We start from the raw sequence: 72,089 nt of genomic DNA on the forward strand, positions 1-72,089 counted from the left end.
AGATGCAGATAAAAATTATTTTTAATTTGCAACCTGATGGAGGTCAGTATAGATGGACTAATAGAGAAAGTTCGACACACTGCTAGAAGGCCAAATATTTTTTCAGAGCTAGATGCAGAAAAAAATTATATTCAGTTTGCAACCTGATGGAGGTCAGTATAGATGGACTAACAGAGAAAGTCCCACACACTGCTAGAAGGCCAAATATTTTTTCAGAGCTAGATGCAGAAAAAAATTATTTTGAATTTGCAACCTGATGGAGGTCAGTATAGGTGGACTAATAGAACAAGTCCCACACACTGCTAGAAGGCCAAATATTTTTTCAGAGCTAGATGCAGAAAAAAATTATATTCAGTTTGCAACCTGATGGAGGTCTGTATAGATGGATTAATAGAACAAGACCCACACACAGCTAGAAACCCAATATTTTTTCAGAGGTAGATGCAGAAAAAAATATATTCAGTTTGCAACCTGATGGAGGTCAGTATAGATGGAATAATACAACAAGTCCCACACACAGCTAGAAGCCCAATATTTTTTCAGAGGTAGATGCAGAAAAAAATATATTCAGTTTGCAACCTGATGGAGGTCAGTATAGATGGACTAATAGAACAAGTCCCACACACAGCTAGAAGCCCAAATATTTTTTCAGAGGTACTGTAGATGCAGATAAAAATTATTTTTAATTTGCAACCTGATGGAGGTCAGTATAGATGGACTAATAGAGAAAGTCCGACACACTGCTAGAAGGCCAAATATTTTTTCAGAGCTAGATGCAGAAAAAAATTATATTCAGTTTGCAACCTGATGGAGGTCAGTATAGATGGACTAACAGAGAAAGTCCCACACACTGCTAGAAGGCCAAATATTTTTTCAGAGCTAGATGCAGAAAAAAATTATATTCAGTTTGCAACCTGATGGAGGTCTGTATAGATGGATTAATAGAACAAGACCCACACACAGCTAGAAGCCCAATATTTTTTCAGAGGTAGATGCAGAAAAAAATATATTCAGTTTGCAACCTGATGGAGGTCAGTATAGATGGACTAATACAACAAGTCCCACACACAGCTAGAAGCCCAATATTTTTTCAGAGGTAGATGCAGAAAAAAATATATTCAGTTTGCAACCTGATGGAGGTCAATATAGATGGACTAATACAACAAGTCCCACACACAGCTAGAAGCCCAATATTTTTTCAGAGGTAGATGCAGAAAAAAATATATTCAGTTTGCAACCTGATGGAGGTCAGTATAGATGGACTAATACAACAAGTCCCACACACAGCTAGAAGCCCAAATATTTTTTCAGAGGTACTGTAGATGCAGATAAAAATTATTTTTAATTTGCAACCTGATGGAGGTCAGTATAGATGGACTAATAGAGAAAGTCCGACACACTGCTAGAAGGCCAAATATTTTTTCAGAGCTAGATGCAGAAAAAAATTATATTCAGTTTGCAACCTGATGGAGGTCAGTATAGATGGACTAACAGAGAAAGTCCCACACACTGCTAGAAGGCCAAATATTTTTTCAGAGCTAGATGCATACAAAAAATTATTTTGAATTTGCAACCTGATGGAGGTCAGTATAGGTGGACTAATAGAACAAGTCCCACACACTGCTAGAAGGCCAAATATTTTTTCAGAGCTAGATGCAGAAAAAAATTATATTCAGTTTGCAACCTGATGGAGGTCTGTATAGATGGATTAATAGAACAAGACCCACACAAAGCTAGAAGCCCAATATTTTTTCAGAGGTAGATGCAGAAAAAAATATATTCAGTTTGCAACCTGATGGAGGTCAGTATAGATGGACTAATACAACAAGTCCCACACACAGCTAGAAGCCCAATATTTTTTCAGAGGTAGATGCAGAAAAAAATATATTCAGTTTGCAACCTGATGGAGGTCAGTATAGATGGACTAATACAACAAGTCCCACACACAGCTAGAAACCCAAATATTTTTTCAGAGGTACTGTAGATGCAGATAAAAATTATTTTTAATTTGCAACCTGATGGAGGTCAGTATAGATGGACTAATAGAGAAAGTCCGACACACTGCTAGAGGGCCAAATATTTTTTCAGAGCTAGATGCAGAAAAAAATTATATTCAGTTTGCAACCTGATGGAGGTCAGTATAGATGGACTAACAGAGAAAGTCCCACACACTGCTAGAAGGCCAAATATTTTTTCAGAGCTAGATGCAGAAAAAAATTATATTCAGTTTGCAACCTGATGGAGGTCTGTATAGATGGATTAATAGAACAAGACCCACACACAGCTAGAAGCCCAATATTTTTTCAGAGGTAGATGCAGAAAAAAATTATATTCAGTTTGCTACCTGATGGAGGTCAGTATAGATGGACTAATACAACAAGTCCCACACACAGCTAGAAGCCCAATATTTTTTCAGAGGTAGATGCAGAAAAAAATATATTCAGTTTGCAACCTGATGGAGGTCAGTATAGATGGACTAATACAACAAGTCCCACACACAGCTAGAAGCCCAATATTTTTTCAGAGGTAGATGCAGAAAAAAATATATTCAGTTTGCAACCTGATGGAGGTCAGTATAGATGGACTAATGCAACAAGTCCCACACACAGCTAGAAGCCCAATATTTTTTCAGAGGTACTGTAGATGCAGATAAAAATTATTTTTAATTTGCAACCTGATGGAGGTCAGTATAGATGGGCTAATAGAGAAAGTCCGACACACTGCTAGAAGGCCAAATATTTTTTCAGAGCTAGATGCAGAAAAAAATTATATTCAGTTTGCAACCTGATGGAGGTCAGTATAGATGGACTAACAGAGAAAGTCCCACACACTGCTAGAAGGCCAAATATTTTTTCAGAGCTAGATGCATACAAAAAAATATTTTGAATTTGCAACCTGATGGAGGTCAGTATAGGTGGACTAATAGAACAAGTCCCACACACTGCTAGAAGGCCAAATATTTTTTCAGAGCTAGATGCAGAAAAAAATTATATTCAGTTTGCAACCTGATGGAGGTCTGTATAGATGGATTAATTGAACAAGACCCACACACAGCTCGAAGCCCAATATTTTTTCAGAGGTAGATGCAGAAAAAATATATTCAGTTTGCAACCTGATGGAGGTCAGTATAGATGGACTAATACAACAAGTCCCACACACAGCTAGAAGCCCAAATATTTTTTCAGAGGTACTGTAGATGCAGATAAAAATTATTTTTAATTTGCAACCTGATGGAGGTCAGTATAGATGGACTAATAGAGAAAGTCCGACACACTGCTAGAAGGCCAAATATTTTTTCAGAGCTAGATGCAGAAAAAAATTATATTCAGTTTGCAACCTGATGGAGGTCAGTATAGATGGACTAACAGAGAAAGTCCCACACACTGCTAGAAGGCCAAATATTTTTTCAGAGCTAGATGCATACAAAAAAATATTTTGAATTTGCAACCTGATGGAGGTCAGTATAGGTGGACTAATAGAACAAGTCCCACACACTGCTAGAAGGCCAAATATTTTTTCAGAGCTAGATGCAGAAAAAAATTATATTCAGTTTGCAACCTGATGGAGGTCTGTATAGATGGATTAATTGAACAAGACCCACACACAGCTCGAAGCCCAATATTTTTTCAGAGGTAGATGCAGAAAAAATATATTCAGTTTGCAACCTGATGGAGGTCAGTATAGATGGACTAATACAACAAGTCCCACACACAGCTAGAAGCCCAAATATTTTTTCAGAGGTACTGTAGATGCAGATAAAAATTATTTTTAATTTGCAACCTGATGGAGGTCAGTATAGATGGACTAATAGAGAAAGTCCGACACACTGCTAGAAGGCCAAATATTTTTTCAGAGCTAGATGCAGAAAAAAATTATATTCAGTTTGCAACCTGATGGAGGTCAGTATAGATGGACTAACAGAGAAAGTCCCACACACTGCTAGAAGGCCAAATATTTTTTCAGAGCTAGATGCATACGAAAAATTATTTTGAATTTGCAACCTGATGGAGGTCAGTATAGGTGGACTAATAGAACAAGTCCCACACACTGCTAGAAGGCCAAATATTTTTTCAGAGCTAGATGCAGAAAAAAATTATATTCAGTTTGCAACCTGATGGAGGTCTGTATAGATGGATTAATAGAACAAGACCCACACACAGCTAGAAGACCAATATTTTTTCAGAGGTAGATGCAGAAAAAAATATATTCAGTTTGCAACCTGATGGAGGTCAGTATAGATGGACTAATACAACAAGTCCCACACACAGCTAGAAGCCCAATATTTTTTCAGAGGTAGATGCAGAAAAAAATATATTCAGTTTGCAACCTGATGGAGGTCAGTATAGATGGACTAATACAACAAGTCCCACACACAGCTAGAAGCCCAAATATTTTTTCAGAGGTACTGTAGATGCAGATAAAAATTATTTTAAATTTGCAACCTGATGGAGGTCAGTATAGATGGACTAATAGAGAAAGTCCGACACACTGCTAGAAGGCCAAATATTTTTTCAGAGCTAGATGCAGAAAAAAATTATATTCAGTTTGCAACCTGATGGAGGTCAGTATAGATGGACTAACAGAGAAAGTCCCACACACTGCTAGAAGGCCAAATATTTTTTCAGAGCTAGATGCAGAAAAAAATTATATTCAGTTTGCAACCTGATGGAGGTCTGTATAGATGGATTAATAGAACAAGACCCACACACAGCTAGAAGCCCAATATTTTTTCAGAGGTAGATGCAGAAAAAAATATATTCAGTTTGCAACCTGATGGAGGTCAGTATAGATGGACTAATACAACAAGTCCCACACACAGCTAGAAGCCCAATATTTTTTCAGAGGTACTGTAGATGCAGATAAAAATTATTTTTAATTTGCAACCTGATGGAGGTCAGTATAGATGGACTAATAGAGAAAGTCCGACACACTGCTAGAAGGCCAAATATTTTTTCAGAGCTAGATGCAGAAAAAAATTATATTCAGTTTGCAACCTGATGGAGGTCAGTATAGATGGACTAACAGAGAAAGTCCAACACACTGCTAGAAGGCCAAATATTTTTTCAGAGCTAGATGCATACAAAAAATTATTTTGAATTTGCAACCTGATGGAGGTCAGTATAGGTGGACTAATAGAACAAGTCCCACACACTGCTAGAAGGCCAAATATTTTTTCAGAGCTAGATGCAGAAAAAAATTATATTCAGTTTGCAACCTGATGGAGGTCTGTATAGATGGATTAATTGAACAAGACCCACACACAGCTCGAAGCCCAATATTTTTTCAGAGGTAGATGCAGAAAAAAATATATTCAGTTTGCAACCTGATGGAGGTCAGTATAGATGGACTAATACAACAAGTCCCACACACAGCTAGAAGCCCAAATATTTTTTCAGAGGTACTGTAGATGCAGATAAAAATTATTTTTAATTTGCAACCTGATGGAGGTCAGTATAGATGGACTAATAGAGAAAGTCCGACACACTGCTAGAAGGCCAAATATTTTTTCAGAGCTAGATGCAGAAAAAAATTATATTCAGTTTGCAACCTGATGGAGGTCAGTATAGATGGACTAACAGAGAAAGTCCCACACACTGCTAGAAGGCCAAATATTTTTTCAGAGCTAGATGCATACAAAAAATTATTTTGAATTTGCAACCTGATGGAGGTCAGTATAGGTGGACTAATAGAACAAGTCCCACACACTGCTAGAAGGCCAAATATTTTTTTAGAGCTAGATGCAGAAAAAAATTATATTCAGTTTGCAACCTGATGGAGGTCTGTATAGATGGATTAATAGAACAAGACCCACACACAGCTAGAAGCCCAATATTTTTTCAGAGGTAGATGCAGAAAAAAATATATTCAGTTTGCAACCTGATGGAGGTCAGTATAGATGGACTAATACAACAAGTCCCACACACAGCTAGAAGCCCAATATTTTTTCAGAGGTAGATGCAGAAAAAAATATATTCAGTTTGCAACCTGATGGAGGTCAGTATAGATGGACTAATACAACAAGTCCCACACACAGCTAGAAGCCCAAATATTTTTTCAGAGGTACTGTAGATGCAGATAAAAATTATTTTTAATTTGCAACCTGATGGAGGTCAGTATAGATGGACTAATAGAGAAAGTCCGACACACTGCTAGAAGGCCAAATATTTTTTCAGAGCTAGATGCAGAAAAAAATTATATTCAGTTTGCAACCTGATGGAGGTCAGTATAGATGGACTAACAGAGAAAGTCCCACACACTGCTAGAAGGCCAAATATTTTTTCAGAGCTAGATGCATACAAAAAATTATTTTGAATTTGCAACCTGATGGAGGTCAGTATAGGTGGACTAATAGAACAAGTCCCACACACTGCTAGAAGGCCAAATATTTTTTCAGAGCTAGATGCAGAAAAAAATTATATTCAGTTTGCAACCTGATGGAGGTCTGTATAGATGGATTAATTGAACAAGACCCACACACAGCTCGAAGCCCAATATTTTTTCAGAGGTAGATGCAGAAAAAAATATATTCAGTTTGCAACCTGATGGAGGTCAGTATAGATGGACTAATACAACAAGTCCCACACACAGCTAGAAGCCCAAATATTTTTTCAGAGGTACTGTAGATGCAGATAAAAATTATTTTTAATTTGCAACCTGATGGAGGTCAGTATAGATGGACTAATAGAGAAAGTCCGACACACTGCTAGAAGGCCAAATATTTTTTCAGAGCTAGATGCAGAAAAAAATTATATTCAGTTTGCAACCTGATGGAGGTCAGTATAGATGGACTAACAGAGAAAGTCCCACACACTGCTAGAAGGCCAAATATTTTTTCAGAGCTAGATGCATACAAAAAATTATTTTGAATTTGCAACCTGATGGAGGTCAGTATAGGTGGACTAATAGAACAAGTCCCACACACTGCTAGAAGGCCAAATATTTTTTTAGAGCTAGATGCAGAAAAAAATTATATTCAGTTTGCAACCTGATGGAGGTCTGTATAGATGGATTAATAGAACAAGACCCACACACAGCTAGAAGCCCAATATTTTTTCAGAGGTAGATGCAGAAAAAAATATATTCAGTTTGCAACCTGATGGAGGTCAGTATAGATGGACTAATACAACAAGTCCCACACACAGCTAGAAGCCCAATATTTTTTCAGAGGTAGATGCAGAAAAAAATATATTCAGTTTGCAACCTGATGGAGGTCAGTATAGATGGACTAATACAACAAGTCCCACACACAGCTAGAAGCCCAAATATTTTTTCAGAGGTACTGTAGATGCAGATAAAAATTATTTTTAATTTGCAACCTGATGGAGGTCAGTATAGATGGACTAATAGAGAAAGTCCGACACACTGCTAGAAGGCCAAATATTTTTTCAGAGCTAGATGCAGAAAAAAATTATATTCAGTTTGCAACCTGATGGAGGTCAGTATAGATGGACTAACAGAGAAAGTCCCACACACTGCTAGAAGGCCAAATATTTTTTCAGAGCTAGATGCATACAAAAAATTATTTTGAATTTGCAACCTGATGGAGGTCAGTATAGGTGGACTAATAGAACAAGTCCCACACACTGCTAGAAGGCCAAATATTTTTTCAGAGCTAGATGCAGAAAAAAATTATATTCAGTTTGCAACCTGATGGAGGTCTGTATAGATGGATTAATTGAACAAGACCCACACACAGCTCGAAGCCCAATATTTTTTCAGAGGTAGATGCAGAAAAAAATATATTCAGTTTGCAACCTGATGGAGGTCAGTATAGATGGACTAATACAACAAGTCCCACACACAGCTAGAAGCCCAAATATTTTTTCAGAGGTACTGTAGATGCAGATAAAAATTATTTTTAATTTGCAACCTGATGGAGGTCAGTATAGATGGACTAATAGAGAAAGTCCGACACACTGCTAGAAGGCCAAATATTTTTTCAGAGCTAGATGCAGAAAAAAATTATATTCAGTTTGCAACCTGATGGAGGTCAGTATAGATGGACTAACAGAGAAAGTCCCACACACTGCTAGAAGGCCAAATATTTTTTCAGAGCTAGATGCATACAAAAAATTATTTTGAATTTGCAACCTGATGGAGGTCAGTATAGGTGGACTAATAGAACAAGTCCCACACACTGCTAGAAGGCCAAATATTTTTTTAGAGCTAGATGCAGAAAAAAATTATATTCAGTTTGCAACCTGATGGAGGTCTGTATAGATGGATTAATAGAACAAGACCCACACACAGCTAGAAGCCCAATATTTTTTCAGAGGTAGATGCAGAAAAAAATATATTCAGTTTGCAACCTGATGGAGGTCAGTATAGATGGACTAATACAACAAGTCCCACACACAGCTAGAAGCCCAATATTTTTTCAGAGGTAGATGCAGAAAAAAATATATTCAGTTTGCAACCTGATGGAGGTCAGTATAGATGGACTAATACAACAAGTCCCACACACAGCTAGAAGCCCAAATATTTTTTCAGAGGTACTGTAGATGCAGATAAAAATTATTTTTAATTTGCAACCTGATGGAGGTCAGTATAGATGGACTAATAGAGAAAGTCCGACACACTGCTAGAAGGCCAAATATTTTTTCAGAGCTAGATGCAGAAAAAAATTATATTCAGTTTGCAACCTGATGGAGGTCAGTATAGATGGACTAACAGAGAAAGTCCCACACACTGCTAGAAGGCCAAATATTTTTTCAGAGCTAGATGCAGAAAAAAATTATATTCAGTTTGCAACCTGATGGAGGTCTGTATAGATGGATTAATAGAACAAGACCCACACACAGCTAGAAGCCCAATATTTTTTCAGAGGTAGATGCAGAAAAAAATATATTCAGTTTGCAACCTGATGGAGGTCAGTATAGATGGACTAATACAACAAGTCCCACACACAGCTAGAAGCCCAATATTTTTTCAGAGGTAGATGCAGAAAAAAATATATTCAGTTTGCAACCTGATGGAGGTCAGTATAGATGGACTAATACAACAAGTCCCACACACAGCTAGAAGCCCAAATATTTTTTCAGAGGTACTGTAGATGCAGATAAAAATTATTTTTAATTTGCAACCTGATGGAGGGCAGTATAGATGGACTAATAGAGAAAGTCCGACACACTGCTAGAAGGCCAAATATTTTTTCAGAGCTAGATGCAGAAAAAAATTATATTCAGTTTGCAACCTGATGGAGGTCAGTATAGATGGACTAATAGAATGATGCTATGCCCAAAAGATTTTACTTCACTAGGTGCAGTAAAAAAATTGGTATTCTATACACAGGTGGTATATCTTGCAACACAGATAGGCTACTCCACTGACTAACACATTCTGCAATAGGCCAAAAAGGATTAGCTTTGCTAGATTCAGCCAAATGCTGTGAAAAAAACTTGCACAGCACTGGCACAGACCTGCCTGGCAAAAACTGATAGGAACTGATGTAACCTAGTCCTGAAAAGGACTCCAATTACAATTAGTCTTTACTCCCACAATCTATCTATTTAAGAGCACAGACCTCCCTGATAAAAGTCGTAGGAAATGCTGTAACCTAGTCCTTAAAAGGACTGCAATCACAACTATTCCCTACTCCCAAGCTATCTGTATATTTGTGCGAAAATTGGCTTGAAATTAACAAGGTATAGCGCACACAGCAACAGCGGTGCCGTCTAACACGCAGCTGCAGCAGTGAGAAAATGGTGGCGACGGGGAAAATGGCTTGGTCTTATAGGGCAAGGACATGTGACATACACTGCCAATGACACATGCCCTTGCTTGTGTGAAAAAAAGCACTTCGCTCCGTGTGTGCGCTGCTGATAGGCTGACAGATTGCACCTCCCCACTGCAAATGCGGGAAAGAGAAAAAAAAATGGAGATCTTCATTGTTCCTGCAGAGATCCATCCCCTGCCCCTCCCCCTACCCCGCTGTACACTCAAACTGCGTATTAACATTAATTTTCATCATTACTGAGAAAAAATCCAGTTATGATTTTGGTGCACGAACAGTTATCGAACATAACCTCGAACAGCCGAATTTTTCTCAAATTGTTCGTGTTCGCCGAACGGCTCGAACACCGCCCAAAACAGCTCGAATTTGAGATTGGCGAACAGTTCGAGTAGAACAACGCTCATCTCTACTCCTTGGTCATGTGTAGTCCATGCAAACATCTTTGCTGAGGCCAGGGAAATGTATCAGTGGTCACCTGAATTTGGGGTCATCATGTCATCACTGCAGAAAAGGTGGAGACTACTGGATCAGTGGTGATAAATTGATGCAGAGTTGAAAAAGTAAGTAGGGGTTATGCTATTATGTTACTACATTTCTAGCTTTTAATTTTTTTGCACTGATGAAGAGATTGGTGTGATCTTGAAATTGATCGAAAAAAAAAGTGATAGTCCATTATTCATTGACGGAAGATTATTTTATTGATGGACCCTACCTCAGCTTAGCATCAACAATCCTGTTTCTTAAAAAGAACCTGTCATGTAAAAAAAGCTATTAACTTGTAGTTATGGAGTCAATCTGCTCGTTAATTGTGTTTTGAAGCTGCCTGGTGCCGGCACTGAAAGCCCCGCTGCAGGGAGGAAATTAAATGTATTCCTCCCAGCAGCCTTGTGCTTTCAGTCATAGGGGTGGGCTGGTGCGGCTTCAGTCACCGCTCAGTGTATAGTGCTTTAATGCTGAGCAGGCTGTCAGGCAGTGCTGGGGGCATGGTTACATATGCCACTCACTCTGCACTTAGCAGTGACTGTAGCCACACCAGCAAACCCCTATGACTGAAAGCCTGAGGCTACCGGGAGGAATAAAGTTAATTTCCTCCCGACAGTGGGGCTTTAGTGCAGATGCAAGGCAGCTTCAGAAAGCTATTAACCAGTAGATTGATCACATATTTGCAGGTTAATAGCATTTTTTACATGACAGGTTCCCTTTGATCCCTTCTCTTTGCCCAATGTTATCCACAGTCCTGATTGTCGAGGAAGCACAGGCTGCAGCTATGCATTAAAAAACTAAAGAGTAACTAAACTTTCTTTTTTTTTTCATCTTGTCCAGCATGGAAAGTTATGAAACTTTGCAAATCACTTTATTAGAAGATATGGTTTCATTTCTTTTTTTTGTTTTCATTTTCTATTTACTTGCCTTTAGCTGCATTGATATCAAAATGTACTCATTTGGAGTACAAATGATGGCAGTGAAAGGGTCAGCACCTTTGTCCTCTGGGTGCTAGTTAGACGCAGGTGCTGAGCCAACTCTTTCACTGCCATCATCTGTACTCCAAATGAGTATTTGGTATCAATCTATTATCAGAAAATGTCCAAAATTATACATATGGCACTTCAAACAATACCACAATCACATACTCTGCTCATGTAATCTAAATCCAGAGTCAAGAAGAGATCCATATTTATTAAAAATTATAACTTCTTTATAACACAATTTGTTAAAAAAAAAAAAATATATAGAAACAGAGTGCTCAGTAGGGCGGCACCACCACATCCCTAATAATGCACTGTTATTCACATTGTAGATCCAGGAGTTTAAGATAAGGTGAATAAAACTCCCACCTGTGACAGTATATACTGACCCCTGGTGTATGCTCAAAATAAAGTACAAATGAAATACCATAGGCGGATGGGAGGCAGATATGCAGTACCCCGTGCCGGCCACTACAACTTGACAGCCAAGCACCGCAGGTAAGCACTAGCGCCGCCTAAAGGGCATCAATGTGAAAGTAGTGGACAACCCCTTTAATTTTTTTACAGGAATGATGACAAATCCCCTAATAAAGTGTTTTGCAAAGTTTCATAATTTTCCATGCCGGACAACATTATAAGAAAGAAAAAAAGATTAGTTAGTACAACCCAACTATGTAAGCAGATCCACATTTATAGAAAGTTAGTGGTGACTGGTGAGCTTATTGATGTTTATATAAGCCAGAGGAAGACACAGTGTCATTGGTGATATCTCATGAGATTCTTGGTCGGCCAACATATGTCTCTGAATATATATGAATATAAAGCCCAGACAAGTAATGGGTGGGTGATGCCTCAGCAAAGCCCCTAAAACATCCCATTAGTTGTTAACAATATATGAATGTTGCTGTATGTTATTTTGATTTACTTTGAAGTAGAGATTCAGCTCCTAAAGCTGTAAAATAATAATCTTGACACAAGCTAGTTTGCAGCTTCACATAATGTGTTTGCGGTAGATTTATGGCTTGCTATTTTTTTTTGGGCCCGACATAAAATTTTACATTTCCATTTTACAAAAGTCACAAAAAAAATCAGATGCAGAAAACACATATCACTTAACAACCCTGTATTCATCTTCCCATCTACTAAAAGCTTTGAAATCGCTACATGATGGAATCTGTCAGAATTTGTGCTAAAGCTAGATCCATGGACCCGTCTCTTGCTGGTTATTTATTGCTTCTATCGTCCTGCTGCAATTTTAGAGCGGTTCACTAAGCGTGTTGAACAATTTTGCAACAGAGATGTATATTTTGTAACCATATTATTTTAAAATGATTCGAGAATTGTACACCCAAGTGACTGAAATTGTATTGAATGGTTCAATGTAATTATTATATTCTGTTCTGATAGAAAGTGTAATCTTCAGGCCGGATTCACACAACAGAGTATTGGGCCATTTTGCGTCTTCTTGGAGTTGTGGAATGTTAGTCAAGTGAGAAAAAAGGCAGTTTATCTCTTTATTTACTCATCAATACTATTTCTCAGCATTTATTTTTTTTGCATAATTTTTTTATTAAATAACAGGAAAAATTTTGCAATAAGTAGAAAGGAGAACAAAGAGCTGCGTCGAATATTATGAACAGAGTATCAAAGTGGTCCACAGTAGAATCATAACAACCCTGTCAAAGGAGAATAGAAATATTCAGTACAGCAATTCTACAGACGGTCACTCCGACTCTTCAACAAGAAACAGTAATAGGATAAACACCTACCTGAGAACCAGTTCCAGCTGAGCATGAAATAAAAGGAAAGCCAGGGAAGGAACAATAAGGGAGGCAGACATTAGTGTACATATATAAGAGTTAAAACAGCTTTCACAGCTTGTAACTCAGCCATCTCTCCAGGCCAGGCCCATGCCAAAACTCTAGGTTGTTCTAGTGTCACAAATGTTTTTTTATTGATCAACATCTTATGCAACCATCTCTACCATCAACATCAGATGACTCATCTCCAAAACCCAATCTATGATAGCTCCTACAGATAGATGTTCAATGGCTGGGTATAACTTCCCATGTAACATTGTAAAATCTGTGCCAATTCGTACCTTCTCTGTCTCCACTTTGGCCGTTGGGCAGCGGCACGCCTTTATTGCTTGTGATGCATGAGAGCGCCAGTCCTATTTTTCCATAGGGCTTTTTGTGCTGCTTTTTAAGGGAGCTATGGAGTTAATTTTAGTCTAGGTATTATCACTAGTGATTATTATTATTATTATTAAATATTTATATAGCGCCGTTAGGTTCCATGGCGCTTTACAAGTGTAGGGGCCGATGGGGACATGAACACGAGACATCAAACGAGGCGCACTGGTACAGTAGGGTAGGGGGTCCTGTCCACACGGGCTCACAGTCTATGGGGGGTCGATGGGGATACAGGAGGAAGGGGAGAGGAGAGGGTGAGATAGTGAGGTGGATGGGTCTCAGTGTGGGCTGTAGGTCTGAAGGAAGAGGTGGGTCTTTAGGTTTTTCTTGAAGGTTCCCAGGGTAGGGGAGTGTCAGTTGTGATGGGGGAGAGAGTTCCAGAGTATGGCGGAGGCACGAGAGAAGTCTTGCAGGAGGTTGTGGGAGGAGGAAATGAGAGGGGAGAAGAGGAGAAGTTCTTGAGAGGAGCGGAGATCGCGCAGGGGGACGTATCTGGAGACCAGGTCGGAGATGTAGGGAGGGGACAGGTTGTGTATGGCCTTGTATGTTAGGGTTAGGGTTTTGAACCGTGATCTCAGGGCAATGGGGAGCCAGTGGAGGGCTTGGCAGAGGGGGGAGGCGGGGGTGAAACGGGGAGATAGGTGGATGAGTCGGGCAGCGGAATTGAGGATGGTGCGGAGGGGTGCGAGGGAGGAAGCGGGGAGGCCAGTGAGCAGGGGGTTGCAGTAGTCGAGATGGGAGATGATGAGGGCATGGATAAGCATTTTTGCCGAGTCCTGGTCCTAGTGATGAGCGAGTATGTTCTGTAAACCCTTTCGGCGAGCATGCTCGGGTGCTAGCCGAGTATCTTCAGTGTGCTCGGGTGTTATGTTTCAGTCACTCTGTGCTCATGATTTGCGACTGTTTGACAGCTTTACTACACGTGAGGAATGCCTGTTTCTTAGGCTGTAAAAGATGGATTTGGGCTTATTTTCAGGGGATGACTTTTTTCCATGAACAACAATCCACATTTATTCTTGAACAAAAAATCAACATTCGTTCAAATATAATCATGTCATCACACACACACACTGCACATACACACGTGCAAACACACATTTCACATACACATGTATATACACATACACTATGCATACATACAGTACACACCAAAAGTTTGGACACACCTTCTCATTTAAAGATTTTTCTGTATTTTCATGACTATAAAAATTGTACATTCACACTGAAGGCATCAAAACTATGAATTAACACATGTGGAATTATATACTTAACAAAAAAGTGTGAAACAACTGAAAATATGTCTTATATTCTAGGTTATTCAAAGTAACCACCTTTTGCTTTGATGACTGCTTTGCACACTCTTGGCATTCTCTTGATGAGCTTCAAGAGGTAGTCACCGGAAATGGTCTTCCAACAATCTTGAAGGAGGTCCCAGAGATGCTTAGCACTTGTTGGCCCTTTTGCCTTCACTCTGCGGTCCAGCTCACCCCACACCATCTCGATTGGGTTCAGGTCTGGTGACTGTGGAGGCCAGGTCATCTGGCGTAAAACCCCATCACTCTCCTTCTTGGTCAAATAGCCCTTACACAGCCTGGAGGTGTGTTTGGGGTCATTGTCCTGTTGAAAAACGTCTGGAGGAAAGAAGGTTTCATCATAATCAGACGCGGATTCTTTACTGTAAGAGCAGTGAGACTATGGAATTCTCTACCGCATGATGTTGTAATGAGTGATTCACTACTAAAATTTAAGAAGGGCATTGGGGGCACTTTCTTGAAAAGTATAATATTACAGGTTATATATACTAGATTCCTTAATAGGGTGTTGATCCAGGGAACTAGTCTGATTGTTGTATGGAGTTGGGAAGGAATTTTTTTCCCCAATGTGGAGCTTAGTGTTTGCCACATGTTTTTTTTTTGCCTTTTTCTGGATCAACATGTTAGGCTATGGGTTGAACTAGATGGACTTAGTCTTCCTTCAACCTTAAAAACTATGTTAAAAACTACATAGTTTTTTTGTGGCATGGAAAGGTTTTAGAGTTCCTTATATAAACCCGTGACTGGCTTCCCTACATGCGAGCAATAGAATCTTCATTCTGTTCTTGGCTGCATTGGAGAAGGTGTTCTGGAGAGTCGCTCTTGTCATTTTAAGATTCTTGTATGCGGCTTGTTGTGAATAACTTCCCCTTCCTTCATGTTTCTTTTCGGCCTTGTTACTGTGCTCCCATCTTCCCTTTGTATTTTATCCTGTGTGCCTGTCATTTGATTGTACCATTGTTTTCCCCTATCTGTCCAGCTGGCGTTATTCCTTTTACTCCTGCCCCTTTCCTCCCTGGGGAGAGGGTGGGAGCTGCATAGGATTTCATAGCAGCACAGAGAGGTGTAAGAACCAGGCATCTCCACCTTCAGAATTAACCCCGGGGTTAGGGATAGACTAGGTTTTCCCTAGATTAGGGACAGTATAGGGTCCCTCTTCCCTGGCCTTTCTATGGTCACAGCTTGACAAATACCCTGCATTGGAGTTTGGCTTACTGACTTCTAGCTTGCAGAGATTTTTACACTTTCACAAAAATGGTGCCCAAATGATTGCTTAGTTGTAAAACAAGAAACACAGATAGTACTCAGTTGCTTCTATGTCACTGGTAGCTCAAAAGCTCTGGAGTAGCGTGATTGCTCCCCCCATAAAAAAAAAATATGTAAATTTCATTGAAAAAATAAAAAAATACTGCTAAACTATTAACCTTTACATCATCCTAACAAAAAAAAACTTTAAAAAATGATAGCAAAAAGTAAATTTTATTCTACTATTTTTGTGAGGTTATATCTGTTTTAAGGACATAAAAAAAGTTTGAAAAGTTCAAAAATAGTACATTTTTCTAACTTGCAACCAAATTTCTGAATAAATGCAAGTCATATCAACCTAAATTTACCACTGACATACAGTACAACGTGTCACAAAAATAACAGTCTCAGAATCACTGGGATATGTAGAAGTGATACATGTCAGATTTGAAAAATGTGGCTTAGGCAGGAAGGGGATAAATAATCTTTTGGTTAATTCATTTCCTTTATCATTTAGAGTAATTTTGTGGTATGGAAGAGCATATGTTCCCTACTTTACTCTCCTTTTTCTAAAAATATAAAATGTTCTTGGTTCAAGGGTTTGGATTCTAAATAAATAGGATTTCAGAAAGCAGGTACTTATTCTCTTTAAGGAGAGCTAGCTGGTATGGTGTCTTTAGTGCAATGGTTCATGGGAGAATGTATGCAAAATAACACACTAGAAAAAGTAAAACTATTTTTCTAGTGCCCCCTATTGGTGACAATCCTGACTCTTAGGACTGAATTAGAGTCTTCATTGTTTTAGTGAATGACAATGGTGCTAGTGTGATGTGGCTTTTTAAGGGAATCTGTCAGTAGGATCAACCCTCCTAAGCCTTCCATATGGGCATTTAGATCATAGGAAGTCAAATAAAAGGATACCTTGATATCTTCGATGCAAAGTTTTTTACCAGAGAAATACACAATTTTTTTAATATGCAAATGAACTGTTAACATCTATAGGTGGGACATAAATCTCCCTGAGAATCTGCCTCCAGAGATTACTTTAAATGAAAGAGAGGGATACCAGTGTGAGATATGTAATGACTGACAGTCTGCTCTCCAGTTCTACATGTCTCACATTGGTAACTTCCCCTTTCATTTATAAAAAAGCTCTGGAGGCAAATTCTCAGGGAAATCTATGTCCGGCCCATAGATCTCAATAGCTCATTTGCATATAAGAAAACTTTTGGTTTCTCTGTAACAAAACATTGGATCATAGATATCAAGGTATCATTTTATTCAGCTTCCTATGACCTTCATGCCCACATAGATGCCTTAGGAGGGTTGCTCCTACTGACATATTCCCTTTACGTTTATTAGAGTTTTATCTTGTACTAACTTGTACTAGCCCTAATTATCACATGGCCAAGACTGGTTGTAAGCCTCTGAAAGTCTTCTTTGCTCACATTTACTTTTCTTGGGTAGAATATTTTTTTGCATTTACAACACAGAAATTAATTTTTGCCATTACATATGTATTTATTAATTTTCACTAATTGAATAATAGCCTATTACTAAATATTTCATGTGTATGCCTTTTTGCAAGGCAAAGTCAATTTTTAATTATTTTTTTTCAAAGCCTGGTTATTAATGATTCTGTTTGATCTTTCTATATGAGCAAAGCTTCAAACCTTTTCATCTTAGAAAGTTATTATTTGCTAATTTGCAGTGTTTGCAATCCAAGTCCCCTTATCCATTATGTATCCCGCATTACAATTATCAAAACAGTTTAATTAATCACTAGGAATCAGTTTTTTGTACAAATCTGCTGATGGATTCTGGGTAATGTCGCTGTTTACCATCTAGCAAATAGCAACATTTAACTCGGTTTCAGAACATTAAACTCCTCGAATAAAGCAAATGGATATTAAAAGGAGTTGGCCATCTGCCTTTATTTTCTTTTTACTTTTGAGGGTAAAAAAAAAAAGAAAAAATCTCTTGAAGGAGGTGGGAAAACTCCCGTGAAACTGATAGTGGCACAAAACAATTTCTTAAACGGACAAATCCCATCCAAATGCTGTTGTGATGAATGGTATGACAAAGCTGCCTTTGAGATCATGTAGCGTGAGTGTGAAGGCAAGTGCTGACGTTTAATGATTATTTGATGCTCTTGCATTTGAAGAAGGATTATAGAAGTCTTTTCCCACTTAAAGTTTGATGAATAGGCCTACTGACAGGCATTTACCAACAAACAAAAACATCACCAGCTTGCATCGAAATAGGCCACTCAGTAGATTAAGTGTCCTGGAGTAATTCATGAGGTCAGCCGGGTCCCATTGAACATCCACTGTAAGGACCGATCTTATTGAGGATGCCTTAAGCATCCAAGAGGGGTTTACTTTAAATTCACCCGACTGGTATAATGCTTTCTTTTAAGAAGTTATGCTTTTTTATGACCCCACTCCAAGGAAACACATCAGCGTGACATAGTGAAGATCTTATAGGGCAAGACCTCATCACTCTATTAAAGAGATTTTTCACCCCATTGATTTCATGTATTTAAAGCATGGGTGAAGTTCAAAGCAATTTCTCCTTCCATATTATTACTCACCTACAGTATATGTCTCAGCTCAGAAAACATCTGCTGTCAGTTTTTCTCATCTATCAATGTAACCTGTCAGAGAGAAAAGAGGACTTTTATTTGGAAGGAGTCGGATTCCTTTCGAGCTGTGGTGTTTTACCGATTGCCTTCATCACTTTACAAAATGACATCTGGCTGGAAGTGTTACTCAACTTCCCTGCTCCTTTAATCCATGATGTTTCACATTAATAATTTTATCAAAAGTTAATTAGATAGAATAGATCCAGGGAACCTCTCAGAATTATTATTATTATCATTTAACAGCCTTTGGCTCGATCTCGAGTCATGGCGATTTGATGGATGAACAATCTGTAGGAAGATCGATCTTGTGCAAGCCTAGATAGGTCCACCGGGGTCTTCTCCGCATTATCTTGATAGTATCAAGCCATCGGTTGCTGGTCTTCCTCTTCACCTTGTTCCTTCTATTCTTCCAACCATGATGTCCTTCTCCAGTGATTGCTCTCCATATGATGTGTCCAAAGTAGGCAAGTCGTAGCTTGGTGATCCTTGATTCGAGTGACATGTCTGTCTGGCTTGATTCGTTCCAAAATTGATTTGCTTGTTCTTCATGGTATCCATGGTATTGATAACATCCTTCTCCAGCACCACATTTCGAGGGCGTCGATTCTTCTTCTGTTTTGTTTCTTTTTTTAATCCATGTTTCACATCCATATGTTATAACAAAAAAGACCAAACTATGTATGAGCCATGTTTTCATCGCCAGTGAAATGTTCCTTGATTTTAAGACCTTGTCCAGTGACTTCATTGTTGATTTGCCCATAGCTATTCTCCTATTGACTTCCGGTGTCATCACTGCATCTTGAGTTAACATCGAAGTTAAAGTTCTTTACAACTTTCAGTTAATTTCCTCTCAGATTAAATATAGTAATTACACCAAGGGTAGGATTTTGTAGGGTTCATAAATATTTCTGCAGAAGCACCTTTGTTTGGTAGTATGAAGATATTGAAGATAAAAAAACTATCGTCTGCCATTCTCCACTGCCATCCGGGCACTGCGGCAGATGCAGTCGTCTCTATTTTAGCACGCCCACTCTGTTTTCATTGACTTTTTATTTGGCGTGTGAAGCTAGCTTTGCCAAGGGGAACATGAATCAAGTAGGAATGCTAACAGCAAGATTACAGTGAGTCGTTCCCCGCTGTCTAGATGACTCGCGAAGATGGTGCATGTCAATTTTATAGCCTCTCTTCTTCTTAATAAAACTGCCGATTCCAATAGTGGGACTTCCTCAAACTTATTTATAAGTCCTGTAGTATCCTGCCCATGTTTAAAAAAAACCCTCTTTTCTGACAGTTCCTTTATAGGGTCAGCTAAGTTCTTCAGAACACCTACACTTTACACTAGCTACCTCCTATTGGCATCCCTCATTATGTTACTAATGAGAATGTAGAAGGACGAACTGCTGAGTCTAACTGTAACAACTGATATCATAGTGTTCTGTTCATATTTATATTGTAGCTTATATTTATAATGAAAGCCACAATGCCATGATGGATCCATCACAGGCTGGATGTGACTCCCAACAGACCCTACTGACTTATCATAATGTTCATCATATCTTGCCAAGGTGTCAATCCTTTTAGTGGGGAAAATGGTGCTGCATGCATTAAGTATGTGCACTGTGTCTAAGATGACTGTTTTAATCTATGATCAATTGTGGGGGACATCTTAAAAAAATAAACAAAAAAAAATGAATAAAGTAAATAATGTCCCCTCCCCTTGAAATCACTCACTGCGGTCACCACTCTGCTCTCCCCAGTCGCGGGCTGTCTCGCTGCACTGCCTCTTGTAGCATTTCCAACACTGCTGCATCCTCTTTCTGTTGGTGTGTCTTCACCTGGCTATAGAGAGGTGTAGCCATTTTCTTAAGGCATTGAGCCCCATCGTGTCCTGCAGAGGTGAGATTCTCTGGCCTACCCACAGGCAGCAAGGGGTTTATAAGACAGCGCCTCACATCACACCTGACCTAATCTAAGTTTCTAGTTTGGTCTATGTAGTTTCCTGTCAGGTGCTTTTTGGTATTGTCTCTCCTGTTTATCGACTTGCCTACCCGTTTATCCTGACCTCTCCACTCCCAACCTCGGATACGTATATATAGAACCCTTGATGCCTGCCATGACCTCAGATTTTCTGACCACGTCTTTGCCTCTTTCAACCATTACCTCATACCCGTGTCACTGGCCCTCTGGTCAGCTGCTGCAGACCCGGGGACTGCCCTGGAGTGGTACCTGGAGACTACCGGTGGCCAAGCCTATCCTCACCATCAGAGGCTCTAGTGAATACCCGGCCGTCACTTAGTCACGCCCCTCCAGGGTAAGTCTGGCTCCTGGCACAGTGGGTCCACACCAACCAGCATTATATTTTGCATAAGTTGAACATCTGTACAAATAACAAGAATAATAAAGCAGATAGTAGAAGAAACAAGAACATATACTGCACATCTGAATCATCCTCTACAGCAAGGAAGGTCACCAGATCAGTGAAAAAGGGTAATATAGTAAAGAGAGTGGTCCAAAAGAAGCAAATACTTTGTGAGATTAGAAAGAGCAAAAGCTGGTGAAGATGACATTTTTCATCTCTAATAGAGTTAGTCAACTAGTTGGGGAAGGTTGATTGAAGATGAATAAAGAGGATAATCAATGGGGTTGTGAAGAATCAGCCATAATGACATTTGTTATTTTAAACAATTGTAAGTATGGAAACCACAAAAACACATTTGAAGTATATGAGATTGCTGTTCCTTAGGCTCCATCTAAGAAAATGTCATGATTGGAAAGAGTCCTGGAGTTATTATAGAGTTATTATCCACCATGGAGGTGCAGATGGTGAGCTTCTGAGATTTAACCTGCTCCATAATACTAACTGGCAAACAGAAATGTAAATTACTTGCTTAAGCTAGAGGATTCCTTAAAAAGATGAGCCAAATGTCTTACTGATAGATCTAACAGAAGATTGTAATTACAACAGGGGACTTCTATTCTAGTCTGTAGAAGTTACAAGTCCTACACCTGGAACACATTGCTTGGTATTTTCTATGGGTAGAAAGAAAAATCTCTGGTCTGCTGTGGAAAATACAGATTGTAAAAGGTAGCGGGAATGCCATTATTAAGCTCTTAGTCACATCTTGTATTTGGCTCAGCTGCTTTTCCACTTGCCCAGGAGCTTCCAGGCTTTCAACGTCTTGTTTGTTTTACTGGTAGTATGAAGAACTCTTGGGCAATGTGCCATGTACCAGCATGTATGCCTACAAGTTCCTCTCCACACAAGTCATTATAACACTCATCACAAGAAAAAAACAAAGAAATGGCAAAAACAACTTTCATTCTATAATGAGTTGTATCATTGAGTGGGCATCGTGAGTGAGATCGAGTAACTTTTTATGGAATGATTGAAATGCTCTTAAAACAGCGACTTTGAGGCTATGTTATCGTCTTTTACGTCTTTCAACAATATTTAGTTACGAACAATGAAAAGCATGAAAAAGAAAAATAGATTAATAGACAGATAGATACAAAAAAGTGAACTTTTGTTTTACCCTTTAAACATAAATGTACAAAAGCAGGCTGCTCTCAAAATGTAATGGTAAAAATATTAACCTATCTAAGATATGTTTTGGCTCTCATATTTTGAGCCTTTCTTAAACTTGAGAAAGGCTCATAATGTGTGAGCAGAAACAATGCTTGGATATGGATCAATAAAAGACCCTATTTTTTACATCACTAGTATTTAGAGAGTCATTTTTAGGTAATTAGATATTCTGCGTAGAGATATGGTGAATAAATAGCAAAAATTTACAAATGGTAATGTTACAAAACATAGAAATAGAAATTAGATTCTGTTGTTATAAAGATTGTTGTAAATTCTTTCTTGACACTTTTTTATGTAGCCGTAAAATAACTCTAGATGTTAGGAGATGGATGATAGATATATTGGAAAGATACATTTAAGAGAGATAGAAAGGTAGGTCCATAGATCCAAATGTGGTTAGGCACTACCTATAGTTTGGTCTCTGAATAGACAGATGAGATGAGATTGATGGATTAATAGATACATCTAAAATAAATATATTAAGAATAAAATAATTGATAGATTGAAAAATATATATCAGATAGATTAATAGTTTTGAGTTAAATAGTAAATGGATAGATAGATAGATAGATAGATAGATAGACAGATAGATATACTGTAGGTACTATAGATAGATAGATATGGGATAGATAGATATATAGATAGATAGATAGATAGATAGATAGATAGATAGATAGATAGATAGATCTATATATGCATAGATAAATACATGGATAGATAATAAAAATGATCTAGCTGGATGGATAAATATGATCTAGATAAATACATTCTGTTTATTTTTTTATTTTTTTTTCCAGGAAATAGCTATAACTATGAATAGAAGATATTTAATTTTCCCATCAACATTGATTTTGCTGTTTGCAAACTACTGCAAATGATTTTCCTCCAGGCTCTGTCCAATAGTTTTCCATTTGCATTTATGTATTTAGTATTTACTCTTTCACCAAAAGGGAATTTAATGAATAAAATTAATAGCTGCTGCTTAAACGACTGCATTTTAGCCCATTTGCTATAGACTTTGTTTTTACGCATCTCCTTCCTCTACAGCTGTACATTTATACATTTGTACATTAGCAGAATGATCTTAATTGGTATTCTTTAACAAAGCCGAGGAAAACATTGGAAATATTTTACTGACAACCTCAATTAATAGAACTTTTGCCATTTGCAATGCTTGCTACATCAGATTGACAAATCCAGTTATCATGCTCAAGTCTATTATCTTGTATAAAGAGTCTATTCACGCTGGTGTCAGGCACCGTGTATAATACTGACAATCAAAGACCATTAAAAACAGCTTTCATTGCAAACGGTATAGAAATGCGATGTGTCTGTGCAGCTTGCCATGTCTGAAATCTTAGAACCTGTTCTGTATTATGGAATGCAATGCTTACTAACAAGATTAGTCAACAAGGATTAGTAACAGTGTTTTTGTGGATGTCTGCGCCTCTATTTTATTCCTGGGCACTAACTGCCATTTGTGTGATCTCTCGCAGGTGTCTCTTGAATGGTAAGATAATCGCGGCCTTTAGAGAGAGTCATAACAATGTGACTATGGAAAATGTTATTTTTTTTTTTATGGGAATGATTGAAACAAAATTACGAGATGAGAAATGTTCATCTTTCAAACTTAAGGAGTCTATTTTTTAGGCATCAAATCTGTTCTTCATTAAAAGGAAACGTAACAACTATAGAAAAATTGTTTTCCTTCCTACATTATTAAAGAGAGGAATATAAAGCTCCAAAAATATACTTTATATTTTAGAGCGAATCTGAAGTGAATAATTTTTCATGGAGCCAGTCTTCCTCTATTGACTAACAGGTGGTGTAGGGATGGAGTTCCCTTAGAAGCTGCAGATGTTCTCATATAAAAGACAAAAACATCCCCTTTTGGGGGTTTTCCGGTTTCTCTTTTTTTCCTCTTTTATGGAAATTATAACTTTCTTAAAATCTTGTCTCAAATTAATGCACATTTATTCATAGCAATTCATACATGGACATTATTTCATTTTTCATCCAAACTTCTGTGCTGATTACTTTGTAACGTATTTTTATAGGAGTTAAATTTTTCTGATTCTAAGCGCTATATGGCAAAAATGTAACGGTTTTAACATATTTTGCATAAATCAATAGTATAAGCAAGTGTAAGAAACTTTGTAATATTTCTGCTTGGAGAAGTATGCTTCTTTCTTCACTTTCTCCATCTATGAGCCACTCTTTCTTTTCCATCCCATCTCTTGAGGTCATTATTCAATCTGGAAACCTGCTAAAATTCATCATGGTCAATACAAGATGGACTGTCACTAGTGATGAGCGAGCATGCTCACTACTGCTCGGTGCTCATCCAAAAATCTCACTGCTCGAGATGCTCGGCGCTTGCCGAGTATTTCCGGGGTTGCTCGGCTGGAGCTCGGGTACCCTCCCTGCATGTTTGGCGCTCTTTAGAATGCCAATCATCATGCAGGGATTGTCTGCCACACACTGTAAATGCCACAGCCATGTTGGTTGTGGCATTACAGTGATTGGCTGGCCGCATAGTGTCATCAGGTCTATATCAGACCTGGCGCCGCTGTGCTCGTCACAGTCTACTCCGCAATCAGGCAGTGTAGGAAGAGATGCTGCTGAGCTAGGGAGAGATTTGGTTGTTTATTAGTTAGTGTAGGTATTCTACAAGATTCTCTATATATCCATCTCAAATAACAGTCCTTCTGAGGACTAATCCAGCTGCAGAGATTTCAGTGCTAGGCAGGCAGACAGGGTATATAGCAGACTGCAGTGCACATAGCAAGAGGGTCCATTCCAGTTATGTCTACTGGTGCTTTTACAGATATTTGTTGATATAGTCCCAGGTATCAGGGGCCAGGAATATATATTTTTTTATTTTAATCCTGATCATTTACTTAAAAAGCAATCCAGAGAACAACATTTTTCTGCACCATTTGCTTGTTGGCACTGCAGAATACAGCCAGGTCTTTTCCATATTACAGCACTAAAAATCTAGCTATTTAAAACTGGTTTGTCCATCACACGGATCACATATAATTTCACTGAAAATATTGCCATTTCTGGCCTCCATTGAAATGTTGTTGCAGTGTGTCAGTGAACTTATTAACACGAGGTCAGTGCTGTTAAAAATAGTTACCTACAGGCCAGCTATTTAAAACTGTGGTTTGTCCGTCACATGGATCACATATAATTGCGCTGAAAATTCTGCCATTTCTGGCCTCCATTAAAATTTTGTTTCAGTGTGTCAGTGAACTTATTGACACAAGGTGTGCACTGCTAAAAATAGTTACCTACAGGCCAGCTATTTAAAACTGTAGTTTGTCCGTCACATGGATCACATATAAGTTCAATTCAAATTCAGCCATTTGTAGTGAGGGTGGAAGATATTGTCCTCCATTTAAAATGGGCAAGGCACGTGGCAAGGGACGGGGAGCTGGACGTGATGGTGATGGTGCATGCAGAGGCCGAGGCCTTGGGCAAGCTGAAATTGTGCCACAATGAACACCCACATCTTCTCGCTCGATCTTCCTGTCCCAATTAATAGGGGACCGCAGAACACCACTATTGAACACAGAGCAGTGTGAAAAGGTTATTGGTTGGATAGCAGATAATGCTTCCAGTCACTTAGCCACCACCACCACCCTGTCTTCCACCCGATCAAGTCTCAGTAGCCGTGAGTCTGGACCGCATATTCCTCACCCTGATCCTCCTTCCTCCCACCATGCCGAGTGCCCAGAGACAACTGATCCCACACTTGGACACTCCAAAGAGCTGTTCACTTTTCCATTTATAGATTTGGGCCTCTCGCCTGGTCCACTTGAAGTGGGGCAAGAGGAGATCGCATGTAGCGATGCCCAAATATTTGAGCAGCCCCGGTCATATGAAGGTGATGGTGGGAAAGTGTCACGAGAGGGACGATGATGAGACACAATTGTCAGAAAGACAGGAGGAGGACCAGGGTGCGGAAGTGGAAGATGAGGTGGTGGATGATATAGTATCTGACCCAACCTGGCAGGAGGACATGCAGAGCAAGGACAGTAGCACATAGGGGGAGGGAGGCAGAGCACCCCAACAGGCAGGAAGAAGCAGTATGGTGGCCGCAAACAGAAGGTGGGCAACCGTTCCCTGTAATACCAACACAGCGGAAATTGCCAGTACAACTGTTAGGTTTTCCCAAGTCTAGTTGTTTTTTAAAGACTCTGCCGATAACCCCAAAAAGGCCATTTGCACCACCTGCCAGGCCAGCATCAGCAGGGGTAGCAAAACTACCAGCCTGACCACCACCAGCATGATCAGACAAATGTCAGCAAAGCACCCGACTTTGTGGGCCGAACCCCAGGTTTCAGGAACAGTGTCTGCGGGTGACACCACTGCTTTTTCCGATGTGCGTGCAAGCCAATCCCCTGTCGATAGTGCAAGCGAAGATGCCTCCTGCCCTGCACCTGTCATTGCACACTCTCAACTAGCACCATCAGCAAGCACGTCCTTGTCCCAGCGTAACGTGCAGTTGTCCATACCCCAGTCCTTGGAATGCAAGCGTAAATACGAAGCCAACGCCCCACAGGCCACACTACTAAATTCCCACATTTCGCTACTGCTTGCACTCGAAATGTTGCCTTTTAGGCTCGTGGAAACGGAAGCTTTAGGCAACCTGATGGCGGCGGCCGTCCCTCGGTACTCGGTCCCCAGCAGCCACTATTTCTTCCGGTGTGCCATCCCCACATTACACAAGCACGTGTCCCACAACATTAGCCGTGCCCTCAACAATGCAGTTACTGGGAAAGTAACCACGGACACGTGCTTGTGGGCAGGGATGGTACATCTCGCTGACGGCACACTGGGTTAACATAGTGGAAGCCGGGACCCAGTCAGACCTTGGGACGGAACATATCCTCCCGACGCTGAGGATTGCGGGCACTAGGTCAATCAGGGTTGCCCCCACAGTCTACATCTCCTGCACCTCATCCTCCTCAGCCGCCTCCTCCTCTTCAGCATCCATCTCCGAAATGACCACTTCAGTCACAAGCTGGAAGCACTGAATCACTGCCTCAGCCAAGCGGCAACAGGCTGTGCTGAAGCTAATATCCTTAGGTGACAAACCGCACAATGCTGAAGAGTTGTGGACCGCTCGGAAAGAGCAAGCAGATCTGTGACTGACACCGCTGAACCTACAGCCATGCATGGTCGTGTGTGACAATGGCCGGTGCACTCTATATCCTCAGACACCTATTGTTGGTGCCTTTTGGTGATAGGAGGTTTTATTTTTGGCCATGGTTGGTACATATTGATATGTGATATTGTTGTGGTATTCATTGGAGCACAATGCTCTTTTAAATGTTTTTAATTCTTGATGTTGTGTTCAGTTCTTTTTTCACTAATAAAATTATGACATTTTATACTTAAATGCTCCCTGTTTATTCCTACATACCTCTTTTCTTTGCTGCATGTCCTCTGTTCCTACTTTGGGTATGTGACGGGTTGAGCAAGTAGCATTTCCTAAACCATTGGTGCCCTCCTCTTTTGTGTTGTTTTGAATGGCCGGAACCTGGTGGCGGCTCTGAGGCGAGGCAAGCTCACACATGTACCATGCCTGGCCCATGTTCTTAACCTCGTGGTTCAGCGGTTTCTCAAAAGCTATCCGGAGCTGCCGGATCTGCTTATCAAAGTACGCCGCCTGTGTGCCCATTTTAGAAAGTCAGCTACACCTTTCGCCGCCCTTGCCGTGCTTCAGCAGCGTTTGCAGCTTCCAGCTCACCAACTGGTGTGTGATGTCCCCACATGTTGGAACTCTACACTGCAGATGTTGGGAAGGATTTGTGAGCAGTTGTTGACTACCAGCATCAACAAGGCCGCCGGTATTCAGTTCAAACTCCACACATAAGACCTCAGCAGTGGACATGAATGTCAGACATATTTACCATCCTCCAAAACATTGAGCACTCCACCAAGATGGTGAGCGGCGATGATGCCATAATTAGCGTCATCATCCGGCTTCTCTTGCGGCAGGGGTCACAGTTCATTGGACAACCAAGGAGTACAGGCGAGAGAGACACAACTCCAATCCAGCAGTGACAGACGAACTCTGTCGAAGTTCTGGGTTAGTTTTCTTAGCTCCTTCCATCACACAGGCCGTGAGGCGTGGGGTAATCTCACAAGTAGTGCAAAGTTTGGGAAGATGCTGAGGGAGTACCTTGCCAACCGTACCAACATCCTCTGTGATTCCTCTGTGCCTTATAATTATTGGGTATCCAAGCTGGACACGTGGAATGAACTGCCTCTCTACGCCTTGGAGGTCCTGGCCTGCCCTGCCGCTAGCATTTTATCAGAGCGGGTTTTTAGTGCCGCTGGTGGAATTATAATTGATGAGCGCATCCGCCTGTCAACTGAAAATGCTGACAGGCTGACTCTTATAAAAATGAATGAGGGCTGGATTGGGCCAGACTTCTCAACACCACCGAATGATAGCAGCGTAACATAAACTCCAATCTAGTGCTTTTCTTGGGAGGTATATTCCCATGCACCTTTTCACACCCACACAAGCGTATACGCTTCCTGATTTTGGCTACTTGCTCTTGTCCTCCTCCTTCTCCTCATCCTCCACCACCATATCACCAGGGTGACCATGGTCCATGATGCAACACCCACATAATTTTTTTAAAGGGTGTTTATGATGCCCGTAAAAAAATTTTTTTATACAGTATGTTCATGTATACCCCCAGGGGTAAATATCTGTCAGCTCATACACTTAGTGCATCGGCAGGACAAGTATAGGAGACCCGCTCCTTTCTAATGGGAACATTTTTTTATGAGGCCCTCCCCCATGTCTTTTCAAAGGGGCATTGGAGTGCCTCTCAATTTTTGGCAACCCTTGCATTCACTGCAAAGGCCAACACTATGGGAGACCCACTTCCTAATAATGGGAACATTTTTTCATGAGGCCCTCTACGTCTCTTCCAAGGGGCATTGGAGTACCTCCCAATTTTTGGCAGCCTTTGCATTCACTGCATAGGCCAACACTATGGGAGACCCACCTCCTAATAATGTGAACATTTTTTCATGAGGCCCTCTACGTCTCTTCCAAGGGGCATTGGAGTGCCTTCAAATTTTTGGCAACCCTTGCATTCACTGCATAGGCAAACACAATCGGAGACCCACTTCCTAATAATGGGAACATTTTTTTTTCAGGAGGCCCTCCTCTATGTCTCTTCCAAGGGGCATTGGAGTAGGTCCAAATTTTTGGCAGGTCTTGCATTCACTGCATAGGCAAACAGTATGGGAGACCCACTTCCTAATAATGGGAACAATGTTTTCAGGAGGCCCTCCTCTAAGTCTCTTCAAAGGGGTATTGGGGTGCGTCCAAATTTTCAAAGGGGTACAGGGGTGCATCCAAATTTTGGGCCACTCACTGTATACGCAATAACAATATAGGAGACCTACTCTTTAGTAATGGGAACAACAAAGCATAACCGGCTGATGGCTGTCTAAGAATAGCGAGGGATGACTGCTGGCCCTTTAAGCATAGTAAAGGCCGTCTGATGGCCTTATAAAAATAGGCTTTGTGACTTTCAGAGTCCCTCCTTCATAAATGAAACAGGATGTGTCTGATGATGTCTCACACACAACATGGCCAGATAAGTTTGTAAAATGTTAAAATGACATTTCCCAGTGAATGCATTTGTCACTGTTAAAAGCAATGCAAAAGTGCAAAAACGCATCAAAGACGGTACGTGTCAACATAGCCCAAGGTGTGGATGAGCATTTTTATTTTTGGTTATTTATTATGCCTTATATACAAGTCATTACCCTGGAAAGGATTTTCCTTAACATATTTCCCAGGAAAATCCATTTTGGTTTCGTTTTTGTATGTTTTATTGTGAGTCCGTAAAAGTGGCATAATATCTCTGACAACGTTGTTGACAGCAGTGACCTGGGAGTCAGAAATGCTTCCAGGGGTCTTCCCCATGCTGTTCCCATGTCATTTGAGCAGTGTTCCCATCGATTTGGGCAATTTTTAGGCGAGCACCCGAGCATTCCAATTTGCTCGACCCAAGCATCGAGCACCCGAGCATTTTAGTGATCGCCCATCACTAACTGTCACTTCTCTTAGAAAAAAATGTAGCAAAACATAGGCAGCCGTATTTATCAACACAGGTCAGAAAGTATCAAGTATACAGCAGGCCCCCTTGATAAAGGTTGATAAAGAGGGTGGCAAACAGGGGCCAAATTCTGATGAAACAACCACTTACATACCTACAAATTGATGGAGAGGGTGCCTGCCTAGCATTAGAATTTCACACTAATAAGGCTTGTATAGGGCATCAGTCACACAGGTGTACTGCATCGGGTCTGGCTTACAGCCTATTGGTGACGCCCATACTATTAGATTAGGTGGGTTGCCCAACACTATACAAGTGCATCCCACAAAGCCAACATTGATGAGCTTGGCTGCATCCTGCATAAAAATGAAAAATGTGCAGTAAAATATAAATATTGTGCATGAGATATTGGTCAATATTTTGGCCAAACTACACAAGCTTGCAAACCACGTCAACGGTCCTTATTGTGTTGCGAGTACCAAACTCATCAATGTTGGGCGTGTAAACAAGGGTGCTTGCTTGTCCCAGTGGGGTGCACTTAAATAGTACTGGGCAGCCCACCTTATCTAATAGTATGGGCGTTACTAATAAACTGCAAGTCAGACACTATGCACTAGATCTGTGTGACCAGTGCCCTATATAATCCTTATCCGTGTGCAATTTTAATACTCAGCGACCACCCCCTTCATGAATCGGTAGGTGTGAGAGTGGTTGTTTCATCAGTATTTTGCACCAGTGTTGCTTCCACCTTTATCAAGGGGGCCTGCTGCATTCTGTAAGTGCATTAGTTTTCTGACCTCTCTCGGTAAATATGGCTGCCATTTTTCTGCTATATTTTTTGAATTTAGCATGTCCTTTTTCTGTGCTTTTTTCATTTCACTTAGGGATCATATTACAGTTTCCTATTAAAGTCTCTGAAAAGGAGAGGGGGAAGGAGGAGGAAGGAACAAATAAAGAGAGAAGCTGAGTGACAGATTATGCTGTTTTTTTTCTAGTGCTTTATCTAATTTCAAAGTTGGATTAATACACACTGTTCTTTAGTGTGGTATAATTTTCTACATGTCTCTGCTTTCGAAGGTGTGTTACAAAGATACTAGAGAGCAGGAATCCCTAGGGTCTATTTTTGCAATGTATTGGAGACATGGTAGCAACTACTCTCCACCCACCAGCTCAGAGACAACTGAAAACTAGAGACTGAATATACAGAAGAAGAACTGGCGAAAAATGCAAGATACATATAAAATGATGGTCAGAAATAGTGTCATTCCTCATGTAAACACACGGCAGCTTGCTCTGAACTGTCACCTGAAACAAACGTCACATCCTTAATTGTTATAATTCTGTCTGTTTGCAACCACCACTAGGAGGAGCTTTCAATGTATAGGTTTATTATTGAGTTCAATATGACCAGTATTTAATTAGCTCCCAACCTCCTTCTAGGAGCAGCTATGAGATTTTAGTGGATATTTGATCTGGCCTTCTGTAAGGATGTGTCACAATATGAAAACATTCTGTTAAGAATCTTTAACTTATTTAATTTATTTGAAAAAATTAAATAATGGCTCTCTACTTTTAGGTGATCATGTATAATGGCTTCATCCATAAATATCTGCAGTTGCATTTAACAATTTATTTTAAATGAAACAAGCATTGGTAATGTACTAAAACATTATTTACATTCAAATTATAACTATAATAATATGTCCACAGCAGGGGCGTACATAGAAGTCATGGGGCCCCATAGCAGAAGCTTTAATTGGGCCCCCCCCCCAAAAAAAAAATATTTGTCTGTGTCACAGAAGAGCAGATCTCATAACTTTCCAGCCTTTACATAGTAATTTTCCTCCTTCTGAAGTCGTAGATTCCTCTTTCATTGCCCCATAAAGTATGATGCCAACAAAAGTGCCCCCCAAACAGTATGATACCCCTATGGTGCATTCCTCCACATTAGCCTCCACATGCACAGTATAATGACCCTATTGTACCCCACTTCAACTCCCACGGCAAAGTATGATGACCCTAACACAATATAATCCCAGAACTGTGAACCCCACAGAGCCCTCCATACACTCGCATGGCCCCCACACAGCCCTCCAAACAGTATAATGGCCCCCACACAGCCCTCCAAACAGTATAATGGACCCCACACAAACCTTCACACTGTATAATTGCTTTCATACAGTATAATGGCCTCCCGTATAGCCCTCAAATATTATAATGGCACAACATAGCCTTCCACATAGTATAATACACCACCGATAATCTTCCATATAGTATAATACACCACCGATAATCTTCCTTATAGTATAATGCTCCCCCCATAATCCTCCATGTAGTATAATGCACCCTCATAATCCTCCATATAGTATAATGAACTTCCCATGGTCCTCCATGGAATATAATGCACTCCCCATAGTCCTCCGTACAGTATATTACACACCCCATAGGGTAAAATGCAGCCCCCATATAGTATAATGCACCCCACAGTCCTGCAGTATTATGGGCACCACGTACTCACTGATTTTAAAATACCGTATATTTTGAATAAGCCGACCCGAGTATAAGCCGAGGCCCCTAATTTTACCACATAAAAATGGGAAAACCTATTGACTTGAGTATAAGCCTAGGGTGGGAAATGCAGCAGCTACTGGTAAATTTCCCCATCCTGGTATGTGTGGCCCCCTCAATCCCACAATCCCTGGTATGTGTGGCCCCCACAATCCCTGGTATGTGTAGCCTCCTCAATCCCCCAATCCTGGGTATGTGTGGCCCCCTCAATCCCACAATCCCTGGTATGTGTAACCTCCTCAATCCCCCAATCCCTGGTATGTGTAGCCTCCTCAATCCCCCAATCCCTGGTATGTGTAGCCTCCTCAATCCCCCAATCCCTGGTATGTGTAACCTCCTCAATTCCCCAATCCTGGTAAGTGTGGCCTCCTCAATCCCCAAATCCTGGTATGTGTGGTCTCCTCAATCCCCCAATCCTGGTATGTGTGGCCTCCTCAATCCCCCAATCCTGGTATGTGTGGCCTCCTCAATCCCCAAATCCTGGTAAGTGTGGCCTCCTCAATCCTCCAATCCTGGTAAGTGTGGCCTCCTCAATCCCCCAATCCTGGTAAGTGTGGCCTCCTCAATCCCCAAATCCTGGTATGTGTGGCCTCCTCAATCCCCAAATCCTGGTATGTGTGGCCTCCTCAATCCCCCAATCCTGGTAAGTGTGGCCTCCTCAATCCAAGTATCCTGGTATGTGTGGCCTCCTCAATCCCCCATTCCCGGTATGTATGGTCTCCTCAATCCCCAAATCCTGGTATGTGTGGCCTCCTCAATCCCCCATTCCTGGTATGTGTGGCCTCCTCAATCCAAGTATCCTGGCGTGTATGGCCCCCTCATCCCCCAATCACTGCACACATAAAACAATAAACACTTATACTCACCTTCCTTCCTCACCTCTCCTCCAGCGGTGCGTCCTGTCTGCAGCAGCTCATGTCGGCATCTGAGCTGCGCGCGCTCTCAGAAGCCGAGGTGAGCTGCTGCTGCTGCTGCCGGCACATTCACTCTTCTCCACGCCGGGACTATGGACGTGAAGAAGTGTGAATATGCTTTCTTTTTAGCAGCGGGCACTGACAGGAGCCGCGGCTCAGCGCTCCTCCGTGCCCGCTGCTGAAGAGAATGAATATTCCCTCTTCTCCACGCCCATGGGAGTGGAGAAGAGGGAATATTCATGTCCCTTTAGCAGCGGGCACACGTAGTAGCTGCGGCAGGGGTACTACGTGTGCCCTGCTCCTCCACAGCCGCAACCGCTCCTCTGCCGCCGTAATCTCCTACTCATGTATGCTCCTCGCTCCCACGCTGCTTGGGGCCCTCCCGGCTCATGGGCCCCCTACGGCCACGGGCCCCATAGCAGTGGCGTGGCCTGCCACCATTGGCGGTACGCCACTGGTCCACAGGCCATGTTCCCCTTACCAAGCACTACACACTTCATACACTTGATTTGAATTATTACAATTCAGTGGGGGAACACTTATTGCTGCATGATTATTTTTGTCTTATTTTTTTGCAAGGTTCACATTTTAATTCTGTTGAGGTAGATCCTCAAAACCTTTGGTCTGGATGAGCAGTTGTGGTCCAGTTGGAGTAATGATGGCTTTTGTGGCAGAACACCAACTGGATTAGTAGAGTTAGAATCCACAACGGGTCAGGGTAGACTCAGTGATGAGGAACTGGAATAGCAGAGCTGAGTAGCACAGGAGGTTCAGATTCACAATAGACCAAGTGAAGTAGCCAAAGTCAACTCAGCATTGAAAAACCAGTGAAACACAGTTGAGTGAGACATGAAGCTGAGGGGCAAACCTGGTCCAGTGGTATGGGAGCATTAAGTCAGCAATACAGCAGAGCTGAGTTTGAAAGAGAGTCCACAATAGAGCTGACATAATGAAAAGACAGTTATACCCAGCGATACAGCAAAGCTGGCTTTGTAACAGTGACCAGGACGATTTAGCTGACCTGAGTTTGTCACAAAGTCTGAGGCACAGCTGACGAGTGGTATAGCAGAGTTGACCAGTAATATGGCAGAGCTGGGTTTGTAATGAGGTTAAAGTTAGAAACAGTCCACAATAGCAATATGAACGATAGCAATCAGAACACTCAAGCTGCATCACGCCACATGAGCCAACCTACAAGGCCTGGGAGAGTGACATCAAAAATGCATGTTGAGTTTCAATAGCAAACCGATGCAATGAGGAACATAAAGAGTAGAGATGAGCGGTGTTCGACTCGAACTGTTCGCCAATCTCAAATTCGAGCTGTTTTGGGTGGTGTTCGAGCCGTTCGGCGAACACGAACGATCTGAAAAAAATTCGGCTGTTCGAGGTTATGTTCGATAACTGTTCGTGCACCAAAATCATAACTGGATTTTTTCTCAGTAATGCTGAAAATTAATGTTAATACGCAGTTTGAGTGTACAGCGGGGTGGGGGGAGGGGCAGGGGATGGATCTCTGCAGGAATAATGAAGAACTCCATTTTTTTTTCTCTTTCCCGCATTTACAGTGGGGAGGTGCAATCTGTCAGCCTATCAGCAGCGCACACACGGAGCGAACTGCTTTTTTTCACACAAGCAAGGGCATGTGTCATTGGCAGTGTATGTCACATGTCCTTGCCCTATAAGACCCAGCCATTTTCCCCGTCGCCACCATTTTCTCACTGCTGCAGCTGCGTGTTAGATGGCACCGCTGTTGCTATGTGCGCTATACTTTGTTAATTTCAAGCCAATTTTCGCACAAATCTACAGATAGCTTGGGAGTAGGGAAGAGTTGTGATTGCAGTCATTTTAAGGACTAGGTTACATCATTTCATACGACTTTTATCAGGCAGGTCTGTGCTCTTAAATAGATAGGTTGGGAGTAAAGACTAATTGTAATTGCAGTCCTTTTCAGGGCTAGGTTACAACAGTTCCTATCACTTTTTGCCAGGCAGGTCTGTGCCAGTGCTGTGCAAGTTTTTTTCACAGCATTTGGCTAAATCTAGCAAAGCAAATCCTTTTTGGCCTATTGCAGAGTGTGTTAGTCAGTGGAGTAGCCTATCTGTGTTGCAAGCTACACCACCTGTGTAGAGAATACAAATTTTTTTACTGCACCTAGTGAAGGAAAACCTTTTGGGCATAGCATCATTCTATTAGTCCATCTATACTAACCTCCACCAGGTTGCAAATTCAATATAATTTTTTTCTGCATCAAGCTCTGAAAAAATATTTAGGCTTCTAGCAGTGTGTGGGAATTGATCTATTAGTCCATCTATACTAACCTCCATCAGGTTGCAAATTCAATATAATTTTTTTCTGCATCTAGCTCTGAAAAAATATTTAGGCTTCTAGCAGTGTGTGGGACTTGTTCTATTAGTCCATCTATACTAACCTCCATCAGGTTGCAAATTCAGTATAATTTTTTTCTGCATCAAGCTCTAAAAAAATATTTCAGCTTGTAACAGTGTGTGGGACTTGTTCTATTAGTCCATCTATACTGACCTCCATCAGGTTGCAAATTCAATATAATTTTTTTCTGCATCTAGCTCTGAAAAAATATTTCAGCTTGTAGCAGTGTGTGGGACTTGTTCTATTAGTCCATCTATACTGACCTCCATCAGGTTGCAAATTCAATATCATTTTTTTCTGCATCTAGCTCTGAAAAAATATTTAGCTACTAGCAGTGTGTGGGACTTGTTCTATTAGTCCATCTATACTGACCTCCATCAGGTTGCAAATTCAATATAATTTTTTTCTGCATCTAGCTCTGAAAAAAATATTTTAGCTTGTAGCAGTGTGTGGGACTTGTTCTATTAGTCCATCTATACTAACCTCCATCAGGTTGCAAATTCAATATAATTTTTTTCTGCATCTAGCTCTGAAAAAATATTTAGGCTTCTAGCAGTGTGTGGGACTTGTTCTATTAGTCCATCTATACTGACCTCCATCAGGTTGCAAATTCAATATAATTTTTTTCTGCATCTAGCTCTGAAAAAATATTTCGGCTTCTAGCAGTGTGTGGGACTTGTTCTATTAGACCATCTATACTGACCTCCATCAGGTTGCAAATTCAATATAATTTTTTTCTGCATCTAGCTCTGAAAAAATATTTCGGCTTCTAGCAGTGTGTGGGACTTGTTCTATTAGTCCATCTATACTAACCTCCATCAGGTTGCAAATTCAATATAATTTTTTTCTGCATCTAGCTCTGAAAAATTATTTCAGCTTGTAGCAGTGTGTGGGACTTGTTCTATTAGTCCATCTATACTGACCTCCATCAGGTTGCAAATTCATTATAATTTTATTCTGCATCGACCTCTGAAAAAATATTTCGGCTTTTAGCAGTGTGTGGGACATGTTCTATTAGTCTATCTATACTAACCTCCATCACGTTGCAAATTCAATATAATTTTTTTCCGCATCTAGCTCTGAAAAAATATTTAGGCTTCTAGCAGTGTGTGGGACTTGTTCTATTATTCCATCTATACTAACCTCCATCAGGTTGCAAATTCAATATATATTTTTTCTGCATGTAGCTATGAAAAAATATTTCAGCTTGTAGCAGTGTGTGGGACTTGTTCTATTAGTCTATCAATACTGACCTCCATCAGGTTGAAAATTCAATATAATTTTTATCTGCATCTAGCTCTGAAAAAATATTTCAGCTTGTAGCAGTGTATGGGACTTGTTCTATTAGTCCATCTATACTGACCTCCATCAGGTTGCAAATTCAATATAATTTTTTTCTGCATCTAGCTCTGAAAAAATATTTCGGCTTCTAGCAGTGTGTGGGACTTGTTCTATTAGTCCATCTATACTAACCTCCATCAGGTTGCAAATTCAATATAATTTTTTTCTGCATCTAGCTCTAAAAAATATTTCAGCTTGTAGCAGTGTGTGGGACTTGTTCTATTAGTCCATCTATACTAACCTCCATCAGGTTGCAAATTCAATATAATTTTTTTCTGCATATAGCTCTGAAAAAATATTTAGGCTTCTAGCAGTGTGTGGGACTTGTTCTATTTGTCCATCTATACTGACCTCCGTCAGGTTGCAAATTCAATATAATTTTTTTCTGCATCTAGCTCTGAAAAAATATTTAGGCTTCTAGCAGTGTGTGGGACTTGTTCTATTAGTCCATCTATACTAACCTCCATCAGGTTGCAAATTCAATATAATTTTTTTCTGCATCTAGCTCTGAAAAAATATTTCGGCTTCTAGCAGTGTGTGGGACTTGTTCTATTAGTCCATCTATACTAACCTCCATCAGGTTGCAAATTCAATATAATTTTTTTCTGCATCTAGCTCTAAAAAAATATTTCGGCTTCTAGCTGTGTGTGGGACTTGTTCTATTAGTCCATCTATACTAACCTCCATCAGGTTGCAAATTCAATATAATTTTTTTCTGCATGTAGCTCTGAAAAAATATTTAGGATTCTAGCAGTGTGTGGGACTTGTTCTATTAGTCCATCTATACTGACCTCCATCAGGTTGCAAATTCAATATCATTTTTTTCTGCATCTAGCTCTGAAAAAATATTTCTGCTTCCAGCAGTGTGTGGGATTTGTTCTATTAGTCCATCTATACTAACCTCCATCAGGTTGCAAATTCAATATGACTTTTTTCTGCATCTAGCTCTGAAAAAATATTTCAGCTTGTAGCAGTGTGTGGGACTTGTTCTATTAGTCCATCTATACTGACCTCCATCAGGTTGCAAAATCAATATAATTTTTTTCTGCACCTAGCTCTGAAAAAATATTTAGGCTTCTAGCAGTGTGTGGGACATGTTCTATTAGTCCATCTATACTAACCTCCATCAGGTTGCAAATTCAATATAATTTTTTTCTGCATCTAGCTCTGAAAAAATATTTAGGCTTCTAGCAGTGTGTGGGACTTGTTCTATTATTCAATCTATACTAACCTCCATCAGGTTGCAAATTCAATATATATTTGTTCTGCATGTAGCTATGAAAAAATATTTCAGCTTGTAGCAGTGTGTAGGACTTGTTCTATTAGTTCATCAATACTGACCTCCATCAGGTTGAAAATGCAATATAATTTTTTTCTGCATATAGCTCTGAAAAAATATTTAGGCTTCTAGCAGTGTGTGGAACTTGTTCTATTAATCCATCTATACTGACCTCCGTCAGGTTGCAAATTCAATATAATTTTTTTCTGCATCTAGCTCTGAAAAAATATTTAAGCTTCTAGCAGTGTGTGGGACTTGTTCTATTAGTCCATCTATACTAACCTCCATCAGGTTGCAAATTCAATATAATTTTTTTCTGCATCTAGCTCTGAAAAAATATTTCAGCTTCTAGCAGTGTGTGGGACTTGTTCTATTAGTCCATCTATACTAACCTCCATCAGGTTGCAAATTCAATATAATTTTTTTCTACATATAGCTCTGAAAAAATATTTAGGCTCCTAGGAGTGTGTGGAACTTGTTCTATTAGTCCATCTATACTGACCTCCGTCAGGTTGCAAATTCAATATAATTTTTTTCTGCATCTAGCTCTGAAAAAATATTTAGGCTTCTAGCAGTGTGTGGGACTTGTTCTATTAGTACATCTATACTAACCTCCATCAGGTTGCAAATTCAATATAATTTTTTTCTGCATCTAGCTCTGAAAAAATATTTCGGCTTCTAGCAGTTTGTGGGACTTGTTCTATTAGTCCATCTATACTAACCTCCATCAGGTTGCAAATTCAATATAATTTTTTTCTGCATCTAGCTCTAAAAAAATATTTCGGCTTCTAGCTGTGTGTGGGACTTGTTCTATTAGTCCATCTATACTAACCTTCATCAGGTTGCAAATTCAATATAATTTTTTTCTGCATCTAGCTCTGAAAAAATATTTTGGCTTCTAGCAGTGTGTGGGACTTGTTCTATTAGTCCATCTATACTGACCTCCATCAGGTTGCAAATTCAATATCATTTTTTTCTGCATCTAGCTCTAAAAAAATATTTCGGCTTCTAGCTGTGTGTGGAACTTGTTCTATTAGTCCATCTATACTAACCTCCATCAGGTTGCAAATAAAATATAATTTTTTTCTGCATCTAGCTCTGAAAAAATATTACAGCTTATAGCAGTGTGTGGGACTTGTTCTATTAGTCCATCTATACTGACCTCCATCAGGTTGCAAATTCAATATAATTTATTTCTGCATCTAGCTCTGAAAAAATATTTAGGATTCTAGCAGTGTGTGGGACTTGTTCTATTAGTCCATCTATACTAACCTCCATCAGGTTGCAAATTCAATATAATTTTTTTCTGCATCTAGCTCTGAAAAAATATTTCGGCTTCTAGCTGTTTGTGTGACTTGTTCTATTAGTCCATCTATACTAACCTCCATCAGGTTGCAAATTCAGTATAATGTTTTCTGCATCTAGCTCTGAAAAAATATTTCAGCTTATAGCAGTGTGTGGGACTTGTTCTATTAGTCCATCTATACTGACCTCCATCAGGTTGCAAATTCAATATAATTTTTTTCTGCATCTAGCTCTGAAAAAATATTTCGGCTTCTAGCAGTGTGTGGGACTTGTTCTATTAGTCCATCTATACTAACCTCCATCAGGTTGCAAATTCAATATAATTTTTTTCTGCATCTAGCACTGAAAAAATATTTCAGCTTGTAGCAGTGTGTGGGACTTGTTCTATTAGTCCATCTATACTAACCTCCATCAGGTTGCAAATTCAATATAATTTTTTTCTGCATGTAGCTCTGAAAAAATATTTAGGATTCTAGCAGTGTGTGGGACTTGTTCTATTAGTCCATCTATACTGACCTCCATCAGGTTGCAAATTCAATATCATTTTTTTCTGCATCTAGCTCTTAAAAAATATTTCTGCTTCCAGCAGTGTGTGGGATTTGTTCTATTAGTCCATCTATACTAACCTCCATCAGGTTGCAAATTCAATATGACTTTTTTCTGCATCTAGCTCTGAAAAAATATTTTTGCTTCTAGCAGTGTGTCGGACTTGTTCTATTAGTCGATCTATACTAACCTCCATCAGGTTGAAAATTCAATATAATTTTTTTCTGCATCTAGCTCTGAAAAAATATTTCAGCTTGTAGCAGTGTGTGGGACTTGTTCTATTAGTCCATCTATACTGACCTCCATCACGTAGCAAATTCAATATAATTTTTTTCTGCATCGAGCTCTGAAAAAATATTTAAGCTTCTAGCAGTGTGTGGGACTTGTTCTATTAGTCCATCTATACTAACCTCCATCAGGTTGCAAATTCAATATAATTTTTTTCTGCATGTAGCTCTGAAAAAATATTTCAGCTTGTAGCAGTGTGTGGGACTTGTTCTATTAGTCCATCTATACTGACCTCCATCAGGTTGCAAATTCAATATAATTTTTTTCTGCATCTAGCTCTGAAGAAATATTTCGGCTTCTAGCAGTGTGTGGGACTTGCTCTATTAGTCCATCTATACTAACCTCCATCAGGTTGCAAATTCAATATCATTTTTTTCTGCATCTAGCTCTAAAAAAATATTTCGGCTTCTAGCTGTGTGTGGGACTTGTTCTATTAGTCCATCTGTACTAACCTCCATCAGGTTGCAAATTCAATATAATTTTTTTCTGCATCTAGCTCTGAAAAAATATTTAGGATTCTAGTAGTGTGTGTGACTTGTTCTATTAGTCCATCTATACTGACCTCCATCAGGTTGCAAATTCAATATCATTTTTTTCTGCATCTAGCTCTGAAATAATATTTCGGCTTCTAGCAGTATGTGGGACTTGTTCTATTAGTATATCTATACTAACCTCCATCAGGTTGCAAATTCAATATAATTTTTTTCTGCATGTAGCTCTGAAAAAATATTTAGGATTCTAGCAGTGTGTGGGACTTGTTCTATTAGTCCATCTGTACTGACCTCCATCAGGTTGCAAATTCAATATCATTTTTTTCTGCATCTAGCTCTAAAAAAATATTTCTGCTTCCAGCAGTGTGTGGGATTTGTTCTATTAGTCCATCTATACTAACCTCCATCAGGTTGCAAATTCAATATGACTTTTTTCTGCATCTAGCTCTGAAAAAATATTTCAGCTTGTAGCAGTGTGTGGGACTTGTTAAATTAGTCCATCTATACTGACCTCCATCAGATTGCAAATTCAATATAATTTTTTTCTGCATCTAGCTCTGAAAAAATATTTTTGCTTCTAGCAGTGTGTCGGACTTGTTCTATTAGTCGATCTATACTAACCTCCATCAGGTTGAAAATTCAATATAATTTTTTTCTGCATCTAGCTCTGAAAAAATATTTCAGCTTGTAGCAGTGTGTGGGACTTGTTCTATTAGTCCATCTATACTGACCTCCATCACGTAGCAAATTCAATATAATTTTTTTCTGCATCGAGCTCTGAAAAAATATTTCAGCTTCTAGCAGTGTGTGGGACTTGTTCTATTAGTCCATCTATACTAACCTCCATCAGGTTGCAAATTCAATATAATTTTTTTCTGCATGTAGCTCTGAAAAAATATTTCAGCTTGTAGCAGTGTGTGGGACTTGTTCTATTAGTCCATCTATACTGACCTCCATCAGGTTGCAAATTCAATATAATTTTTTTCTGCATCTAGCTCTGAAGAAATATTTCGGCTTCTAGCAGTGTGTGGGACTTGCTCTATTAGTCCATCTATACTAACCTCCATCAGGTTGCAAATTCAATATCATTTTTTTCTGCATCTAGCTCTAAAAAAATATTTCGGCTTCTAGCTGTGTGTGGGACTTGTTCTATTAGTCCATCTATACTAACCTCCATCAGGTTGCAAATTCAATATAATTTTTTTCTGCATCTAGCTCTGAAAAAATATTTAGGATTCTAGCAGTGTGTGGGACTTGTTCTATTAGTCCATCTATACTGACCTCCATCAGGTTGCAAATTCAATATAATTTTTTTCTGCATCTAGCTCTAAAAAAATATTTCGGCTTCTAGCTGTGTGTGGAACTTGTTCTATTAGTCCATCTATACTAACCTCCATCAGGTTGCAAATTCAATATAATTTTTTTCTGCATCTAGCTCTGAAAAAATATTACAGCTTATAGCAGTGTGTGGGACTTGTTCTATTAGTCCATCTATACTGACCTCCATCAGGTTGCAAATTCAATATAATTTTTTTCTGCATCTAGCTCTGAAAAAATATTTAGGATTCTAGCAGTGTGTGGGACTTGTTCTATTAGTCCATCTATACTAACATCCATCAGGTTGCAAATTCAATATAATTTTTTTCTGCATCTAGCTCTGAAAAAATATTTCGGCTTCTAGCTGTGTGTGTGACTTGTTCTATTAGTCCATCTATACTAACCTCCATCAGGTTGCAAATTCAGTATAATGTTTTTCTGCATCTAGCTCTGAAAAAATATTTCAGCTTATAGCAGTGTGTGGGACTTGTTCTATTAGTCCATCTATACTGACCTCCATCAGGTTGCAAATTCAATATAATTTTTTTCTGCATCTAGCTCTGAAAAAATATTTCGGCTTCTAGCAGTGAGTGGGACTTGTTCTATTAGTCCATCTATACTAACCTCCATCAGGTTGCAAATTCAATATAATTTTTTTCTGCATCTAGCGCTGAAAAAATATTTCAGCTTGTAGCAGTGTGTGGGACTTGTTCTATTAGTCCATCTATACTAACCTCCATCAGGTTGCAAATTCCATATAATTTTTTTCTGCATGTAGCTCTGAAAAAATATTTAGGATTCTAGCAGTGTGTGGGACTTGTTCTATTAGTCCATCTATACTGACCTCCATCAGGTTGCAAATTCAATATCATTTTTTTCTGCATCTAGCTCTTAAAAAATATTTCTGCTTCCAGCAGTGTGTGGGATTTGTTCTATTAGTCCATCTATACTAACCTCCATCAGGTTGCAAATTCAATATGACTTTTTTCTGCATCTAGCTCTGAAAAAATATTTCAGCTTGTAGCAGTGTGTGGGACTTGTTCTATTAGTCCATCTATACTGACCTCCATCAGATTGCAAATTCAATATAATTTTTTTCTGCATCTAGCTCTGAAAAAATATTTCGGCTTCTAGCAGTGTGTGGGACTTGTTCTATTAGTCCATCTATACTGACCTCCATCACGTAGCAAATTCAATATAATTTTTTTCTGCATCGAGCTCTGAAAAAATATTTAAGCTTCTAGCAGTGTGTGGGACTTTTTCTATTAGTCCATCTATACTAACCTCCATCAGGTTGCAAATTCAATATAATTTTTTTCTGCATGTAGCTCTGAAAAAATATTTCAGCTTGTAGCAGTGTGTGGGACTTGTTCTATTAGTCCATCTATACTGACCTCCATCAGATTGCAAATTCAATATAATTTTTTTCTGCATCTAGCTCTGAAGAAATATTTCGGCTTCTAGCAGTGTGTGGGACTTGTTCTATTAGTCCATCTATACTGACCTCCATCAGGTTGCAAATTCAATATAATTTTTTTCTGCATCTTGCGCTGAAAAAATATTTCAGCTTGTAGCAGTGAGTGGGACTTGTTCTATTAGTCCATCTACACTAACCTCCATCAGGTTGCAAATTCAATATAATTTTTTACTGCATCTAGCTCTGAAAAAATATTTAGGCTTCTAGTAGTGTGTGTGACTTGTTCTATTAGTCCATCTATACTGACGTCCATCAGGTTGCAAATTCAATATAATTTTTTTCTGCATCTAGCTCTGAAAAAATATTTAGGATTCTAGCAGTGTGTGGGACTTGTTCTATTAGTCCATCTATACTAACATCCATCAGGTTGCAAATTCAATATAATTTTTTTCTGCATCTAGCTCTGAAAAAATATTTCGGCTTCTAGCTGTGTGTGTGACTTGTTCTATTAGTCCATCTATACTAACCTCCATCAGGTTGCAAATTCAGTATAATGTTTTTCTGCATCTAGCTCTGAAAAAATATTTCAGCTTATAGCAGTGTGTGGGACTTGTTCTATTAGTCCATCTATACTGACCTCCATCAGGTTGCAAATTCAATATAATTTTTTTCTGCATCTAGCTCTGAAAAAATATTTCGGCTTCTAGCAGTGAGTGGGACTTGTTCTATTAGTCCATCTATACTAACCTCCATCAGGTTGCAAATTCAATATAATTTTTTTCTGCATCTAGCGCTGAAAAAATGTTTCAGCTTGTAGCAGTGTGTGGGACTTGTTCTATTAGTCCATCTATACTAACCTCCATCAGGTTGCAAATTCCATATAATTTTTTTCTGCATGTAGCTCTGAAAAAATATTTAGGATTCTAGCAGTGTGTGGGACTTGTTCTATTAGTCCATCTATACTGACCTCCATCAGGTTGCAAATTCAATATCATTTTTTTCTGCATCTAGCTCTTAAAAAATATTTCTGCTTCCAGCAGTGTGTGGGATTTGTTCTATTAGTCCATCTATACTAACCTCCATCAGGTTGCAAATTCAATATGACTTTTTTCTGCATCTAGCTCTGAAAAAATATTTCAGCTTGTAGCAGTGTGTGGGACTTGTTCTATTAGTCCATCTATACTGACCTCCATCAGGTTGCAAATTCAATATAATTTTTTTCTGCATGTAGCTCTGAAAAATTTTTTCAGCTGGTAGCAGTGTGTTGGACTTGCTCTATTAGTCCATCTATACTGACCTCCATCAGGTTGCAAATTCAATATAATTTTTTTCTGCATCTAGCTCTGAAAAAATATTTCGGCTTCTAGCAGTGTGTGGGACTTGTTCTATTAGTCCATCTATACTAACCTCCATCAGGTTGCAAATTCAATATAATTTTTTTCTGCATGTAGCTCTGAAAAAATATTTCAGCTGGTAGCAGTGTGTTGGACTTGCTCTATGAGTCCATCTATACTGACCTCCATCAGGTTGCAAATTTAATATAATTTTTTTCTGCATCTAGCTCTGAAAAAATATTTCAGCTTCTAGCAGTGTGTGGGACTTGTTCTATTAGTCGATTTATACTAACCTCCATCAGGTTGCAAATTCAATATAATTTTTTTCTGCATCTAGCTCTGAAAAAATATTTCAGCTTGTAGCAGTGTGTGGGACTTGTTCTATTAGTCCATCTATACTGACCTCCATCACGTAGCAAATTCAATATAATTTTTTTCTGCATCGAGCTCTGAAAAAATATTTAAGCTTCTAGCAGTGTGTGGGACTTGTTCTATTAGTCCATCTATACTAACCTCCATCAGGTTGCAAATTCAATATAATTTTTTTCTGCATGTAGCTCTGAAAAAATATTTCAGCTTGTAGCAGTGTGTGGGACTTGTTCTATTAGTCCATCTATACTGACCTCCATCAGGTTGCAAATTCAATATAATTTTTTTCTGCATCGAGCTCTGAAGAAATATTTCGGCTTCTAGCAGTGTGTGGTACTTGTTCTATTAGTCCATCTATACTAACCTCCATCAGGTTGCAAATTCAATATAATTTTTTTCTGCATCTTGCGCTGAAAAAATATTTCAGCTTGTAGCAGTGAGTGGGACTTTTTCTATTAGTCCATCTATACTAACCTCCATCAGGTTGCAAATTCAATATAATTTTTTACTGCATCTAGCTCTGAAAAAATATTTAGGCTTCCAGTAGTGTGTGTGACTTGTTCTATTAGTCCATCTATACTGACCTCCATCAGGTTGCAAATTCAATATAATTTTTTTCTGCATCTAGCACTGAAAAAATATTTCGGCTTCTAGCAGTGTGTGGGACTTGTTCTATTAGTATATCTATACTAACCTCCATCAGGTTGCAAATTCCATATAATTTTTTTCTGCATGTAGCTCTGAAAAAATATTTAGGATTCTAGCAGTGTGTGGGACTTGTTCTATTAGTCCATCTATACTGACCTCCATCAGGTTGCAAATTCAATATCATTTTTTTCTGCATCTAGCTCTTAAAAAATATTTCTGCTTCCAGCAGTGTGTGGTATTTGTTCTATTAGTCCATCTATACTAACCTCCATCAGGTTGCAAATTCAATATGACTTTTTTCTGCATCTAGCTCTGAAAAAATATTTCAGCTTGTAGCAGTGTGTGGGACTTGTTCTATTAGTCCATCTATACTGACCTCCATCAGATTGCAAATTCAATATAATTTTTTTCTGCATCTAGCTCTGAAAAAATATTTCGGCTTCTAGCAGTGTGTGGGACTTGTTCTATTAGTCCATCTATACTGACCTCCATCACGTAGCAAATTCAATATAATTTTTTTCTGCATCGAGCTCTGAAAAAATATTTAAGCTTCTAGCAGTGTGTGGGACTTTTTCTATTAGTCCATCTATACTAACCTCCATCAGGTTGCAAATTCAATATAATTTTTTTCTGCATGTAGCTCTGAAAAAATATTTCAGCTTGTAGCAGTGTGTGGGACTTGTTCTATTAGTCCATCTATACTGACCTCCATCAGATTGCAAATTCAATATAATTTTTTTCTGCATCTAGCTCTGAAGAAATATTTCGGCTTCTAGCAGTGTGTGGGACTTGTTCTATTAGTCCATCTATACTGACCTCCATCAGGTTGCAAATTCAATATAATTTTTTTCTGCATCTTGCGCTGAAAAAATATTTCAGCTTGTAGCAGTGAGTGGGACTTGTTCTATTAGTCCATCTACACTAACCTCCATCAGGTTGCAAATTCAATATAATTTTTTACTGCATCTAGCTCTGAAAAAATATTTAGGCTTCTAGTAGTGTGTGTGACTTGTTCTATTAGTCCATCTATACTGACGTCCATCAGGTTGCAAATTCAATATAATTTTTTTCTGCATCTAGCTCTGAAAAAATATTTCGGCTTCTAGCAGTGTGTGGGACTTGTTCTATTAGTATATCTATACTAACCTCCATCAGGTTGCAAATTCAATATAATTTTTTTCTGCATGTAGCTCTGAAAAAATATTTCAGCTGGTAGCAGTGTGTTGGACTTGTTCTATTAGTTGATCTATACTAACCTCCATCAGGTTGCAAGTTCAATATAATTTTTTTCTGCATCTAGCTCTGAAAAAATATTTCAGCTTGTAGCAGTGTGTGGGACTTGTTCTATTAGTCCATCTATACTAACCTCCATCAGGTTGCAAATTCAATATAATTTTTTTCTGCATCTAGCTCTGAAAAAATATTTAGGCTTCTAGCAGTGTGTGGGACTTGTTCTATTAGTCCATGTATACTGACCTCCATCAGGTTGCAAATTCAATATAATCTTTTTCTGCATCTATCTCTGAAAAAATATTTAGGCTTCTAGCAGTGTGTGGGACTTGTTCTATTAGTCCATCTATACTAACCTCCATCAGGTTGCAAATTCAATATAATTTTTTTCTGCATCTAGCTCTGAAAAAATATTTCGGCTTCTAGCTGTGTGTGGGACTTGTTCTATTAGTCCATCTATACTAACCTCCATCAGGTTGCCAATTCAATATAATTTTTTTCTGCATCTAGCTCTGAAAAAATATTTTGGCTTCTAGCAGTGTGTGGGACTTGTTCTATTAGTCCATCTATACTAACCTCCATCAGGTTGCAAATTCAATATAATTTTTTTCTGCATCTAGCGCTGAAAAAATATTTTAGCTTGTAGCAGTGTGTGGTACTTGTTCTATTAGTCCATCTATACTGACCTCCATCAGGTTGCAAATTCAATATATTTTTTTCTGCATCTAGCTCTGAAAAAATATTTCGGCATCTAGCAGTGTGTGTGACTTATTCTATTAGTCTATCTATACTAACCTCCATCAGGTTGCAAATTCAATATAATTTTTTTCTGCATCTAGCACTGAAAAAATATTTCGGCTTCTAGCAGTGTGTGGGACTTGTTCTATTAGTATATCTATACTAACCTCCATCAGGTTGCAAATTCAATATAATTTTTTTCTGCATGTAGCTCTGAAAAATTTTTTCAGCTGGTAGCAGTGTGTTGGACTTGCTCTATTAGTCCATCTATACTGACCTCCATCAGGTTGCAAATTCAATATAATTTTTTTCTGCATCTAGCTCTGAAAAAATATTTCGGCTTCTAGCAGTGTGTGGGACTTGTTCTATTAGTCCATCTATACTAACCTCCATCAGGTTGCAAATTCAATATAATTTTTTTCTGCATGTAGCTCTGAAAAAATATTTCAGCTGGTAGCAGTGTGTTGGACTTGCTCTATGAGTCCATCTATACTGACCTCCATCAGGTTGCAAATTTAATATAATTTTTTTCTGCATCTAGCTCTGAAAAAATATTTCAGCTTCTAGCAGTGTGTGGGACTTGTTCTATTAGTCGATTTATACTAACCTCCATCAGGTTGCAAATTCAATATAATTTTTTTCTGCATCTAGCTCTGAAAAAATATTTCAGCTTGTAGCAGTGTGTGGGACTTGTTCTATTAGTCCATCTATACTGACCTCCATCACGTAGCAAATTCAATATAATTTTTTTCTGCATCGAGCTCTGAAAAAATATTTAAGCTTCTAGCAGTGTGTGGGACTTGTTCTATTAGTCCATCTATACTAACCTCCATCAGGTTGCAAATTCAATATAATTTTTTTCTGCATGTAGCTCTGAAAAAATATTTCAGCTTGTAGCAGTGTGTGGGACTTGTTCTATTAGTCCATCTATACTGACCTCCATCAGGTTGCAAATTCAATATAATTTTTTTCTGCATCGAGCTCTGAAGAAATATTTCGGCTTCTAGCAGTGTGTGGTACTTGTTCTATTAGTCCATCTATACTAACCTCCATCAGGTTGCAAATTCAATATAATTTTTTTCTGCATCTTGCGCTGAAAAAATATTTCAGCTTGTAGCAGTGAGTGGGACTTTTTCTATTAGTCCATCTATACTAACCTCCATCAGGTTGCAAATTCAATATAATTTTTTACTGCATCTAGCTCTGAAAAAATATTTAGGCTTCCAGTAGTGTGTGTGACTTGTTCTATTAGTCCATCTATACTGACCTCCATCAGGTTGCAAATTCAATATAATTTTTTTCTGCATCTAGCACTGAAAAAATATTTCGGCTTCTAGCAGTGTGTGGGACTTGTTCTATTAGTATATCTATACTAACCTCCATCAGGTTGCAAATGCAATATAATTTTTTTCTGCATGTAGCTCTGAAAAAATTTTTCAGCTGGTAGCAGTGTGTTGGACTTGCTCTATTAGTCCATCTATACTGACCTCCATCAGGTTGCAAATTCAATATAATTTTTTTCTGCATCTAGCTCTGAAAAAATATTTCGGCTTCTAGCAGTGTGTGGGACTTGTTCTATTAGTCCATCTATACTAACCTTCATCAGGTTGCAAATTCAATATAATTTTTTTCTGCATCTAGCTCTGAAAAAATATTTCAGCTTGTAGCAGTGTTTGGGACTTGTTCTATTAGTCCATCTATACTAACCTCCATCAGGTTGCAAATTCAATATAATTTTTTTCTGCATCTAGCTCTGAAAAAATATTTAGGCTTCTAGCAGTGTGTGGGACTTGTTCTATTAGTCCATCTATACTGACCTCCATCAGGTTGCAAATTCAGTATAATCTTTTTCTGCATCTATCTCTGAAAAAATATTTAGGCTTCTAGCAATGTGTGGGACTTGTTCTATTAGTCTATCTATACTAACCTCCATCAGGTTGCAAATTCAATATAATTTTTTTCTGCATCTAGCTTTAAAAAAATATTTCGGCTTCTAGCTGTGTGTGGGACTTGTTCTATTAGTCCATCTATACTAACCTCCATCAGGTTGCAAATTCAATATAATTTTTTTCTGCATCTAGCTCTGAAAAAATATTTCGGCTTCTAGCAGTGTGTGGGACTTGTTCTATTAGTCCATCTATACTAACCTCCATCAGGTTGCAAATTCAATATAATTTTTTTCTGCATCTAGCGCTGAAAAAATATTTTAGCTTGTAGCAGTGTGTGGGACTTGTTCTATTAGTCCATCTATACTGACCTCCATCAGGTTGCAAATTCAATATATTTTTTTCTGCATCTAGCTCTGAAAAAATATTTCGGCATCTAGCAGTGTGTGTGACTTATTCTATTAGTCTATCTATACTAACCTCCATCAGGTTGCAAATTCAATATAATTTTTTTCTGCATGTAGCTCTGAAAAAATATTTCAGCTGGTAGCAGTGTGTTGGACTTGCTCTATTAGTCCATCTATACTGACCTCCATCAGGTTGCAAATTTAATATAATTTTTTTCTGCATCTAGCTCTGAAAAAATATTTCAGCTTCTAGCAGTGTGTGGGACTTGTTCTATTAGTCGATTTATACTAACCTCCATCAGGTTGCAAATTCAATATAATTTTTTTCTGCATCTAGCTCTGAAAAAATATTTCAGCTTGTAGCAGTGTGTGGGACTTGTTCTATTAGTCCATCTATACTGACCTCCATCACGTAGCAAATTCAATATAATTTTTTTCTGCATCGAGCTCTGAAAAAATATTTAAGCTTCTAGCAGTGTGTGGGACTTGTTCTATTAGTCCATCTATACTAACCTCCATCAGGTTGCAAATTCAATATAATTTTTTTCTGCTTGTAGCTCTGAAAAAATATTTCAGCTTGTAGCAGTGTGTGGGACTTGTTCTATTAGTCCATCTATACTGACCTCCATCAGGTTGCAAATTCAATATAATTTTTTTCTGCATCTAGCTCTGAAGAAATATTTCGGCTTCTAGCAGTGTGTGGTACTTGTTCTATTAGTCCATCTATACTAACCTCCATCAGGTTGCAAATTCAATATAATTTTTTTCTGCATCTTGCGCTGAAAAAATATTTCAGCTTGTAGCAGTGAGTGGGACTTTTTCTATTAGTCCATCTATACTAACCTCCATCAGGTTGCAAATTCAATATAATTTTTTACTGCATCTAGCTCTGAAAAAATATTTAGGCTTCCAGTAGTGTGTGTGACTTGTTCTATTAGTCCATCTATACTGACCTCCATCAGGTTGCAAATTCAATATAATTTTTTTCTGCATCTAGCACTGAAAAAATATTTCGGCTTCTAGCAGTGTGTGGGACTTGTTCTATTAGTATATCTATACTAACCTCCATCAGGTTGCAAATGCAATATAATTTTTTTCTGCATGTAGCTCTGAAAAAATTTTTCAGCTGGTAGCAGTGTGTTGGACTTGCTCTATTAGTCCATCTATACTGACCTCCATCACGTAGCAAATTCAATATAATTTTTTTCTGCATCGAGCTCTGAAAAAATATTTAAGCTTCTAGCAGTGTGTGGGACTTGTTCTATTAGTCCATCTATACTAACCTCCATCAGGTTGCAAATTCAATATAATTTTTTTCTGCATGTAGCTCTGAAAAAATATTTCAGCTTGTAGCAGTGTGTGGGACTTGTTCTATTAGTCCATCTATACTGACCTCCATCAGGTTGCAAATTCAATATAATTTTTTTCTGCATCGAGCTCTGAAGAAATATTTCGGCTTCTAGCAGTGTGTGGGACTTGTTCTATTAGTCCATCTATACTGACCTCCATCAGGTTGCAAATTCAATATAATTTTTTTCTGCATCTAGCTCTGAAGAAATATTTCGGCTTCTAGCAGTGTGTGGTACTTGTTCTATTAGTCCATCTATACTAACCTCCATCAGGTTGCAAATTCAATATAATTTTTTTCTGCATCTTGCGCTGAAAAAATATTTCAGCTTGTAGCAGTGAGTGGGACTTTTTCTATTAGTCCATCTATACTAACCTCCATCAGGTTGCAAATTCAATATAATTTTTTACTGCATCTAGCTCTGAAAAAATATTTAGGCTTCCAGTAGTGTGTGTGACTTGTTCTATTAGTCCATCTATACTGACCTCCATCAGGTTGCAAATTCAATATAATTTTTTTCTGCATCTAGCACTGAAAAAATATTTCGGCTTCTAGCAGTGTGTGGGACTTGTTCTATTAGTATATCTATACTAACCTCCATCAGGTTGCAAATGCAATATAATTTTTTTCTGCATGTAGCTCTGAAAAAATTTTTCAGCTGGTAGCAGTGTGTTGGACTTGCTCTATTAGTCCATCTATACTGACCTCCATCACGTAGCAAATTCAATATAATTTTTTTCTGCATCGAGCTCTGAAAAAATATTTAAGCTTCTAGCAGTGTGTGGGACTTGTTCTATTAGTCCATCTATACTAACCTCCATCAGGTTGCAAATTCAATATAATTTTTTTCTGCATGTAGCTCTGAAAAAATATTTCAGCTTGTAGCAGTGTGTGGGACTTGTTCTATTAGTCCATCTATACTGACCTCCATCAGGTTGCAAATTCAATATAATTTTTTTCTGCATCGAGCTCTGAAGAAATATTTCGGCTTCTAGCAGTGTGTGGTACTTGTTCTATTAGTCCATCTATACTAACCTCCATCAGGTTGCAAATTCAATATAATTTTTTTCTGCATCTTGCGCTGAAAAAATATTTCAGCTTGTAGCAGTGAGTGGGACTTTTTCTATTAGTCCATCTATACTAACCTCCATCAGGTTGCAAATTCAATATAATTTTTTACTGCATCTAGCTCTGAAAAAATATTTAGGCTTCCAGTAGTGTGTGTGACTTGTTCTATTAGTCCATCTATACTGACCTCCATCAGGTTGCAAATTCAATATAATTTTTTTCTGCATCTAGCACTGAAAAAATATTTCGGCTTCTAGCAGTGTGTGGGACTTGTTCTATTAGTATATCTATACTAACCTCCATCAGGTTGCAAATGCAATATAATTTTTTTCTGCATGTAGCTCTGAAAAAAATTTTCAGCTGGTAGCAGTGTGTTGGACTTGCTCTATTAGTCCATCTATACTGACCTCCATCAGGTTGCAAATTCAATATAATTTTTTTCTGCATCTAGCTCTGAAAAAATATTTCGGCTTCTAGCAGTGTGTGGGACTTGTTCTATTAGTCCATCTATACTAACCTTCATCAGGTTGCAAATTCAATATAATTTTTTTCTGCATCTAGCTCTGAAAAAATATTTCAGCTTGTAGCAGTGTTTGGGACTTGTTCTATTAGTCCATCTATACTAACCTCCATCAGGTTGCAAATTCAATATAATTTTTTTCTGCATCTAGCTCTGAAAAAATATTTAGGCTTCTAGCAGTGTGTGGGACTTGTTCTATTAGTCCATCTATACTGACCTCCATCAGGTTGCAAATTCAGTATAATCTTTTTCTGCATCTATCTCTGAAAAAATATTTAGGCTTCTAGCAATGTGTGGGACTTGTTCTATTAGTCTATCTATACTAACCTCCATCAGGTTGCAAATTCAATATAATTTTTTTCTGCATCTACCTTTAAAAAAATATTTCGGCTTCTAGCTGTGTGTGGGACTTGTTCTATTAGTCCATCTATACTAACCTCCATCAGGTTGCAAATTCAATATAATTTTTTTCTGCATCTAGCGCTGAAAAAATATTTTAGCTTGTAGCAGTGTGTGGGACTTGTTCTATTAGTCCATCTATACTGACCTCCATCAGGTTGCAAATTCAATATATTTTTTTCTGCATCTAGCTCTGAAAAAATATTTCGGCATCTAGCAGTGTGTGTGACTTATTCTATTAGTCTATCTATACTAACCTCCATCAGGTTGCAAATTCAATATAATTTTTTTCTGCATGTAGCTCTGAAAAAATATTTCAGCTGGTAGCAGTGTGTTGGACTTGCTCTATTAGTCCATCTATACTGACCTCCATCAGGTTGCAAATTTAATATAACTTTTTTCTGCATCTAGCTCTGAAAAAATATTTCAGCTTCTAGCAGTGTGTGGGACTTGTTCTATTAGTCGATTTATACTAACCTCCATCAGGTTGCAAATTCAATATAATTTTTTTCTGCATCTAGCTCTGAAAAAATATTTCAGCTTGTAGCAGTGTGTGGGACTTGTTCTATTAGTCCATCTATACTGACCTCCATCATGTAGCAAATTCAATATAATTTTTTTCTGCATCGAGCTCTGAAAAAATATTTAAGCTTCTAGCAGTGTGTGGGACTTGTTCTATTAGTCCATCTATACTAACCTCCATCAGGTTGCAAATTCAATATAATTTTTTTCTGCATGTAGCTCTGAAAAAATATTTCAGCTTGTAGCAGTGTGTGGGACTTGTTCTATTAGTCCATCTATACTGACCTCCATCAGGTTGCAAATTCAATATAATTTTTTTCTGCATCTAGCTCTGAAGAAATATTTCGGCTTCTAGCAGTGTGTGGTACTTGTTCTATTAGTCCATCTATACTAACCTCCATCAGGTTGCAAATTCAATATAATTTTTTTCTGCATCTTGCGCTGAAAAAATATTTCAGCTTGTAGCAGTGAGTGGGACTTTTTCTATTAGTCCATCTATACTAACCTCCATCAGGTTGCAAATTCAATATAATTTTTTACTACATCTAGCTCTGAAAAAATATTTAGGCTTCCAGTAGTGTGTGTGACTTGTTCTATTAGTCCATCTATACTAACCTCCATCAGGTTGCAAATTCAATATAATTTTTTTCTGCATGTAGCTCTGAAAAAATATTTCAGCTTGTAGCAGTGTGTGGGACTTGTTCTATTAGTCCATCTATACTGACCTCCATCAGGTTGCAAATTCAATATAATTTTTTTCTGCATCTAGCTCTGAAGAAATATTTCGGCTTCTAGCAGTGTGTGGTACTTGTTCTATTAGTCCATCTATACTAACCTCCATCAGGTTGCAAATTCAATATAATTTTTTTCTGCATCTTGCGCTGAAAAAATATTTCAGCTTGTAGCAGTGAGTGGGACTTTTTCTATTAGTCCATCTATACTAACCTCCATCAGGTTGCAAATTCAATATAATTTTTTACTGCATCTAGCTCTGAAAAAATATTTAGGCTTCCAGTAGTGTGTGTGACTTGTTCTATTAGTCCATCTATACTGACCTCCATCAGGTTGCAAATTCAATATAATTTTTTTCTGCATCTAGCACTGAAAAAATATTTCGGCTTCTAGCAGTGTGTGGGACTTGTTCTATTAGTATATCTATACTAACCTCCATCAGGTTGCAAATGCAATATAATTTTTTTCTGCATGTAGCTCTGAAAAAATTTTTCAGCTGGTAGCAGTGTGTTGGACTTGCTCTATTAGTCCATCTATACTGACCTCCATCACGTAGCAAATTCAATATAATTTTTTTCTGCATCGAGCTCTGAAAAAATATTTAAGCTTCTAGCAGTGTGTGGGACTTGTTCTATTAGTCCATCTATACTAACCTCCATCAGGTTGCAAATTCAATATAATTTTTTTCTGCATGTAGCTCTGAAAAAATATTTCAGCTTGTAGCAGTGTGTGGGACTTGTTCTATTAGTCCATCTATACTGACCTCCATCAGGTTGCAAATTCAATATAATTTTTTTCTGCATCGAGCTCTGAAGAAATATTTCGGCTTCTAGCAGTGTGTGGGACTTGTTCTATTAGTCCATCTATACTGACCTCCATCAGGTTGCAAATTCAATATAATTTTTTTCTGCATCTAGCTCTGAAGAAATATTTCGGCTTCTAGCAGTGTGTGGTACTTGTTCTATTAGTCCATCTATACTAACCTCCATCAGGTTGCAAATTCAATATAATTTTTTTCTGCATCTTGCGCTGAAAAAATATTTCAGCTTGTAGCAGTGAGTGGGACTTTTTCTATTAGTCCATCTATACTAACCTCCATCAGGTTGCAAATTCAATATAATTTTTTACTGCATCTAGCTCTGAAAAAATATTTAGGCTTCCAGTAGTGTGTGTGACTTGTTCTATTAGTCCATCTATACTGACCTCCATCAGGTTGCAAATTCAATATAATTTTTTTCTGCATCTAGCACTGAAAAAATATTTCGGCTTCTAGCAGTGTGTGGGACTTGTTCTATTAGTATATCTATACTAACCTCCATCAGGTTGCAAATGCAATATAATTTTTTTCTGCATGTAGCTCTGAAAAAATATTTCAGCTGGTAGCAGTGTGTTGGACTTGCTCTATTAGTCCATCTATACTGACCTCCATCACGTAGCAAATTCAATATAATTTTTTTCTGCATCGAGCTCTGAAAAAATATTTAAGCTTCTAGCAGTGTGTGGGACTTGTTCTATTAGTCCATCTATACTAACCTCCATCAGGTTGCAAATTCAATATAATTTTTTTCTGCATGTAGCTCTGAAAAAATATTTCAGCTGGTAGCAGTGTGTTGGACTTGCTCTATTAGTCCATCTATACTGACCTCCATCAGGTTGCAAATTTAATATAACTTTTTTCTGCATCTAGCTCTGAAAAAATATTTCAGCTTCTAGCAGTGTGTGGGACTTGTTCTATTAGTCGATTTATACTAACCTCCATCAGGTTGCAAATTCAATATAATTTTTTTCTGCATCTAGCTCTGAAAAAATATTTCAGCTTGTAGCAGTGTGTGGGACTTGTTCTATTAGTCCATCTATACTGACCTCCATCATGTAGCAAATTCAATATAATTTTTTTCTGCATCGAGCTCTGAAAAAATATTTAAGCTTCTAGCAGTGTGTGGGACTTGTTCTATTAGTCCATCTATACTAACCTCCATCAGGTTGCAAATTCAATATAATTTTTTTCTGCATGTAGCTCTGAAAAAATATTTCAGCTTGTAGCAGTGTGTGGGACTTGTTCTATTAGTCCATCTATACTGACCTCCATCAGGTTGCAAATTCAATATAATTTTTTTCTGCATCTAGCTCTGAAGAAATATTTCGGCTTCTAGCAGTGTGTGGTACTTGTTCTATTAGTCCATCTATACTAACCTCCATCAGGTTGCAAATTCAATATAATTTTTTTCTGCATCTTGCGCTGAAAAAATATTTCAGCTTGTAGCAGTGAGTGGGACTTTTTCTATTAGTCCATCTATACTAACCTCCATCAGGTTGCAAATTCAATATAATTTTTTACTGCATCTAGCTCTGAAAAAATATTTAGGCTTCCAGTAGTGTGTGTGACTTGTTCTATTAGTCCATCTATACTGACCTCCATCAGGTTGCAAATTCAATATAATTTTTTTCTGCATCTAGCACTGAAAAAATATTTCGGCTTCTAGCAGTGTGTGGGACTTGTTCTATTAGTATATCTATACTAACCTCCATCAGGTTGCAAATGCAATATAATTTTTTTCTGCATGTAGCTCTGAAAAAATTTTTCAGCTGGTAGCAGTGTGTTGGACTTGCTCTATTAGTCCATCTATACTGACCTCCATCAGGTTGCAAATTCAATATAATTTTTTTCTGCATCTAGCTCTGAAAAAATATTTCGGCTTCTAGCAGTGTGTGGGACTTGTTCTATTAGTCCATCTATACTAACCTTCATCAGGTTGCAAATTCAATATAATTTTTTTCTGCATCTAGCTCTGAAAAAATATTTCAGCTTGTAGCAGTGTTTGGGACTTGTTCTATTAGTCCATCTATACTAACCTCCATCAGGTTGCAAATTCAATATAATTTTTTTCTGCATCTAGCTCTGAAAAAATATTTAGGCTTCTAGCAGTGTGTGGGACTTGTTCTATTAGTCCATCTATACTGACCTCCATCAGGTTGCAAATTCAGTATAATCTTTTTCTGCATCTATCTCTGAAAAAATATTTAGGCTTCTAGCAATGTGTGGGACTTGTTCTATTAGTCTATCTATACTAACCTCCATCAGGTTGCAAATTCAATATAATTTTTTTCTGCATCTAGCTTTAAAAAAATATTTCGGCTTCTAGCTGTGTGTGGGACTTGTTCTATTAGTCCATCTATACTAACCTCCATCAGGTTGCAAATTCAATATAATTTTTTTCTGCATCTAGCTCTGAAAAAATATTTCGGCTTCTAACAGTGTGTGGGACTTGTTCTATTAGTCCATCTATACTAACCTCCATCAGGTTGCAAATTCAATATAATTTTTTTCTGCATCTAGCGCTGAAAAAATATTTTAGCTTGTAGCAGTGTGTGGGACTTGTTCTATTAGTCCATCTATACTGACCTCCATCAGGTTGCAAATTCAATATATTTTTTTCTGCATCTAGCTCTGAAAAAATATTTCGGCATCTAGCAGTGTGTGTGACTTATTCTATTAGTCTATCTATACTAACCTCCATCAGGTTGCAAATTCAATATAATTTTTTTCTGCATCTAGCTCTGAAAAAATATTTCAGCTTGTAGCAGTGTGTGGGACTTGTTCTATTAGTCCATCTATACTGACCTCCATCACGTTGCAAATTCAATATAATTTTTTTCTGCATCGAGCTCTGAAAATATATTTAAGCTTCTAGCAGTGTGTGTGACTTATTCTATTAGTCTATCTATACTAACCTCCATCAGGTTGCAAATTCAATATAATTTTTTTCTGCATCTAGCTCTGAAAAAATATTTCAGCTTGTAGCAGTGTGTGGGACTTGTTCTATTAGTCCATCTATACTGACCTCCATCAGGTTGCAAATTCAATATAATTTTTTTCTGCATCTAGCTCTGAAAAAATATTTCGGCTTCTAGCAGTGTGTGGTACTTGTTCTATTATTCCATCTATACTAACATCCATCAGGTTGCAAATTCAATATGATTTTTTTCTGCATCTAGCGCTGAAAAAATATTTTATCTTGTAGCAGTGTGTGGGACTTGTTCTATTAGTCCATCTATACTGACCTCCATCAGGTTGCAAATTCAATATATTTTTTTCTGCATCTAGCTCTGAAAAAATATTTCGGCATCTAGCAGTGTGTGTGACTTATTCTATTAGTCTGTCTATACTAACCTCCATCAGGTTGCAAATTCAATATAATTTTTTTCTGCATCTAGCTCTGAAAAAATATTTCAGCTTGTAGCAGTGTGTGGGACTTGTTCTATTAGTCCATCTATACTGACCTCCATCACGTAGCAAATTCAATATAATTTTTTTCTGCATCGAGCTCTGAAAAAATATTTAAGCTTCTAGCAGTGTGTGGGACTTGTTCTATTAGTCCATCTATACTGACCTCCATCAGGTTGCAAATTCAATATAATTTTTTTCTGCATGTAGCTCTGAAAAAATATTTCAGCTTGTAGCAGTGTGTGGGACTTGTTCTATTAGTCCATCTATACTAACCTCCATCAGGTTGAAAATTCAATATAATTTTTTTCTGCATCTAGCTCTGAAAAAATATTTCGGCTTCTAGCTGTGTGTGGGACTTGTTCTATTAGTCCATCTATACTAACCTCCATCAGGTTGCTAATTCAATATAATTTTTTTCTGCATCTAGCTCTGAAAAAATATTTTGGCTTCTAGCAGTGTGTGGGACTTGTTCTATTAGTCCATCTATACTAACCTCCATCAGGTTGCAAATTCAATATAATTTTTTTCTGCATCTAGCGCTGAAAAAATATTTTAGCTTGTAGCAGTGTGTGGGACTTGTTCTATTAGTCCATCTATACTGACCTCCATTAGGTTGCAAATTCAATATATTTTTTTCTGCATCTAGCTCTGAAAAAATATTTCGGCATCTAGCAGTGTGTGTGACTTATTCTATTAGTCTATCTATACTAACCTCCATCAGGTTGCAAATTCAATATAATTTTTTTCTTCATCTAGCTCTGAAAAAATATTTCAACTTGTAGCAGTGTGTGGGACTTGTTCTATTAGTCCATCTATACTGACCTCCATCACGTTGCAAATTCAATTTAATTTTTTTCTGCATCGAGCTCTGAAAAAATATTTAAGCTTCTAGCAGTGTGTGTGACTTATTCTATTAGTCTATCTATACTAACCTCCATCAGGTTGCAAATTCAATATAATTTTTTTCTGCATCTAGCTCTGAAAAAATATTTCAGCTTGTAGCAGTGTGTGGGACTTGTTCTATTAGTCCATCTATACTGACCTCCATCACGTTGCAAATTCAATATAATTTTTTTCTGCATCTAGGTCTGAAGAAATATTTCGGCTTCTAGCAGTGTGTGGTACTTGTTCTATTAGTCCATCTATACTAACCTCCATCAGGTTGCAAATTCAATATAATTTTTTTCTGCATCTTGCGCTGAAAAAATATATCAGCTTGTAGTAGTGAGTGGGACTTGTTCTATGAGTCCATCTATACTAACCTCCATCAGGTTGCAAATTCAATATAATTTTTTACTGCATCTAGCTCTGAAAAAATATTTAGGCTTCTAGTAGTGTGTGTGACTTGTTCTATTAGTCCATCTATACTGACCTCCATCAGGTTGCAAATTCAATATAATTTTTTTCTGCATGTAGCTCTGAAAAAATATTTCAGCTGGTAGCAGTGTGTTGGACTTGCTCTATTAGTCCATCTATACTGACCTCCATCAGGTTGCAAATTTAATATAATTTTTTTCTGCATCTAGCTCTGAAAATATATTTCAGCTTCTAGCAGTGTGTGGGACTTGTTCTATTAGTCCATCTATACTGACCTCCATCAGGTTGCAAATTCAATATAATTTTTTTCTGCATCTAGCTCTGAAAAAATATTTCGGCTTCTAGCAGTGTGTGGTACTTGTTCTATTATTCCATCTATACTAACCTCCATCAGGTTGCAAATTCAATATAATTTTTTTCTGCATCTAGCGCTGAAAAAATATTTTAGCTTGTAGCAGTGTGTGGGACTTGTTCTATTAGTCCATCTATACTGACCTCCATCAGGTTGCAAATTCAATATAATTTTTTTCTGCATGTAGCTCTGAAAAAATATTTCAGCTGGTAGCAGTGTGTTGGACTTGCTCTATTAGTCCATCTATACTGACCTCCATCAGGTTGCAAATTTAATATAATTTTTTTCTGCATCTAGCTCTGAAAAAATATTTCAGCTTCTAGCAGTGTGTGGGACTTGTTCTATTAGTCGATTTATACTAACCTCCATCAGGTTGCAAATTCAATATAATTTTTTTCTGCATCTAGCTCTGAAAAAATATTTCAGCTTGTAGCAGTGTGTGGGACTTGTTCTATTAGTCCATCTATACTGACCTCCATCACGTAGCAAATTCAATATAATTTTTTTCTGCATCGAGCTCTGAAAAAATATTTAAGCTTCTAGCAGTGTGTGGGACTTGTTCTATTAGTCCATCTATACTAACCTCCATCAGGTTGCAAATTCAATATAATTTTTTTCTGCATGTAGCTCTGAAAAAATATTTCAGCTTGTAGCAGTGTGTGGGACTTGTTCTACTAGTCCATCTATACTGACCTCCATCAGGTTGCAAATTCAATATAATTTTTTTTCTGCATCTAGCTCTGAAGAAATATTTCGGCTTCTAGCAGTGTGTGGGACTTGTTCTATTAGTCCATCTATACTAACCTCCATCAGGTTGCAAATTCAATATAATTTTTTTCTGCATCTTGCGCTGAAAAAATATTTCAGCTTGTAGCAGTGAGTGGGACGTGTTCTATTAGTCCATCTACACTAACCTCCATCAGGTTGCAAATTCAATATAATTTTTTACTGCATCTAGCTCTGAAAAAATATTTAGGCTTCTAGTAGTGTGTGTGACTTGTTCTATTAGTCCATCTATACTTACCTCCATCAGGTTGCAAATTCAATATAATTTTTTTCTGCATCTAGCACTGAAAAAATATTTCGGCTTCTAGCAGTGTGTGGGACTTGTTCTATTAGTATATCTATACTAACCTCCATCAGGTTGCACATTCAATATAATTTTTTTCTTCATGTAGCTCTGAAAAATTTTTTCAGCTGGTAGCAGTGTGTTGGACTTGCTCTATTAGTCCATCTATACTGACCTCCATCAGGTTGCAAATTCAATATAATTTTTTTCTGCATCTAGCTCTGAAAAAATATTTCGGCTTCTAGCAGTGTGTGGGACTTGTTCTATTACTCCATCTATACTAACCTCCATCAGGTTGCAAATTCAATATAATTTTTTTCTGCATGTAGCTCTGAAAAAATATTTCAGCTGGTAGCAGTGTGTTGGACTTGCTCTATTAGTCCATCTATACTGACCTCCATCAGGTTGCAAATTTAATATAATTTTTTTCTGCATCTAGCTCTGAAAAAATATTTCAGCTTCTAGCAGTGTGTGGGACTTGTTCTATTAGTCGATTTATACTAACCTCCATCAGGTTGCAAATTCAATATAATTTTTTTCTGCATCTAGCTCTGAAAAAATATTTCAGCTTGTAGCAGTGTGTGGGACTTGTTCTATTAGTCCATCTATACTGACCTCCATCACGTAGCAAATTCAATATAATTTTTTTCTGCATCGAGCTCTGAAAAAATATTTAAGCTTCTAGCAGTGTGTGGGACTTGTTCTATTAGTCCATCTATACTAACCTCCATCAGGTTGCAAATTCAATATCATTTTTTTCTGCATCTAGCACTGAAAAAATATTTCGGCTTCTAGCAGTGTGTGGGACTTGTTCTATTAGTATATCTATACTAACCTCCATCAGGTTGCAAATTCAATATAATTTTTTTCTGCATGTAGCTCTGAAAAAATTTTTCAGCTGGTAGCAGTGTGTTGGACTTGCTTTATTAGTCCATCTATACTGACCTCCATCAGGTTGCAAATTCAATATAATTTTTTTCTGCATCTAGCTCTGAAAAAATATTTCGGCTTCTAGCAGTGTGTGGGACTTGTTCTATTAGTCCATCTATACTAACCTTCATCAGGTTGCAAATTCAATATAATTTTTTTCTGCATCTAGCTCTGAAAAAATATTTCAGCTTGTAGCAGTGTTTGGGACTTGTTCTATTAGTCCATCTATACTAACCTCCATCAGGTTGCAAATTCAATATAATTTTTTTCTGCATCTAGCTCTGAAAAAATATTTAGGCTTCTAGCAGTGTGTGGGACTTGTTCTATTAGTCCATCTATACTGACCTCCATCAGGTTGCAAATTCAGTATAATCTTTTTCTGCATCTATCTCTGAAAAAATATTTAGGCTTCTAGCAGTGTGTGGGACTTGTTCTATTAGTCTATCTATACTAACCTCCATCAGGTTGCAAATTCAATATAATTTTTTTCTGCATCTAGCTTTAAAAACATATTTCGGCTTCTAGCTGTGTGTGGGACTTGTTCTATTAGTCCATCTATACTAACCTCCATCAGGTTGCAAATTCAATATAATTTTTTTCTGCATCTAGCTCTGAAAAAATATTTCGGCTTCTAGCAGTGTGTGGGACTTGTTCTATTAGTCCATCTATACTAACCTCCATCAGGTTGCAAATTCAATATAATTTTTTTCTGCATCTAGCGCTGAAAAAATATTTTAGCTTGTAGCAGTGTGTGGGACTTGTTCTATTAGTCCATCTATACTGACCTCCATCAGGTTGCAAATTCAATATATTTTTTTCTGCATCTAGCTCTGAAAAAATATTTCGGCATCTAGCAGTGTGTGTGACTTATTCTATTAGTCTATCTATACTAACCTCCATCAGGTTGCAAATTCAATATAATTTTTTTCTGCATATAGCTCTGAAAAAATATTTCAGCTTGTAGCAGTGTGTGGGACTTGTTCTATTAGTCCATCTATACTGACCTCCATCACGTTGCAAATTCAATATAATTTTTTTCTGCATCGAGCTCTGAAAAAATATTTAAGCTTCTAGCAGTGTGTGGGACTTGTTCTATTAGTCCATCTATACTAACCTCCATCAGGTTGCAAATTCAATATAATTTTTTTCTGCATGTAGCTCTGAAAAAATATTTCAGCTTGTAGCAGTGTGTGGGACTTGTTCTATTAGTCCATCTATACTGACCTCCATCAGGTTGCAAATTTAATTTAATTTTTTTCTGCATCTAGCTCTGAAGAAATATTTCGGCTTCTAGCAGTGTGTGGGACTTGTTCTATTAGTCCATCTATACTAACCTCCATCAGGTTGCAAATTCAATATAATTTTTTTCTGCATCTTGCGCTGAAAAAATATTTCAGCTTGTAGCAGTGAGTGGGACGTGTTCTATTAGTCCATCTACACTAACCTCCATCAGGTTGCAAATTCAATATAATTTTTTACTGCATCTAGCTCTGAAAAAATATTTAGGCTTCTAGTAGTGTGTGTGACTTGTTCTATTAGTCCATCTATACTGACCTCCATCAGGTTGCAAATTCAATATAATTTTTTTCTGCATCTAGCACTGAAAAAATATTTCGGCTTCTAGCAGTGTGTGGGACTTGTTCTATTAGTATATCTATACTAACCTCCATCAGGTTGCACATTCAATATAATTTTTTTCTGCATGTAGCTCTGAAAAATTTTTTCAGCTGGTAGCAGTGTGTTGGACTTGCTCTATTAGTCCATCTATACTGACCTCCATCAGGTTGCAAATTCAATATAATTTTTTTCTGCATCTAGCTCTGAAAAAATATTTCGGCTTCTAGCAGTGTGTGGGACTTGTTCTATTACTCCATCTATACTAACCTCCATCAGGTTGCAAATTCAATATAATTTTTTTCTGCATGTAGCTCTGAAAAAATATTTCAGCTGGTAGCAGTGTGTTGGACTTGCTCTATTATTCCATCTATACTGACCTCCATCAGGTTGGAAATTTAATATAATTTTTTTCTGCATCTAGCTCTGAAAAAATATTTCAGCTTCTAGCAGTGTGTGGGACTTGTTCTATTAGTCGATTTATACTAACCTCCATCAGGTTGCAAATTCAATATAATTTTTTTCTGCATCTAGCTCTGAAAAAATATTTCAGCTTGTAGCAGTGTGTGGGACTTGTTCTATTAGTCCATCTATACTGACCTCCATCACGTAGCAAATTCAATATAATTTTTTTCTGCATCGAGCTCTGAAAAAATATTTAAGCTTCTAGCAGTGTGTGGGACTTGTTCTATTAGTCCATCTATACTAACCTCCATCAGGTTGCAAATTCAATATAATTTTTTTCTGCATCTAGCACTGAAAAAATATTTCGGCTTCTAGCAGTGTGTGGGACTTGTTCTATTAGTATATCTATACTAACCTCCATCAGGTTGCAAATTCAATATAATTTTTTTCTGCATGTAGCTCTGAAAAAATTTTTCAGCTGGTAGCAGTGTGTTGGACTTGCTTTATTAGTCCATCTATACTGACCTCCATCAGGTTGCAAATTCAATATAATTTTTTTCTGCATCTAGCTCTGAAAAAATATTTCGGCTTCTAGCAGTGTGTGGGACTTGTTCTATTAGTCCATCTATACTAACCTTCATCAGGTTGCAAATTCAATATAATTTTTTTCTGCATCTAGCTCTGAAAAAATATTTCAGCTTGTAGCAGTGTTTGGGACTTGTTCTATTAGTCCATCTATACTAACCTCCATCAGGTTGCAAATTCAATATAATTTTTTTCTGCATCTAGCTCTGAAAAAATATTTAGGCTTCTAGCAGTGTGTGGGACTTGTTCTATTAGTCCATCTATACTGACCTCCATCAGGTTGCAAATTCAGTATAATCTTTTTCTGCATCTATCTCTGAAAAAATATTTAGGCTTCTAGCAGTGTGTGGGACTTGTTCTATTAGTCTATCTATACTAACCTCCATCAGGTTGCAAATTCAATATAATTTTTTTCTGCATCTAGCTTTAAAAAAATATTTCGGCTTCTAGCTGTGTGTGGGACTTGTTCTATTAGTCCATCTATACTAACCTCCATCAGGTTGCAAATTCAATATAATTTTTTTCTGCATCTAGCTCTGAAAAAATATTTCGGCTTCTAGCAGTGTGTGGGACTTGTTCTATTAGTCCATCTATACTAACCTCCATCAGGTTGCAAATTCAATATAATTTTTTTCTGCATCTAGCGCTGAAAAAATATTTTAGCTTGTAGCAGTGTGTGGGACTTGTTCTATTAGTCCATCTATACTGACCTCCATCAGGTTGCAAATTCAATATATTTTTTTCTGCATCTAGCTCTGAAAAAATATTTCGGCATCTAGCAGTGTGTGTGACTTATTCTATTAGTCTATCTATACTAACCTCCATCAGGTTGCAAATTCAATATAATTTTTTTCTGCATATAGCTCTGAAAAAATATTTCAGCTTGTAGCAGTGTGTGGGACTTGTTCTATTAGTCCATCTATACTGACCTCCATCACGTTGCAAATTCAATATAATTTTTTTCTGCATCGAGCTCTGAAAAAATATTTAAGCTTCTAGCAGTGTGTGACTTATTCTATTAGTCTATCTATACTAACCTCCATCAGGTTGCAAATTCAATATAATTTTTTTCTGCATCTAGCTCTGAAAAAATATTTCAGCTTGTAGCAGTGTGTGGGACTTGTTCTATTAGTCCATCTATACTGACCTCCATCAGGTTGCAAATTCAATATAATTTTTTCTGCATCTAGCTCTGAAAAAATATTTCGGCTTCTAGCAGTGTGTGGTACTTGTTCTATTATTCCATCTATACTAACCTCCATCAGGTTGCAAATTCAATATAATTTTTTTCCGCATCTAGCGCTGAAAAAATATTTTAGCTTGTAGCAGTGTGTGGGACTTGTTCTATTAGTCCATCTATACTGACCTCCATCAGGTTGCAAATTCAATATATTTTTTTCTGCATCTAGCTCTGAAAAAATATTTCGGCATCTAGCAGTGTGTGTGACTTATTCTATTAGTCTATCTATACTAACCTCCATCAGGTTGCAAATTCAATATAATTTTTTTCTGCATCTAGCTCTGAAAAAATATTTCAGCTTGTAGCAGTGTGTGGGACTTGTTCTATTAGTCCATCTATACTGACCTCCATCAGGTTGCATATTCAATATAATTTTTTTCTGCATCTAGGTTTGAAGAAATATTTTGGCTTCTAGCAATGTGTGGTACTTGTTCTATTAGTCCATCTATACTAACCTACATCAGGTTGCAAATTCAATATAATTTTTTTCTGCATCTTGCGCTGAAAAAATATATCAGCTTGTAGCAGTGAGTGGGAATTCTTCTATGAGTCCATCTATACTAACCTCCATCAGGTTGCAAATTCAATATAATTTTTTTCTGCATCTAGCTCTGAAAAAATATTTCGGCTTCTAGCAGTGTGTGGGACTTGTTCTATTAGTAAATCTATACTAACCTCCATCAGGTTGCAAATTCAATATAATTTTTTTCTGCATGTAGCTCTGAAAAAATATTTCAGCTGGTAGCAGTGTGTTGGACTTGCTCTATTAGTCCATCTATACTGACCTCCATCAGGTTGCAAATTCAATATAATTTTTTTCTGAATCTAGCTCTGAAAAAATATTTCGGCTTCTAGCAGTGTGTGGGACTTGTTCTATTAGTCCATCTATACTAACCTTCATCAGGTTGCAAATTCAATATAATTTTTTTCTGCATCTAGCTTTGAAAAAATATTTCAGCTTGTAGCAGTGTGTGGGACTTGTTCTATTAGTCCATCTATACTAACCTCCATCATGTTGCAAATTCAATATAATTTTTTTCTGCATCTTGCGCTGAAAAAATATTTAGGCTTCTAGCACTGTGTGGGACTTGTTCTATTAGTCCATCTATACTGACCTCCATCAGGTTGCAAATTCAATATAATCTTTTTCTGCATCTAGCTCTGAAAAAATATTTAGGCTTCTAGCAGTGTGTGGGACTTGTTCTATTAGTCCATCTATACTAACCTCCATCAGGTTGTAAATTCAATATAATTTTTTTCTGCATCTAGCTCTGAAAAAATATTTCGGCTTCTAGCTGTGTGTGGGACTTGTTCTATTAGTCCATCTATACTAACCTCCATCAGGTTGCAAATTCAATATAATTTTTTTCTGCATCCAGCTCTGAAAAAATATTTCGGCTTCTAGCAGTGTGTGGGACTTGTTCTATTAGTCCATCTATACTAACCTCCATCAGGTTGCAAATTCAATATAATTTTTTTCTGCATCTAACGCTGAAAAAATATTTAAGCTTGTAGCAGTTTGTGGGACTTGTTCTATTAGTCCATCTATACTGACCTCCATCAGGTTGCAAATTCAATATATTTTTTTCTGCATCTAGCTCTGAAAAAATATTTCGGCATCTAGCAGTTTGTGTGACTTATTCTATTAGTCTATCTATACTAACCTCCATCAGGTTGCAAATTCAATATAATTTTTTTCTGCATCTAGCTCTGAAAAAATATTTCAGCTTGTAGCAGTGTGTGGGACTTGTTCTATTAGTCCATCTATACTGACCTCCATCACGTTGCAAATTCAATATAATTTTTTTCTGCATCGAGCTCTGAAAAAATATTTAAGCTTCTAGCAGTGTGTGTGACTTATTCTATTAGTCTATCTATACTAACCTCCATCAGGTTGCATATTCAATATAATTTTTTTCTGCATCTAGCTCTGAAAAAATATTTCAGCTTGTAGCAGTGTGTGGGACTTGTTCTATTAGTCCATCTATACTGACCTCCATCAGGTTGCAAATTCAATATAATTTTTTTCTGCATCTAGGTCTGAAGAAATATTTCGTCTTCTAGCAGTGTGTGGTACTTGTTCTATTAGTCCATCTATACTAACCTCCATCAGGTTGCAAATTCAATATAATTTTTTTCTGCATCTTGCGCTGAAAAAATATATCAGCTTGTAGCAGTGAGTGGGACTTGTTCTATTAGTCCATCTATACTAACCTCCATCAGGTTGCAAATTCAATATAATTTTTTACTGCATCTAGCTCTGAAAAAATATTTAGGCTTCTAGTAGTGTGTGTGACTTGTTCTATTAGTCCATCTATACTGACCTCCATCAGGTTGCAAATTCAATATAATTTTTTTCTGCATCTAGCTCTGAAAAAATATTTCAGCTTGTAGCAGTGTGTGGGACTTGTTCTATTAGTCCATCTATACTGACCTCCATCAGGTTGCAAATTCAATATAATTTTTTTCTGCATCTAGCACTGAAAAAATATTTCGGCTTCTAGCAGTGTGTGGGACTTGTTCTATTAGTATATCTATACTAACCTCCATCAGGTTGCAAATTCAATATAATTTTTTTCTGCATGTAGCTCTGAAAAAATTTTTCAGCTGGTAGCAGTGTGTTGGACTTGCTTTATTAGTCCATCTATACTGACCTCCATCAGGTTGCAAATTCAATATAATTTTTTTCTGCATCTAGCTCTGAAGAAATATTTCGGCTTCTAGCAGTGTGTGGTACTTGTTCTATTAGTCCATCTATACTAACCTCCATCAGGTTGCAAATTCAATATAATTTTTTTTTGCAACTTGCGCTGAAAAAATATTTCAGCTTGTAGCAGTGAGTGGGACTTTTTCTATTAGTCCATCTATACTAACCTCCATCAGGTTGCAAATTCAATATAATTTTTTACTGCATCTAACTCTGAAAAAATATTTAGGCTTCCAGTAGTGTGTGTGACTTGTTCTATTAGTCCATCTATACTGACCTCCATCAGGTTGCAAATTCAATATAATTTTTTTCTGCATCTAGCACTGAAAAAATATTTCGGCTTCTAGCAGTGTGTGGGACTTGTTCTATTAGTATATCTATACTAACCTCCATCAGGTTGCAAATTCAATATAATTTTTTTCTGCATGTAGCTCTGAAAAAATTTTTCAGCTGGTAGCAGTGTGTTGGACTTGCTCTATTAGTCCATCTATACTGACCTCCATCAGGTTGCAAATTCAATATAATTTTTTTCTGCATCTAGCTCTGAAAAAATATTTCGGCTTCTAGCAGTGTGTGGGACTTGTTCTATTAGTCCATAGATACTAACCTTCATCAGGTTGCAAATTCAATATAATTTTTTTCTGCATCTAGCTTTAAAAAAATATTTCGGCTTCTAGCTGTGTGTGGGACTTGTTCTATTAGTCCATCTATACTAACCTCCATCAGGTTGCAAATTCAATATAATTTTTTTCTGCATCTAGCTCTGAAAAAATATTTCGGCTTCTAGCAGTGTGTGGGACTTGTTCTATTAGTCCATCTATACTAACCTCCATCAGGTTGCAAATTCAATATAATTTTTTTCTGCATCTAGCGCTGAAAAAATATTTTAGCTTGTAGCAGTGTGTGGGACTTGTTCTATTAGTCCATCTATACTGACCTCCATCAGGTTGCAAATTCAATATTTTTTTTTCTGCATCTAGCTCTGAAAAAATATTTCGGCATCTAGCAGTGTGTGTGACTTATTCTATTAGTCTATCTATACTAACCTCCATCAGGTTGCAAATTCAATATAATTTTTTTCTGCATATAGCTCTGAAAAAATATTTCAGCTTGTAGCAGTGTGTGGGACTTGTTCTATTAGTCCATCTATACTGACCTCCATCACGTTGCAAATTCAATATAATTTTTTTCTGCATCGAGCTCTGAAAAAATATTTAAGCTTCTAGCAGTGTGTGTGACTTATTCTATTAGTCTATCTATACTAACCTCCATCAGGTTGCAAATTCAATATAATTTTTTTCTGCATCTAGCTCTGAAAAAATATTTCAGCTTGTAGCAGTGTGTGGGACTTGTTCTATTAGTCCATCTATACTGACCTCCATCAGGTTGCAAATTCAATATAATTTTTTTCTGCATCTAGCTCTGAAAAAATATTTCGGCTTCTAGCAGTGTGGTACTTGTTCTATTATTCCATCTATACTAACCTCCATCAGGTTGCAAATTCAATATAATTTTTTTCTGCATCTAGCGCTGAAAAAATATTTTAGCTTGTAGCAGTGTGTGGGACTTGTTCTATTAGTCCATCTATACTGACCTCCATCAGGTTGCAAATTCAATATATTTTTTTCTGCATCTAGCTCTGAAAAAATATTTCGGCATCTAGCAGTGTGTGTGACTTATTCTATTAGTCTATCTATACTAACCTCCATCAGGTTGCAAATTCAATATAATTTTTTTCTGCATCTAGCTCTGAAAAAATATTTCAGCTTGTAGCAGTGTGTGGGACTTGTTCTATTAGTCCATCTATACTGACCTCCATCAGGTTGCATATTCAATATAATTTTTTTCTGCATCTAGGTTTGAAGAAATATTTTGGCTTCTAGCAATGTGTGGTACTTGTTCTATTAGTCCATCTATACTAACCTACATCAGGTTGCAAATTCAATATAATTTTTTTCTGCATCTTGCGCTGAAAAAATATATCAGCTTGTAGCAGTGAGTGGGAATTCTTCTTTGAGTCCATCTATACTAACCTCCATCAGGTTGCAAATTCAATATAATTTTTTTCTGCATCTAGCTCTGAAAAAATATTTCGGCTTCTAGCAGTGTGTGGGACTTGTTCTATTAGTATATCTATACTAACCTCCATCAGGTTGCAAATTCAATATAATTTTTTTCTGCATGTAGCTCTGAAAAAATATTTCAGCTGGTAGCAGTGTGTTGGACTTGCTCTATTAGTCCATCTATACTGACCTCCATCAGGTTGCAAATTCAATATAATTTTTTTCTGCATCTAGCTCTGAAAA

The sequence above is a fragment of the Phyllobates terribilis genome, unplaced genomic scaffold (genome assembly GCF_046119375.1).
Source record: "Phyllobates terribilis strain yellow unplaced genomic scaffold, ASM4611937v1 Scaffold_4__5_contigs__length_816908805, whole genome shotgun sequence".
Classification (NCBI taxonomy): domain Eukaryota; kingdom Metazoa; phylum Chordata; class Amphibia; order Anura; family Dendrobatidae; genus Phyllobates; species Phyllobates terribilis.